This window comes from Perissodus microlepis, chromosome 9 (assembly GCF_051167445.1).
Source record: "Perissodus microlepis isolate ML-2025 ecotype Zambia chromosome 9, ASM5116744v1, whole genome shotgun sequence".
Taxonomy (NCBI): Eukaryota; Metazoa; Chordata; class Actinopteri; order Cichliformes; family Cichlidae; genus Perissodus; species Perissodus microlepis.
The window spans coordinates 697,032-769,120 of NC_140469.1; the positions used below are offsets into that span (position 1 = coordinate 697,032).

The window sequence follows — 72,089 nt, forward strand, 5'->3', positions numbered from 1 at the left end:
TACTGGCTAAAGAAGCTAACTGCACACCATCAGCGTTAACTAGCTGCCAATGGATATGCATATGCATATTGTAGGTGCATATGGAGATGCACCTGCAGTGTTGGGAAGTTTACTTTTAAAATGTATTCCACTACAGATTACAGAATACATGGCCCAAAATGTATTTTGTAACGTATTCCGTTACGTTACTCAATGAGAGTAACGTATTCTGAATACTTTGGATTACTTAATATATTACCATGCTTTTTAACAACTACATGAATGTACTATTGCTGTGTGATTTATTACTGAAGGTTACTCGCCATACCAATAGCAACTAGATTTTAAGATCTTAATATAAAATGAGTAACAGTAGGTTGGACATTAGGTAAGGCTGCACTTTTTGCAGCGATCTCGTATAGAAAACTATAACGCGCGTATATAAAACAGGTCCGTGGCTCTGAACCGTAGTAAAGGGACCTCTGGCTAATACAGGCTTGTAGCCGAAAACTAGCTTTACTCTGTTGTCTGGGTCAACTTTGCTAGCGAGAGACAAAGAGAGGCGTTGAAAGGCTGCTCCAACAGAACTTATTGTTTCGGAATGTTGAGATTGGAAATATATATTTTGAATCTTATTTGCTGATTATATTGTTTTATGTATAAAAGAAGGCCAGCTTTGAGACATGGGCTGTATCCCAATTCAGGGTCTGCAGCCTTAAAGGCTGCATTTTAAGGCCGATTACGTCACAGTCACGCGCCGAAGGCTGTCCCAATTCAAAGGCTGCTCGAAGTGCAGCCCTCAAATGTGTCCTTCATTTCCATGAATTTTAAGGCTGTGACGGTGTAGACTTCGTGGCCCAACATATCCCACAATTCATAGCGCGACAGTCGGTGTGGATAATTTTGCCGCAGACGGCAGAAGCGGAGCGGCCGAAGAGTAAACTGTGAAAAGTAAGTACTGAATATTATGTCACTTATTTATGTGCAAATGTTTAATAATGATGAACATTAAAACATTAGTGCTGGCCACATGTCGGCAAAGTTATTTGACATTAGCGATATTTGTACGTTCAGCTTTTACTTGCTTTTAAAGCCTTTAAAATATAATAATACAATAGTCGACCTTAATCTGACAGAGAATGTGACAATTTTGTGGATAATTAAAGTCAGTCATATATCCACAAACACAACAAGCTGAAAGTCAGTGATGCTGCTCGGTTTGCAGTCCTGAATATCACGGCACAAGCAGGATTCACTGCACTGTTAATGTTAGCTATGTTATATTGCTGCCTCTGTTCGGTGGTGTCGAGACAAACGGACTTTAACGTGTGTTTGAACGAGCTGACGGTTCACTCGTTAAGCTGAAAGAAAGATGCTTTAATCACAGCAGTCACACATGTGTCCACTGGACCATCTGGGAACTCTTCTTGTTCAGCACTCGTAATAACACAAACACTAAATCCTCCTTCTCTGGTGCTGTTGTGTAGCAGTGTGTACACCTGAGACTGTCACCTGTCTGTCTGTCCTGCACTCTCTCTCTGTTTCTTTCTCTCTGATTGTGGAATAAAAGTATGAACATGTATTTATAAGTTACACTTGTGTTTGAATCCTGCAGCTTATCACACATTTGATTTCCATGTGTGACAACTGCAAGTGTCCAGAGTGAGGACAGACTGAGGGACCCACTGCTGCACATCATCTGTGAGGCTTTGCAGCCCTGATGATCCACCAGGACAAACTCAGCAGTGTGTGAGGAAGAGGAGGAGGAAGAGCCAGCAGCAGCTGACAGATGGAGAGAATAGACAGACTGTTCCCTGTTTGTGAAGGACTGCTAGGAAAGTTTAACATAACTGTCTGTCCTGAATCAGTCTTATTAGGTAATGTTCAAATAATGTTATCATCCAGTGTTTTCAGTGTGGGAGAAAGTACTCAGGGCCTTCAAGTTACACACTATGAAAGGCAGCAACAAGTTTAATGTTCAGAAACCTAAAGTCTGTATCAGCAGCAGAATGGAGCTAAAAATAAATGTTTGTTTCAGTTCTATGAAGCTTTGAGTGTTTTGGATCAGTAGCTGCTGTGTTTGTTGCATCATATTGCTGTAATTGTTTATATGCTTTATATATTCTGAGCTAAGTTCATCTATAGTGTTACATCATATTCTATAAGGATGTTATGTGTTTGTAGACTTTCTGCCCAGTTTGACCCATTTAGCAGAAGTCAGCCTGTTTAAGGCTCTGATATCTATTCTGTATGACTTAAAGCAGTTATGACATGGTCTGATTTTCTCACCCAATAAAGGAATATTTACTATATCAGTCTACTCTTCATTCTATCAGACACAGTTATCACAGCTTGTACATTTGCTTTTTACACATATATGTAAGCATTGAGCCAAATTTAGTAATGACAACATACTGAAAGAACAACATTTGTCTCTTATATATAATAGATCTATATATATACACTGTCAAAGATACTTGTCTTTGAGTGAAGATTTAAGGTGATAGGACATATAAATAACTGCTACTTGAATCTTTACTGAAGCTCAGTATTTGACACAGAGTTCACTCACATGTGCTGTACCAGTGTACCTGCACATGTGATGTGACAATAGAAGTGATTTGATTTGAGAGTTCAAACTCACTGCTGTAATAACTAATAATGATTAATATAATAACTATAATATTGGCCATATCATATTTACACTGACTTTAGTCTCATGAACAACATTAGCTATTTGTTATTTACAAGCTAATCTTAAATGACTGTTCAGTACAGAAATGAAGCCCAACAATCATGTTTTACACTCCTGTGGTCTCAGCCTCAGATACTTATTAAATCACACAAAGCTCATGCAGAAACAAACAAACGAACAAAACATGTTCTCCTTCATTTCTGTCAACCACACGTTTCCAGCTATCATGGTTGCTAGGCAACCTGGGCAGCGCGACAGAGGCTAGACCGTCCCATTTCACAAGCCTCACACTTCCGGCCTTAGCGGTCTTTGAGTACACGCCCCTTGAGGACCGTTGAGGCTGCGTACTTTAAGGCTGCAGACCCTGAATTGGGATACAGCCTAGGTCACAGGCTGACAGGAAAGTGCATGCTTTTGCAGAGCGTGCTTTTGCAGCTAGAATGAAGTGAAAGTGAAACCAACTAGGCTGTTTGAAGCACAATAGAGAGCAAGTATATAAATACCTAGGCTTCCGTTTGTGCTTCAGACCTTGGGTTGTGTGTTGTGTGCTAAGGTCTCCATATCCAGGATATGTAAAATAAAGATCATTTTTAAAGTAAAAGACCACTTTCAGCCGTGTCTTTCTTGGCCCTGAAGAATCCAAAAGAACCAGAATTTAATAGGAGGAAAACATGAAAACAGTCGAGTCTTAATAGCTTACTTACAACTGGGCTCATCAGGCACTCTTTTTGGCTGCAAAGGTTATTATTATATTTACATGCTTCCAGCTCCCGTTTCTGCTCGTTACTCCCCAACACTGTGCACCTGCAATGAGTAACTGAAGGCTGGACAAGCCTGATCTATAACTTCTCTAGATTTCATTCCAAATCTAGCATCCTGAGACTTTATGCTAAGCAGAAGGAAGGTGGCTGAGGACTAGTGAGTGTCAAAACTATTACCCAGCATGAAACAGCAGAGATTCATGAGAACATCAGGTAGATGTCACAAGTAATAGTCTGCTTAGTGAATATCTAAGGCAGCAGAAACCTCAGAAAGAAGAGGAGCAAAAATAGTGGCATAGAATAGAATAGTGGCATTGTAAAGCGCTTTGGGTGCCTTGAAAAGCGCTATATAAATCCAATCCATTATTAAAAAGAGGAACCATGATGGAAAGACAGGCCTCTGCATGGGATGTACCACCGGCAGATAGAAGAATTAGCTGATACTGAAAAATCCTACCAGTGGCTGGACTGAAAGCCAGCACAGAGAGACTAATCATGGCAGCACAGGAACAAGCTCAAATCACAATATCTATAAAGGCACATACCCCACCAGGCAAGACCCCCGGTGCAGGGTGTGCAAAGATGCCCCTGAGTCAATCCAGCACATAACAGCAGGGTGCAAGATGCTACAGATGCAATGCATACATGGAACGCCATAAGCAAGTGGCTGGCATAGGATACAGGAACATCTGTGCCAAGAATGGTCTGAAAGTCTGAAGGTCAAAATGGGATACTGACTGACCGAGCTAAGATCCTGTGGGACTTCCTGATACAGACAGAGACAAACTGATGATGACTAACCAAACATACAGAGTAGTTTTGCATAGACAGAGGAAGACAGTTGTAGTAATTGATGTAGCTATACCAAGAGATGGCAACATCAGAAAGAAGGAGCATGAGAAGCTTGAGAAATACCAAGGGCTAAGAGAAGAGCTAGAGAAGACATGAAATTCCAATCAGTAACAAGCCATACATGCAAAGAAGTCAAACCAATGATGTCCATATATTAATTCATGTGTAATAATGAGAAATGACATGGAAAAAGTATTTAAGACATGAAGAAAATGAGGTGCAAAAAGACACAGCAAGTCATGATACCAGCTGAAATCTACCAGTAATTAGAAAGCACTCCTACCACTTAGTGCAAATTAATATCAGCTGGTCCAGTCCCAACCAATGGCCTAAAAAAGCTGCTGCATTACCAAGGTGTCAACCAAGAAACGTCTCGCAGTGGGTAAAATCAATGATCTCCACCTTATTGTTATAGAGTGGCTAAAATAACTATTGAACACATCACCATTTTTTTTATACATTTCTAAAGGTACTAGTATGTTGTGTATATGACACACAACCTTATATAGTAGAATGGCCATATGAAATTATCTCGCTAATTCTGCCAGTTGTAAACCTCCAATAAACTACATTTGTCAAATAACTGCTTTTGGTTCAAAAGTACAATATTTGCTGATTAACTGTATTGGGGTTGAAGAAAAAGTAGTACATCAAAACTTACTCACTAAAAACACGCTCAACTCACAATAATCTAATTTATTGCTCATGCATTTCACTCTTCAAACAGTTCAAATGATCCAAATAATCTCATTCCACACTGTCAGCACTGGCTGTACTGGAAGGCTGATTTGATTATGCATTCTAACAGCATACAGAACAACAGTGTTTGTGCATACACTAGCACCCCTGTGCCTTTGTGAATGTGTATATTTATATTTGTCTGACTAACCTCGTCTAGCTCTAATTTGAGGTTTCCGTTTGATTTAGAGCTACTCCATAAATATGTATACTGCAAATTCTGCACCAGGTTGCAAGCCAGATTCACCAGCATGATTGCAGTCACTCTTTCTCTGTGCACTCAGCAGTTAAATCAGCTGAGAGTGCCAGTGCGCAAGAGCATAATGAAACCACTGGTTAACGGATTTTCAGCATTTTCCAACCTCTCCTCTCCACATGAGGGCCCTTTCTTACCTCTGAGTCTCCTAACACCAACCTAGAGTCTACCTGTTAATTGAATCCGCCACAGAATTATTATTGTTGTCTTTAATATAAAGCACCTTGTACCACTGTAGTTGTGATTTGGAGCCATGTAAATAAATTGATTTTAATTGGATAATTATTTTGATAATCTACTGGTTCGATAGTTGGTTGAAAATTTACCTTTGCACCATCCAGTCTGATTATGAAATAAATGAAGTGTTAGTTGAGGTAGTCTACTTTTATTAATGCCAGACAGTTGTTTTTTTCCAAGTTATTGGCCTGTTCTTTGATATGATCCAGCAGAAATGAAGCAAGGTGCTCATCAAGGCATTCACTAGGTCTGCATGTCGAAGAAAAGGAACAAGTTTTCCTCACTTGGCCTAAATCAGCAAGTAAGTAAAATGAAATTATTTGTTGACATCAAAGTATTTATCTTGCAGACAGAGTAGGTACATTAGTACTGGAATACCTGTTGAAGTGTTGATTTTTTTTTAATAATAGACAAAGATAACTAAGTAAAGTAAGTTTTCAAATAATGATTTAATTTATTATGAGGAAAATGCTATCCACACCTACCTGGCCCTATGTGAAAAAGTAATTTTGTCACAATGAATGAGCGGAATCAATCACAGGACTCTATTGACATAGTGAATGAAAAGTTTCTATACAATGTCGCCAGATGCAAGGGGAAAAGGGGCTTCGGGGACGAGGAAGGGAAAACCACACTCTTGTTTGGCCACACACAGGATATGCTTCTCTTCGGTCACGCTCCACTCTCCTCTTCGGTCACACACGCCACTCGTAAACCCTTACGCTCACGACGAGTGTCGTACAACAATCCAGCAATGAGAACCAATAATCAGAATCAGAAAGACTTCATTTATCCTCAAGGGGCAATTAAGATACAACAGAGCAGCATGACGCTGAAGATAAGGACAGGGCATAAACAGGCAATAAGAGTAAAATAATAAATACATAGAATATACAGTATATACACAGTTTTAAAATTACACAGTTTTAAGATTAAAGCGACTGAAAGGTGAATAAATAACTGTAAGTGACTAAAAGTGAGCAAAGTGTCAGCAGTATAAAAAGAGAGTAGAGTAGTTTATGTTTATGGTGTGGGAAATGGTCTTATCAGCTGGAGTTAAAAAGCAGGGTGGCTTTGGGGACAAAGGTGGCTCTCCTCCTCTCAGTCCTGCAAGAAATGCAGTGGAGGCGTCGCCCAGAGGGGAGCCATTGAAATAGGGGGGTGAAGAATGTGAGAGGGGTCATTGATGATTTTGGCTGCCTGTCTAAGGGCCTGTTGGCAGAAAACCTGTGCCAGAGTTCTGAAAGGGAAGGCCAATGATTTTAGAGCACACTGATGCAGTGTGCTGCAGTCTGTTCCTGTTCTGAAGGCTGAGGGAGTGGAACCAGCAGGTGATGGAGAAGGTCATGATCATTGTTCCCTCTAAGCTGCGTGCGTGCGCAATTGTGCACTGCTGGCACGGTCTCTGCGCACAGAAAATCTGCGTTGCGCACAAAAAAAAAAAATCTAACCTGAATTGAAATTAAAACTTTAACGATTCTGTTTTGCAGTGTTAGTCAGTGAGTGACTGGCTGCTCCCGTATGGGATTACAACGATGCCACCTTATCTCATGGTCCAGCCAATAATGCGATTCACATTCGTATATACGCAGCTAATCAACGTGGTTGACAGGCTCTGACAGCGTCCTTATGTGCCGACACCGGTGTTTTAGCGAGCAAAGCAGCGTGGCTGATGTGGAGTGAAGCCACGTTAATGACAACGTGTACAACCATTGGCGATGTGAGCAGGAGCAATTGACAGAACAATTGACGGAAAAAGTGTGGACTTTATACCAGTTTTTAAATTGTGTTGATCGGCCACGTAAAACCAGAGTTATGATAAAAATATCTGCAATGTTTGGTTTTCTTCCTGAATACTATCGTTATTTATATTTACTGCGGGAAGAAACGGTAAAAACTGAGTTTTATAAGGAAAACACTCGAAAGCAATCTCCACCTGTGAGCAAAAACAAAAACCAGCCTTTCCTATTCGTCGAAAAAAGTACCATGTCGACCAATCAAACAATGATATGGCAAAATGGCATTTAGATGTTTAGGAAGGGGGGAAGTTTTAGGAGTGACGGCGGTGTTTTGAGATGTGAGAGATTTGCGACGTTTAGCGCAAATCTTGTGTAGTTAGTGTGTAGTGTAGTCAATAGTTTTGTTGTGTGTGTCAGAACAATGAGGCGACTGCTGAATGTTACAGGTGTAACAGCAGTGATACATCTGCTGTTGTCAGGCCTGCAGGTATCAGGCTGTTGTTCTCCTTCATCTCATAGTGGACAGAAATTATTTTTGGAGTGGCACAAATAATTTGTGTGGCATCAGATTTGATGCAGAACAGCTGAATTTTTCTGTAAATAGTTTGAAATGTTATATTTTAAAAAACGCCTTGGCTGCATTTCTAGGTAAACAGCTGCAAAAAACTTTGTTGTTTGCATAACTCAGTTACTTTTTTGAAGAAGAAACTGTATAATTAATTGCCCAACATTGGTCATTATGTACTGTATTTTGCAGACAGAGAGTTACAGGACTCTCTCCCAGACCACAGACTCATAATACAAGTCAGAGCTTTATTAAAAATAAAAAATAAAAGAAAGAAAGAAAGTTTTGTTTTCAAAATTGGAGTTCAAGTTATTTGTACTTCCAATAGTGTTAACATGCTACACAGGTCATGAACAAGATTTTTTTTTAAATTTTCATTGTAAGTGGGCTAAAGCAGTTAATTAAAAGTAGTCTTACATAAATGTAAATGCTGTAATTTGATTATTTTAATACACCATGTAACTTGGATGGATTCAATGCTGGTCTGACCACAGTGCACACGTCTGCTGTTGCTCACAGTGGTCCAAGGGACCGCTCAGGGAGTTTGTGTGTTTGCTCAGACACATGAAACATTAAAGGGAACATTGGTCATGATGCTTTCCAGGAAGGCATAGTAAAAAGTCATCATGATGGGTGTGCTGACTCCAAAGGAATTGAGTTTCTTAAGGAGGTATAGCTGTTGGTGGCACATCCTGAGAATCTCTTCTGTGTTGGCAGAGAACTTCAGGAGGTTGTCAAAGATGGTTCCCAGGTATTTGTACTCCTCAACTACCTCCACTGGCTTCCCATGGATGGTGGTGGTGACTGAAGCAGCCAGATCCCTCTACCTACTGGAGAAGGTCACCACCATCTCTTTGGTTTTGCTCACGTTCAGTTCAAGTTTGGAGCTGTCACACCACTCTACAAACTCCTAAAGAGCGGGCCCGTGGTGTTGTGAGGGGCCTGACAGCAGTGACAGGAGAACTGTGTCATCAGCATATTTTACCAGGTGACAGCTGGGCTGTGTGGATCTGCAAAGATCGGTGTAGAGGATGAAAAGCAGGGGGGAAAGCACACAGCCATGGGGGGAGCCAGTGGAGGTGGAACGGAGGCCAGAAAGAGAGTTGTTGACCCGAACTTTCTGAGTCCTGTTGGTCAAAATGTCCACAGGATTAGCTGATCATCCAGGTGAAATCGGGAGGAAAGTTTAGTGGCCAGGATACGAGGCTGCAGAGTGTTGAACGCTGATGAGAAATCAGCAAACAGAAGTCTGGCGGAGGAATCAGGGACCTCCAGATGTTTGTGGATGGAGTCCAAGATGAAGATTTTTTGCATCATCAACACCTCTGTGTGCACAGTAGGCAAACTGGAGTGGGTCCATAAGGGGGGGCAGTTGCTCTTACGATGTGCTGTTTTATGATCTTCTCCACGGCCTTCATCAGCAGGGAGGTGAGGGCCACAGGACGAAGATCATTCAGATACTTTGGGTTGTTTCTTTTGGGGATGGGGATGACAGTGGAGTGTTTCCACAGCTGGGGGATGGTGTGAATGTCAATTGAGTGTTGAAATAGAGTCCAGAACACACTTCCTAGTTGCCCTGCACAGTGCCTCAGAACTCGACTGCTGATGTTGTCAGAGCCGGGTGAGCGCCTCTCCCTGGTCCTCCTGAGGGCTCTCACCACGTCATCTTAAGTAGTAGCTGGAGTGGCCGGATAACCAGCAGCAGATGAGTCATTATTTGCAGGTGCATAGGCCAGAGGTGTGAACCCAAAATGAGTTCCACCCAGAGTTCTACTTCAGTGGCATTTTGTGCTATGCAAAGAGTTCCAATCACCACTCTATCTCCCCTTGGCAACACGCTCTCCTGCTTCTTCCAGGTTTCTCGAGAATTCCTTTTTCTTTTATGATCTGACCTATATGTACTGACAAGATTCAGCATCACACGTTTGATGAAATTACCACAACTACCTTTTGTTTCCTGTCTTTGAGATGGCAGAACAGTTTAAATCCAATTCCATTGGCCTGAACTTGTGCTCCTTCTTCTCCAAAAGTTGATTCTGTTCATCTGGACGTAGCATTTTGTGGGAGAAATGTTTTGTCACTCATCCAAGTGATCCTTGGCTGAGTGATGAAACGTTCCATGTATAAAGATGTGCTCCTTCTTACACGCACAATGCAACCAGCTTTCATTTGGCCATCATATTAGCCAACTCTCTGCCTTTATCAGACATAGTCCCTACTAGAGATGGCACGATACCACTTTTTTATGTCCGATACCGATATCATAAATTTGGATATCTGCCGATACCGATATAAATCCGATATAGTGTGTTTTTTAATCAATAAAACTGTTTGTTTTTTTTATATCTTGCTGCATTTTGTATAAGTTCAAACTCAAGTTTAAATAAACAACAACACTAAAGCTATTCTGTTATACCTGTATGTAAAAAATACACTGCACCCAAAATATTTCATAGTTCAGCAATACTGATCAATCTAAAAAACTTAAACCTACTCAATCCTTCCTAGTCTGGTATTTTAAAGAGTACTTAGCAGAAATATTAAGCAATCTAAGTAATAGGGTTACAAACTCCCAGCAAAAAAAAATAATAGGGAACCACCCCCCACCCTCCACCTCATGATGCTTAATCGACGTAATCAACTTTAATTTGATGCAGCGTGGAAAAAAAATGCACAGAAATAAATTATTTTTCAAGAATAATTAAATAGATTCAACATCTTTCTTCAACAGAATTGCAGACTGCACAGATGGTATCTTCCCAAAGGAAAAAAATACTATAGCTTACTAGGGTATATTAGACTTAATAGTTACTATATACAGTAATGGACTTCTATATATTTTACATAAGATTAAAACTTTGGGTGTAAGATTCAGATAATTATTTATTAAAAGCTAGACATTTTAAATGAGAATAAGAAAGAAAAGTATGTCTTTGTGCCCCCTTTTCCCTGTTCATGCCCTATCGGCCCCCCTGGCTAAACTTTGCTAGATCCGCCCCTGCACAGTTACCAACCGTCAGCTGCGTAGAAAAAGATCCTGGTGTAGAAAGTAATATTAAATAAATTCTAACAACAGCTTATCAAGCTTAAACGTGCTGCTGTTGTTCAGCCGCTGGTTTCCTCTTTCTGGTGCAAAGTGGGCCAAAAGCAAACAAGAGAGACGGACTCGCGACAGAAAAGCCGATCAGCTGATCATTGATCAGTTTCATGATTGAAGTAGCAGCAGGAGAGAGAGGGAGAGAGAGGCAGTCGCTCCATATATCGGTTGTTAAGCTTAACCTGGGAATGCTTTACTAACATTCAGAGATGAACTTACAAACTTGCTTCACTTCTCTCTGGGATAACTTCATCGGAGATGAAATGCCGGTTTGGTGAGGCTACAGATACACACAGCTGCTCTGTCACCTGAGCACACTGCTCCGATGTGCTACGGTTATGAGCCGAGTTACGGTGTGGCAAGTTTTGTGAGGTGCTTTTTATGATATTTAATGGATCGGATTACATTTTTTATTTCTCTCCGATATCCGATCCAGTAATTTACGCCAGTATCGGACCGATACCGATACGTAATATCGGATCGGTCCATCTCTAGTCCCTACTCCATACTCTTGCTTTTCCTTCTGTCTAATTGCCTCCAAACAGGCCTTCTCTGTTTCCTCTTCCTTTGTCTTTTTCCAGCAGTAACAGTTTGCAGTAGTGCTATGATGACCAGCAAGACCAGTGGCAGTCACTGGAAACTCAGACCTCGACCAGTCTATCATGGGAAATCTTACCAGTTTACACTGGATGCCCTTCGTATCGCTCACCAATTTGCCAGCACTAGAAATGCACTGGCTTGTGCCCCCTTATATCTAGATTGCTCAACTATATCTATAAACATCTAAATGGCTCTAAAACATGTGCTGGAATATTATCTAGTGGTATTTTTTCACCTGAAAATTGTATGCACAATTACCTCTTAAAGTGAAAAAGATTTGCATAAAATTCAGGTGCATCCTGTTTCTACTGGTAATCTGTGAGATGTTTCAGCAACTTGACTGACCTGATCCAGCCAGGACTTGGCAGACTCGAGTCCAGAAATAATCCAGTGCTCGTAATTCACCTCCAAGAAATCCACTCCGGTCCTATTTCTAGTGGAAATAAACACAGCAAATGGTAAGTCTCTCTTCTTGCAGGCGCACACTTTCCTCACAACATGCTGCTTGGATTACTACTAGGCTTAGTACAATACTCCAGCACCGACTGTCGCCCAACCACACCATGAAGTAGCTCTGCTCAAGATGGCAGAATGGCACAATGGGCTGGTCAGGACCGGCCTCACCCGGGAGACATGAAAAACATTATGAACCTTCATGTTACAAGGGAGAGCCAACCGAACAGTCAGTGGGTTCAAAACCACTTAGACAGGAAAAGGTTCAATAAAACAGATAGCTAGTTTCTTGGAATCAGTTCTTAATGTGTTTTGCTGAGAGCCATACCTGCTGACCAACCTGATAAACAGGGGTTGGGATGCAGCTGGAATCTGCAAGTCTCAAGTGGATTGGATCAACTGGTCCCTAAATGCAATTGACACCCCTTTCTCAACGAGAAGTTTGGGCTTGGGTGAGCCTGAGTGCGGAAGATATCTACCTATTCGGAACCATGGTAACAGGGTTCTGGCTGATCAGAGCTGGCTTGGCCCTGACTTATCGAAGAATTAAGAAAGCGGAACCGGCTGTTCAAACCCCCACAAGGCTGCGCGCTGGGATTGCAACGATGGGAGAGGCGTGAGTTTCTCAAAATGGGCTTATTGAGTCAGCACGGATAAGATCTTGGAGAGGCTACGGCTGCTGTGAATACTCAGAATAAGATCTCTGACTGCAGACTGGATACATCTCGGAAGGGCTCGCTCGGAATAACATCTCTGGGCGCAAATTGGATGACATCTCGGGGAGGCACACTGCCCCGTGAGTTCTCAGAATCGGCTCCTTGAGCACAAGAAATGACAACATCACAGAACGCAAGTATGGCGAAGCTCGCGGCTCTCCAACGGGAGATTGAGAGACCAGTGTTGGACTGTAGAACTGCTTTGAAATTCATATGAGCTGTTCGCACTAAAGTAAAAACCACCATCACTTCATGCGGATACCCCTTTGGCGCCAGCTGCAAGGCCACCTGGGTTGGCTGGAAGACTGTTTACTTAGCCTGGCAGGGCGAAGGACACTGTCTCAGCTGAACTCTGGACACGCACACACATACATATACACTGATATGCAAACACTCATCCCCCCTCCCTTTCCAAACGCCTTCGACGCTTATTCCCTTCCGATGCTGCACCCTTTACCCACCCCTGTTGCTTGTCATGTGTTTCTTTGGTGTATTAAGAGTTTTTTCATGTGCAGAGGTGTTTTTTTCTGTTCTCAAACTGATCTCCCTGTTGGAGCTCAGTCTGGGGGGAGTTATTTTTTTCTCCTTATCTTTCCTCATGTGGTGCATTTTCCATTGTTATACCTCTCTGACCTGTCTTCCCCATGTGATGTTTTGTGTAATGTATGTATGGTCGGAGGGTAAGATGGCGCCGCCATTGCGTGCAATAGGTCGGCAGCCTTATGAAATTTCCCCTTGTGGGACTAATAAAGGTATATCAAATCAAATCAAAAGCATCGTACCCTGCCACCTGAACCAACTCGCCTCCAATTCAAATCAATTTTATTTGTATGGCACCAACCAGTACAGTGGCATGGTGGTTAGCACAGTTGCCTCACAGCAAGAAGGTCCTACATTCAATTCCATTATCAGGCTGGGGGCTTTCTGTGAGAAGTTTGCGTGATAGGATAAGCAGAAGACGATGGATAGCACCCACCACAGCAACAGTCTCCTCAACAAACTTTAAACACTACAATAACACAGAAAAATCCTCAACAGTCAAACTAAGAGCAAGCACTTAGCTATACTATATCTAAATGAATTAATGACACACTATTTTTATCATGTGTACATAACCATAAAATGACTCAAAGAAATAATAATTATCATTTAAAATCATTTAATCATTTTTATTTATTTCAAAATTTAAATAGTTAATGACACCTTTAATTAATTCCTTAGTTATATTTTATTTAATCAAACTAGAGCCCCCCTGTTTTGAAAGCTCAAGCAATACATTGCTACAGCTCTTTATTGTTGTGGTGTATTGGGACTAGGATTGTGCAATGACAAATGTGTTCCTCTTAAGCAACTCTTCTTTATTTCCTTATTTTTTCCATTTACAAATCAATATGTCACTAATGGTTTTCAAAATCAAATGCTAACCTTCAGCCATGAAAAGAGACATTTTTTTCAAAGGACAGGGAGGCAGAGGGGGAGACGACCCACATTTATTTTGCTCTCCTTCACAGATGCGCACACACACACTGATGCTCAGTCAAAAGCACAATATATGGCTTTTATTAAAAGTCAGCAACTCAGTGCTGCCCACTTCCGAAATAATAGATACCATACATACTTTTTTTTAATCTATGTACTTTTTCACATTTATGTTCCATATCAGAATGCACACATATATTTCTATGAGCAGAATATATGGATAATTCCTCAGCAACTCACTTAGGTAAAAAATGATAAACAATAGAAATACTAAATATATTGTTGTTATAGTGAACAGTTACAGTACACATGGAGCCATCAGCCCAAATGTTCAACCATCCACCATTAACAAAAAGCTCAACACTGCCCCTAGCGTCCTGGAGCACCGTTGTGTTTTGGAATTTGCATTTGTTTTGGGGTTTGCATGTGTTTTGGATTTTGCATTTGTTTTGGAGTTTGCACGTGTTTTGGAGCTTACGTGGTTGCAGTTCTACCGGGATTTAAAAATAGTTACGCAAAACGGAGCGTGCCCGCTCTGACCGGCTTTAAAGGGTTAAGGCCGATTACGTCACAGCAATGGGACGAAGGCTGCTCAAAATGCGGCCCTCAAATGCGTCCTTCATTTCCCTGAATTTTAAGGATGGGTCGGTGTAGCCTTCATGGCCCAACACATCCCAGACTTCATAGCGCGGCGGTGGTGTGGATAATTTTGCCGAAAAAAACGGCAGAAGCGGGGCGGCCGAAGAGTAAACTTTCAGAAGTAAGTACTGAATATTATGTCACTTATTTATGCGCAAATGTTTAATAATGAAGAACATTAAAACATTACTGTTGGCCACATGTCGGGAAAGTTATGTGACATTAGCGATGTTTGTACTAACTTGGCTTTAAAGCCTTTACTTCAAAATATACGCCGTTCAGTAGTCGGCCTTAATCTTACAGAGAATGTGATGATTTTATGGATAATTAAAGTCAGTCATATATCCACAAACACAACAAGCTGAAAGTCAGTGATGCTGCTCGGTTTGCAGTCCTGAATATCACGGCACAAGCAGGATTCACTGCACTGTTAATGTTAGCTATGTTATATTGCTGCCTCTGTTCGGTGGTGTCGAGCCAAACGGACTTTAACGTGTGTTTGAACGAGCTGACGGTTCACTCGTTAAGCTGAAAGAAAGATGCTTTAATCACAGCAGTCACACATGTGTCCACTGGACCATGTGGGAACTCTTCTTGTTTAGCACTCGTAATAACACAAACACTAAATCCTCCTTCTCTGGTGCTGTTGTGTAGCAGTGTGTACACCTGAGACTGTCACCTGTCTGTCTGTCCTGCACTCTCTCTCTGTTCCTTTCTCTCTGATTGTGGAATAAAAGTATGAACATGTGTTTATAAGTTACACTTGTGTTTGAATCCTGCAGCTTATCACACATTTGATTTCCATGCGTGACAACTGCAAGTGTCCAGAGTGAGGACAGACTGAGGGACCCACTGCTGCACATCATCTGTGAGGCTTTGCACCCCTGATGATCCACCAGGACAAACTCAGCAGTGTGTGAGGAAGAGGAGGAGGAAGAGCCAGCAGCAGCTGACAGATGGAGAGAATAGACAGACTGTTCCCTGTTTGTGAAGGACTGCTAGGAAAGTTTTAAATAACTAATTGTCTGTCCTGAATTAGTCTTATTAGGTAATGTTCAAATAATTATATCATTCCAGTGTTTTCAGTGTGGGAGAAAGTACTCAGGGCCTTCAAGTTACACACTATGAAAGGCAGCAACAAGTTTAATATTCAGAAACCTAAAGTCTGTATCAGCAGCAGAATGGAGCTAAAAATAAATGTTTGTTTCAGTTCTATGAAGCTTTGAGTGTTTTGGATTAGTAGTACTGCTGTGTTTGTTGCATCATATTGCTGTAATTGTTTATATGCTTTATATGTGGGCGACCGTGGCTCAGGGGGGTTGGGAAGCGCAGCTGTAACCGGAAGGTTGCCGGTTCGATCCCCGGGCTCTCTGTCCTGGTCGTTGTGTCCTTGGGCAAGACACTTTACCCTCCCGCCTACTGGTGCTGGCCAGAGGGGCCGATGGCGCGATATGGCAGCCTCGCCTCTGTCAGTCTGCCCCAGGGCAGCTGTGGCTACAACTGTAGCTTGCCTCCACCAGTGTGTGAATGAATAGTGGCATTGTAAAGCGCTTTGGGTGCCTTAAAAAGCGCTATATAAATCCAATCCATTATTATTATTATATATTCTGAGGTAAGTTGATCTATAGTGTTACATCATATTCTATAAGGATGTTATGTGTTTGTATACTTTCTGTACCATTTTTTCCAAGCTGGATCTGTGCAATGCTTACCATTTGGTGAGTAAAAAAGGGAGGGGACAAGTGAAAAATGGATTTCAACACGAATCTTGGTCACTTCAGGTATTTGGTAATACCTTTTGGATTAGGTAGCACATCAGCTGTTTTTCATCTGATCTTATTGTGCTTGGTGATATCATTATTCACTTTGTTTTTGTCTACCTTCCTAACATCCTGGTTTTTTAGAAGTCTGTCCAGGAACATGAGTCTGATATAGATCCAGGGTGGCTCAGGAGGCAGAGGAGGTCATCTAGTAATAGGTCGGTGGTTCAATAACTGTCTGCTCCAGTCTGCATGCCAAATACCCTTGGGAAAGATACTAACCCAAGTTGCTCTCCAGTGCATCCATCAGTGTATGGATGTGTATGAATCCTAAGTTAATATCATGTAAAATAACTTTTTAATCCTTTGTTAATAAGTAAGTAAAAATTTAAGTATTAATATTATATTATATTATAGTAATTTAGATATAACAGTCCCTTGAGCCGTACTGTCCGGGCCCCTAAAATTAACACAGAAATAACATATAATAAGTGAACCAGTCGAGAAGGGAGCTGCCATAAACAAGTGGTTGATAAGACCAATCCTGCAAGGCTACTCAGGGACCTGGTTTTCTTATCAGATGAAGGAAAGGAAGACATTTGGATGATGTTGAGGCAGTCAGAATTGGACGAGTCCGGTCACCCACTTCGGCCCCATCTGAACTCTGCATTGCTTGCTAGGTTTTTTGTTTTGTTTTGTTTTGTTGTTGTTTTTTTGAAAACATTGCATCTGAGAGCGGAGCAAGCAAACACGTCCATCTCGATGGGCGCCGACTTGTTGTTTATTATTGTTTACTTTTTGCTCTATTTGCACTGGATAAGTGCAGTGCACTGTTAACATACCCAAGACAGGCACTACTTGACATCTGTAACTCAATCCTCTGTACTATACCTTCCCACCGCATTTCACCCTTCCACCAGAGCTTCAAGTCATTGTTTGCCCCAGTAGCCACCGCCACCACCACTCACAGGAAGGCCCTGAAACACCAAGCCCAAGTGAGTGTTAGGAAAATATATTTTCTAGTGCTTATTCGCTGTGTATTTTGTTTTATGCATTTAATGACAGGCCAGTATATTAAAGGCCACCTTTGAGTTATAAACTGTGTCATAGGTCATTAGATTGTTTAGCAAGACTGAAAACTGTGCAGAACAGGAAGCTTTGTGCAGAGTTGCAGAGAGCATTGCCTGCGTTTGTGCTGCTAAAAAGAGAACAACAGGAAATGACCTTCGGGGCGTAAAAACTAGACATGAGGAACTAGGGTGCAGATGTTTTTGCAGCTATGTAGCAGATATATAAAATTAAAATAGATAAAGTGACGGTTTTCTAGGGGAGGAGGGAGCAGACTATATTATACACATCGGGCCTGTAATGCTTCAGATCTGCAGATGATTAGCACCGTGCACATCTCTCTTCCGTAAGGTAATGATTGAATAAAATGATTATAAATATTTTGACCACTCTGAGTCTGCGTCTTCTCTGTCCAGTCAGAAGAATAAAAGAACCTGGCTCAATATGAGTCAGCTGACCCCAGGAGAGCACTTCGGAGACAGCGACATAAGCGAGGCAAGAGGGGGGCTCCATACTAGGCTAAAGCTCGGGCCAGCTGACCAACGCTAACCAGCCTCTTGTTAGCCAATGTGAGGTCTCTGAAAAACAAACTCGACAAGATAAGACAATACAATACAAACTTTATCTATAGAGCACATTTAAAAACCAGCGGTAAACCAAAGTGTTTAACATAAAAGACGGAAAAGTAACATGAGTATTATAAGGCCTCAGCAAAGTATCAAATATACTCACAGGTCATTGCCACTAATACACAGGGGTAGTATAAAATGCATATCAAGTAAAAAACATAGTAAAAGCACAAGCCATAAAAAATATGTATAAAGAAAAATAGAGTAAGTCTAAGAGTCAGGTACGAGCATTAACAAGCAGGAAAAGCGAGATTAAACAAATAGGTTTTTAACCGTGATTTAAAAGATTGGATAGAATCGGACACCCGGATCGCAATCTGAAGGTTATTCCACAACTCTGGTGCAGCCAGGGCAAACGCCCGGTCACCTCTAGACCTCTAGACACCTCTTAGACAGAAACTGAAACAATCGAACCTTGTCATCAAACCTGTTAAACTCTGGACCCCAGAGACTGAGAGCATCCTACAGGACTGCTTTGCCCAAACAGACTGGGACGTGTTTCAAACTGCAGCCACTAAGGAGAACTGCTCTGTCAAAATACAGGACTACGCTGAATATGTGACTGGGTACATCAGCACCTGTGTTGACAATATTGTGCCCACCACACAAGTCAGAAAGTTCCCCAACCAGAAGCCCTAGATCACCAGTCAGATATGACACATGCTGCGTACTCGGTCTCTCGCATTTAGATCAGGCAATGAGACGGACAAAGCTGCGAAGTATGGACTGAGGAAAGCCATCACAGCGGCTAAGATGCAGTACAAAGAGAAGCTGGATGGCGGATGTGGCAAGGCCTTCAGCACATCACAGAGTATAGGGCCACCACCAGCACCAGAACCATCAGCTCTGCAGGTCTTCTGGATGATCTCAATGCATTCATTCTACACCTGCTACGAGACCTCCCAGACCCTCCAGGCCTCCCAGACCCTCCAGACCCCCCAGATCACCCGGACCTGCCAGAATCCCCCAGACCACCCAACCCCTACCCCTGCCAGCGGTCTCAATAGACCAGGTGCATAAATCCCTGAGGAGGATCAAGCCCTGTAAGGCAGCAGGACCAGACAACATCCCGGGATGGGCCCTTAAAGCATGTGCCAATGAGCTGGTGGAGGTTTTTACCTCCATCTTCAACCTCTCCCTCAGCCAGAACACTGTCCCCACATGATTTAAGACCACAACCATCATCCCTCTCCCCAAGAAAAGTCCAGCCACCTGTCTGAACGACTATAGACCAGTTGCACTCACTCCAATCATTGCGAAGTGTTTTGAGAGAGTGGTGCTGGCCTACATCCAGAGCAACATCACAGACACTCAGGACCCCCTGCAGTATGCCTACCGGCCCAATGGGTCCACGTCAGACACCATCGCTGCTGCCCTTCACTATTCACTCTCCCACCTGGAAAACAAAGACTCATACATCAGGGTACTTTTTGTTGATTACAGCACCGCCTTCAATACTGTCATCCCACACAAACTCACTCACAAGCTGGCAACACTCGGCCTTCACCCCACCCTATGTGACTGGCTACAGGACTTTTTGACTGGCAGGCCCCAGTCCGTTAAGATCGGCAATAGGACTTCAGCCAGCATTATTACAAACACTGGCATCCCACAAGGTTGTGTCCTCAGCCCCATCCTTTACACCTTTTTCACCCACGACTGTGTCACCTCCAACTTAGATAACATCATTTTGAAGTTCGCGGACGACACTGCAGTGATCGGTCACATCACTGGAGGGGACGAAGCAGCTTACAGGAGAGAGGTGGCCAGTCTGGTGTCATGGTGTGAGGACAACAACCTCACCCTCGACACTGACAAGACAAAGGAGATGATAGTGGATACGAGGAAGAAGAGGAGGCCTCACCAGCCACTGTTTGTCCGGGGCCTTGAAGTGGAGAGGGTGATCAGCTTTAGGTACCTGGGCATCTACATCTCTGAGGACCTCACCTGGTCACTGAACACCACACAGCTGGTTAAGAAGGCTCAGCAGCGGCTGTATTTCCTGAGGAGACTGAGGAAATTTGGTATGTATTGTATTATTGTAGGGTCTTTACCTTACAATATAGAGCGCCTTGGGCCAAATGCTGTTGTGATTTCGACTTACAATATGACAGGAACTTGTGGCTTCAGGATTTTTCAGACTGACAAGGACATTAATCTGTACAGTAAGGGATGTGGAGCGACTATTTGGTAAATGGTAAATGGACTGATTCTTTCTACTCTCCCGGAGTTCTCAAAGCGCTCTATACAACACGCCACATTCACCCAGTCACACCCATTCTCACAAGCACTACCTCTATACTGAGTGCTTTCTAACTACACTCACACACATTCATACTCCGATAGATGCATCGGACAGCAACTTGGGGTTAGTATCTTGCCCAAGGATACTTGGCATGCAGACTGGATGAGCCTGGGATCGAACCTCCAACCTTCCGATCAGTAGGTGACCTGCTCTACCTCCTGAGCTGCAGCCACCCCAATAATATGACTGAAACATGATGTTACTGCAAAGAAGCCTTTTGATGGCCTGAAATTCAGTTTGTCATGGTCCGCGGGCCGGTGTCCGAGGAGCTGATGGGATGCCCACGCCCACGAGTGTGGCTGTCGACTCCACACCTTCATCCCATTCCAGGCGATCATCAGGTGGACTATTTAACCCCGCTCAGCCAGCTGCTCCACGCCAGTCCGTTAGTCACCTTTCAGCGGTAACTTGGCCCCCGCGTGAAGGTGGTTGTGAAATTCTGATTGCTCTGAACAACGCTAATCCTTTCATTGTGTGCTCAGGTAACTGTTTGGCGTGTTTTGAGCCTTCACCTGCCTGTCCTCCTGCCCGCCTGGAGTTCGGATCACCACTGGTCATCATCTCCCCTGTTTCCCTGGAGCTCTCCCGCGGACTCTCACCCCTCCCTCTGGTCTCCATGGCCCAGCCCTGATCGTATGATTAATAACTCTACCCTGCATATGCTGTTATTCCCCCGCTCCCCAGTAACTCTCTTCCCCTTTCTGTTGCAGCCTCCCACGGTCCTGATTACGGCGTTCCCGAGTTGCTTATCTCCCGGTCCCTTGGTTTCCCGTTTACTCGGCTTCCGGGACACCTTTAGTTAGAAATAAAGTTTATTTTGCGTTCACCTTGGTGTATTGTTTCTGCCTCTGGGTCCAGCTTGTGTGCTGAACTATGGTTCTTGACACAGTTGCTGGATGCTGACTGCGGAAGGTGTTTCTATTACTAGCCAAGGGAATTTATGTAAATAAACCTAATACAGTAATAGAAGTAGCAGTTTATTATTACCACACTGCCTGGATTCTTATCTTATCGAGGAAGTGTGATGATGTAATGGTGATGTAATGGAGCATTTTAAATGAAATTCAATGTAAAATATGAAAAGCATTACTAATGCTGATCACAACAAAGAGAGGGATTCCTCCAACATGCACAAACATTTGACCACATAGCATGCAAATTAATTGCATGGTGTGTGCTGTTTTGTTTAGTTTTACCTCCTCTGCCTCATTAGTTAAATTTATTCCAGCCATGTTCCCACCTGTTTCCTATCCTTTCATTATCCTGTGTGGTGAGCAGTGTTGGGTGTAATTAAATTACTTTTCCACTGAAAAAGTAGAGTAACTAATTACTGTTCATTTTTAGGTATTTTAATTACAGTTACTTACAATGTACTTGCGTCACATTGTAAAATAATTAAACTCGCTGAATATCATTATTTAATTTCAATAATTTGTCTTCTAAACGTAGAAGTAAACTCTGCCGCTTTAACATCGTTGCAGTGCAGGTGCACGTCATTTCGCACCAGTTTGCTGCATAGTCGTATTGTAAAGCGGAAGATGTCGGACTCGGCTGAAGCGAGTGGCTGGTTTTTGAAATGGGCATATTCCCGTCACTTCACTTTTCTGAAACAAGCAGACAAGAACATTACAGTAATATGTAAGCTATGTCCTGGGGAGAAAAAACTATCGGCCGCTGTCAATAGCACGAATAATCTACTGAAGCGCCTGACACGAGAGCATAGACGAACACTTCTGAGTGATCCTTGTTCATCATCCATGGATAACACCGCGGCAACTCCTGCTAAGCAGGCAAAACGTGATTTTACTTCAGCAGCACAGAAAGCGTCTGAAGGTGAGCTTAAAAAAATGATTGCAGGCTACATTGTGGAAGAGATGCTACCGCTGCGTACTGTAGAGTCTCCGTCTTTAAAAAATGTATTTATTATTTAAAGAGTTTAATTTCTATTGTTTGCCCACTCAAGGTTTATAGGGATTTTAAGAAGTATTTAGTTAAATTACTTATTTAGTAATTAAGTTACTTTTCTGACACAGTAATTAGATAAGTATTTTAAATACAATATTGACTAAGTAATTAGTAATTAGTAATTACTTACTTTTTTAAATTAACTTACCCAACACTGGTGGTGAGTGCCCCCTGTTCATTGACAAGACCGCAAAATGGACCTAGCATTCTCTGACCTGTATGATGGGAGTAGGCAGCGGTTGCCCTTTCCCGAAGTAAAGCTGAAGTGGAAGCTATGGCTCATCCCCGAATATGAGCACATTTTCAATGGGACCAACACCCACGCCAGTTCCCAGGGCAAGGGCACCTGAGACCCAGTCCAGTCATGCACCTGTACCTGTTCCTTGAGTGGGGGTGGCTGTTGTCCAGCTAGTTCCTACTTCTGTCCCTGTTCCTAGAGTAAGTGGGGCCAGGATCCAAACAGTCCCTGCACCCATAACTATTCCTCAAGTGTGGATGGGTGGTGTTTGGCCAGTCCCGGCACCCATACCTGTTCCCAGAGAGAGAATGGCCAGCCCTCAACATGAGCTCCAGCTGTAGCATCCAGAGTCTGCTGTGAGCCCTGTGCAGCCCCAGTAAGCTCATGTTCCACCAAAGGTTTCCACACCACCTGGTCCTGCTTCATTTCTGCCAGAGGTTTCCACACCATCTGGTCCTGCTTCATCTCTGCCAGAGGTTTCTTCATGTTCAGCCAGTGCGCCGCCGTCTGATCCTGCTCCGCCCAAGCCAGTGGTCTGTGCCAAGCTGCGCCATGGCTGGCCAGCTGCCAAGCTACCATAGGATCTTCACCGCCACCACCTACCTGCCAAGCCACGCTACAGCCAGCCACCTGAAACTCAATGAGTTGTCCCCTCACCTCCGTCAGTCCCCAGTGGAGCATTAGTGGCCATTCAGAAGGCCTCCAGATCAGCTCCGTTGCTGCTGCTGGCCCTGCAGCCAGCCTCCTGAACCGTTTTTGGATTCTGTATACAGCAATCATAATGATTTGGCTGTATGTTTAATTTAAGCAAAAAAGGAAACATTCACACTTTGTAGGCAAACAAAGTATATGTATTGAGGTTACAAAAACCCATATCCATAAATTAGGAGGACATTTATTTGTTCTGGACACTGACACAGCTGAGGCTTTTTTTCCTAGTTTTCTGGTAGCCTCTCAGGGCAGCTGAACATGTTTTACATAAGAGAGATTGGGCGTTACAGTAAAAGGGGAAATGCTAGTGAACAGTAAACACACCAATTTATTTCTGCAGTCTACATTTTAGTTTAAGCCAACAGATTAGCTGAGAGAGGCTTGCACAAATAGTCTCAGTTTTTTCTGTCTGAACTGTAAAATGTATGGTTATTACCTGCAAGACAAGAGAATGGAGAGACACAGGTGTGTGTGTGGTCACTCACTTTAGTGACCTTCCAAGAACGCAAAACCCTGAGACACTTTGGTCACAAGAGATTCAGTGCAGTTGTGTGATTGTGTGGACATGAAATGGCCTTAAATTATCCTCCTGGCTCTACACTGCAGTCATGCTTTCTAGGTGATTTCCAGTTATCTCCATGGAGATATATCATTAAGGGAAGTATGCTCTTGTTATCCAAGGTCCCTTTGTGTGGAGATAACGAGATTCAGGCAGACATGACAGCTTGTGAGAGGTGATGTGTTTCTGAACTGGCATGGCTGAGACCCAACGAGGGTTGCCAGAAGCTTGCAGAACATCACAGATAAAAACCACTGTGAGATGTGCACTGTATTTCAGGGTCTATTTTTTTTTTTTTTATTCGCTCTAAAACTCTAAAACCTTTTTTTTTTTAATTCAATCTGAGCGAAATGCCAAAATATATTTGGCAGTGAGGTCAGAGGTCATTAGTGAGGTCAGACACCGATGTTGGGCAAGAAGGCCTGCTCTTTTTCATCCCAAAGCTGTGGGTTGAGATCAGGACTGTGCAGGTCAGTCAAGTTCTTTCATGCTTTTTGAAGTTGTGCTCACGAACATTAGAACAGGAAGGGGCCATCCCCTACTTTTCCTACAAAGTGGACAGCATGAAACTGTCCAAAATGTCCTAGTGTTTGACTGTATACACCTGTGGCCATGGAAGTGATGGGAACAGTTGAATTTGATCAGTGGGTGGACGAAAGACAACTTTTGGCAATATTGCATATATTTCTCATGTCCTGAACATATCATGTGAGATCAGGAACATAGATTAATTAAATTAAATAAGAAATTCAATTTCATGAAAAACATTACAAGATATGACTCCTTCTTCAAACTATCTGTGTTCTTGGTCCAAAACGTGAAAGTGTGAGTGTGGCAGTGGTGTGGTCTCTGGTGCTTGTGGTCAGCCATAAAACTGAAACCATGTCATTTGTGCACCGTGGTGGGCCGGTCTTTACACAGTGACCTTTAACCTTTATGTGGAGCTGTACAGCTGAGTCCTGACAAGGATGCTCTTCTATGTTGTGTCATGCGTTTATGGAGTGGCTGTTGGTTTCTCCAATGAAGAGGTCTGAGCACTCCTCGATGCACTACACAGCATAGACTGTTGCTTAGCTTGCTGGCTTAATCCCAGTTAACGCCGGCATGCTCCACATCATCGATTAGGGTCCGGTGCCAGTGACACGGTAACAATATTTTACTGCCTAATAGTGCAGTAAATATTATTTCAGTTTATTGAGATGTGTTTTTTGCTTTAGTTTACAGGCTTTTCTCTTACAACTGAAGTATTTCTTGAGGTAAATGTGTTGCCTTGGATAATGAAATGGGGTATAAGATTTTACAGATTGCAGATAATAATCATTAATTTGCCATTTCAGAAAGATTCAGATTTGTTTACACCCAATGGTAATAATACAATTAGCCAGTGCACAGATTTCTTGAATCTGATGACAATTTTGCATGTGTATTTATTCAAGCACATCATATCATCTTACAAATTAAATAAAATTCACAGAGAAGTCATAAAATGTAATTCTTTTTTTTTTTTTTTCCTGTCCCATTTGGTTCTTTAGCCGTCAGAATTGTTGTCTGAAGACCAACAAGGATACCCAATGGATTTACTTTGCCAAATGGATCATCACGGCCTTGCCGTATTGGTCCATTTGATCAAACTTTGTTGTTATTATTTATTTTATTTTATTTTCAGTTGTTACAGACGGGACAGACATGACTGAGGGATAGGAAAGGGAGAAAGAAAGATGAAGGCAAAGAAACAGAAGGGAAGAGGGACAGCGAGAAAGGGCACTTAAAAAGAGAAAGAAGGAAAAAGAATCTCCTGGATCACCTGTTGAGAGAAAAAGAAGAGAAAACAAGCAAAAAAAACAAAAACAGAGCAACATACTAAACACAACACCATCACGTTAATCTAGCTAAGTGTAAACAGCGGTAAATACTAAAAGCAGCCAATAGAGGTGTAGTTTAAGTCTATGAACAGTGAACACCCGTGTGCACACCTGTGTGGATCAGCGCGCTTGTATTCAAAAGGTTTCCCCATGTAATGGTCTGCTAGAGGATGTAGAGAGCCATAGCCCTGTCCCCCAGGGCAAGAAGCAGCCATGGAGGAGATCCAGGCCCCAGACATCCAGAGGCCGCAGAGTGCGAGAGCCCAAGGAGGACCACCGGGGGGGCATCCATGCCACCCTCCTGGGAAGAGCTGAGGAGAGCCCCAGATTAGGGGTCACCCAGTAGCCACGGAGCAGAAGCCAGAGGGGGCTGCAGTGGCGTGCCCGCCGGCTCTGCCGGCAGCCAGCTGTGCCAGAGTGAACCGAGCCGCAGGCCCAGAGGCCGGAGGGCCCCCTTTGCCCCCGGAAGAGGCCCGACCGAGCAACAGGCACCAGGCCCCGCCAAGTAGTCACCGGGAGTGAGCTGGTACACACCTGAGCGCCCAGCCCCAGACACCAAGAACCACCAACGCACCGACCCCTGAGGGCATCAGTTACCGGCAGGGAGTGTGGTGAAGGGAGATAGGCCTTTGGAGGGCCTGGGAGTCCCCAGAGAGGTGGAGTGTAAGACCCGACCTGACATATAGACATAGACAAACAGGCACACACAGACACAAACATGCATTCCCACCCTCATGCACACATATACAAATACTCAGCACTCACCCAACGTAGGGATAGACAAACATGGACACTTTACACATGTTACGGCTGTGGCCATAAGAACACGGTGTGGGCTGTTTTGTTCTGTGTCTCTTTACTGTGTTTAAGACTCTTTGCAGGTCCCTCCCGTAATGAAGAGTAGTGAGCAGCTGATTGGACCATGGAACAGGTGACCACGTTCAAAAAGCCGCTCTGACAGATCCCGGGGGAGAGAGAGAGAGTGGAGCGAGCGGGCAGCCTGGCAGCCGACGCGGTCCTGACCCTGGTTTACAGCCTATACTTTTACTGTGTATTTGTGTGAGCGTGATCTGTGAGAGCCGCTCCTGGTGCATTAACTTAGCGTTTAGGCACCCTTAGGCTGAAGCGGAAGGGGTGAGCCGCCTTTTTCTTTGGAACAGTTTTCTCCTGTTTTCCGGGTTAGGGAGCGAGGGTTAGTATTGTCATTTGTTTGTTCTGTTTCTTTCTTAGGGTTTAGTTAGTTTTCTGGTGGGACTTAGTTGGTTTTGTTTATTATTTTGGCCTGGGTTCACCCCAGAGCTATGCTTCATTACCTTCAATAAAATCACCTTTTTTTTACTCACAACTGGTTTTGGATGTTTGGCTTGGGAACCAGGGCGGGTATTTGTCTCTCTCTCCTCCAACCTTATGTGCGTCTCTACACGCCTAGACTAGGGGCGTAACATAAATGGGGGCTCGTCCCTTTTCGTTCGTGTGATTGGTTCGTTTCCTTTTTGCGTTTGCGGTGGGGGGGAAACGTCGTGGAGGGTGTGGGTAGTCGGAGTGTTTCGTTCGTCTGTGCGGTAGGCGCGAGTTTTGCGGCTCTGGAGTGCGCGGATGCGGTTGGATGTCTGCAGAGTTGTGTTTTTCTTTGTTGCTTTGCTCGTGATGTCGTTTGACATGGATGATTTTGCGCAACAGCCCTCCATTGAAAAGTTGGAGCGGTGCACAAAAGCAGATTTGTTAGTAGTGGCTAATTTATTCAATGTGGATGTTCCGTTGCATTCTAAGAAGGCGGAAATTAAACAATGTTTGATAGAGAAACTGGTGGACAGGGGAGTGTTTGGGAGGCAGAAAACCTCGCCGAGTGGGTCTGGGAGTTTGGAGATGGCAGTGGGGGCGGAAGCTGCTGGGGCCGTCCCGAAACCTTCTAAGGGGCGGATGACGTTGGGGGTGGAAGCTCCTGTCGCCGTTCAATCTCCTAAATTTGACCCGACTGGTCAGGTTGCGGCGGGTTTGGTGACAGAAGATCTCAAGCTTGCCCTTCGCTTGAAGGAGGTGGAGCTGGAGGCTAAGGCTAAGGAAGTCGAGCTCATGCATCTCCGCATACGAGCTATGGAGCTGGATCATTCTCGAGCGAAAGACGCTGTTCCCGTCCCTGTAAGTACACTCCCCGACACGTCCACCGTAGACCAGTTTAACGCTAGCAAGCAGATTGTTTTGGTACCTCCTTTTAGGGAGGGAGAGGTTGATTCATATTTCACTGCTTTTGAGCGCATCGCAACCACTTTAAAATGGCCAAAGGATGTCTGGAGTCTGTTGTTGCAATGCAAATTAGTAGGAAGAGCGCAGGAGGTTTGTGCGAGTCTTTCCATTGCTGACAGTTTGGATTATGAGATTGTCAAATCCACTATTTTGCGGGCTCATGAATTAGTCCCGGAGGCGTATCGGCAGAAGTTTCGTGCCTGTCGCAAGTCCGACAGTCAAACGTTTGTGGAGTTTGCACGTGAGAAAGCTGTCTTATTTGACAAGTGGTTGGCTGCCAGTAAAGCAGAGAACTTTACTCAGCTGAAAGAGTTGATCCTGCTGGAGGAGTTTAAGACATGTCTCCCTGAAAACATTGTGGTGTACCTTAACGAACAGAAGGTGGGGTTATTGTCTAAAGCCGCTGTCCTTGCCGATGAATTTGCACTTTCGACGGCGCGCCGTGAGTACACCTCCGCAACTCATCCTGCCAAAAGTTATAGGGTTTCCCCTAAGCACCAGATGCGTTCTGCTGCTATTCCTGTGTCAGATCGCAAATGTTTTTATTGTCATGAAATCGGGCACCTCGTTGCTGTTTGCCCATCACTACAGCGCAGGGAGCAGGCCCACACGGTAAAGAAGCCGAAAAGTGTGGGTTTCGTTCGTTCTATGTCTGCTTCCACTTCACCCAGCAATGAAGTGGGAAGTGAAAGTTTTGATGACAGCTACCGTCCCTTTGTGTCGGAAGGATTTGTTTCTTTGAACGGAAAAGAGGAGGATCGGGTGCCGATCACGATTTTGCGTGACACTGGAGCCGCGCAGACACTCATTTTGAGGGGTATTCTACCTTTTTCTGATGACTCTTTTTGTGGTTCGGATGCTCTTGTCTGGGGAGTAAAAATGGATGTGCTGCGAGTACCACTACACAATGTGTTTCTTCAATCGCCGCTCGTTTCGGGTTCGGTACCGGTTGGAGTGCACGATCAGTTGCCAGTGCCCGGAGTTGCGATGATTCTGGGGAATGATTTAGCGAACGGGAAAGTGTTTTTTACCCCGAGAGTGGTTGAGAATCCTGTGCCTGATACTTTGTTATCTGACCCTGCCGCAGAGCGCTCCCCCTCTGTTTTCCCTGCCTGCGCTGTAACTCGCGCGCACGAGCGCAAGTATGGTGTTGTTGATTTGTCTGATTCTTTTCTCTGCGCTGGTGGTGAGCTGGAGTCTGAATCTAAAACCTGTGACCCGCTGACAGGCGACTCTGAGGCGACGCTGCCTATTAGCCCATCAGTGACATCTCAACTCCCTTTGGGAGTTAACAAAAAAGATTTTGTTTTGGCACAACACAGTGACCCGACTCTTGTGGGTTGTTTTTCAGCTGCCAACTCTAGTGACCAGTATCCTCGTGTTTATAGTGTTGAGGATGATGTGTTGATGCGTACCTGGTATCCGCCTACAGCTGGTGATTTGGGCTGGAATGTGTTTAAGCAGGTTCTGGTGCCTCAACAGTACCGACACAAAGTTCTTAGTCTTGCCCATGACAGCTTTTCTGGACATTTAGGTATTAGAAAAACCTACCACCGCATTCTGCGTCATTTCTTTTGGCCAGGATTGAAGAATGACGTTGCTAAGTATTGTCGTTCCTGTCACACCTGTCAGATTAGTGGTAAGCCTAACCAAGTCATTCCACCCGCTCCATTACACCCTATTCCAGTTTTAGGGGAACCTTTTGAACATATACTCATCGACTGCGTTGGTCCACTTCCGAAAACAAAATCGGGCCACCAGTACCTCTTGACTTTGATGTGCGTTGCTACACGTTTTCCCGAGGCAATTCCATTGTGCACCCTTAAGGTTAAACCAGTTGTTAAGGCGTTGGTGAACTTCTTTTCTACTTTCGGGTTACCAAAAGCTGTCCAAACCGACCAAGGCTCTAATTTCATGTCTAAGATTTTTGCTCAAGTTTTGCAATCACTTGGCATTAAACATCAGGAATCTAGTGCCTATCATCCGGAGTCACAAGGTGCGCTCGAGCGGTTTCATCAGACATTGAAATCTATGATGCGCAAATTTTGCCTTGAGTCTGAAAAGGAGTGGGATGAGGGGTTGCCGCTGCTCCTTTTAGCCGTGAGGGAAAGCGTGCAGGAGTCGCTCGGATTTAGCCCTGCTGAGCTGGTGTTCGGTCACACAGTGCGTGGCCCGTTGCGACTGCTCAAGGAGAACTTCCTGTCCGACACAGACGCTCCTAAGGAAAATGTGTTAGATTATGTGAGTTCTTTTAGAGAGCGTTTGCATAAAGCATGTGCAATCGCACGCGATGCTCTCGTTGCAGCGCAGGGTAAGACGAAGAGGAAGTTTGATGAGAAAGCTGTGCAAAGGAAATTTGAGGTTGGTGATAAAGTTTTAACACTTCTACCGGTCCCTGGATCTTCTCTCCAGGCAAAGTTCAGTGGTCCGTATACAGTGCAGGCGAAATTGAGTGACACGGATTATGTCATCGACACCCCAGAGCGAAGGAAAAAGTGTCGTGTGTGTCATATTAATATGATGAAGCCCTACTTCGCTGGTGGTGTGTCAACAGTTGCGACTGTGGGGGTGCCAGGTTCTGTAACCCGGTATGACCCAGTAGGTGATGATTTGGTTTTCGGTTGTGCTGTGGGCTGCGCACGACTTAGGAATTCTGAAATCCTACGTGATTTAAGGTTACATTTAACTGAGGTAGATGATGATGTTCGAAATGACGTGTGTCGGTTGATTGAGAATCATCCTAATCTTTTCTCGGACACTCCATCCTGTACCACTGTGCTGGAGCATGATATCGATGTGGGGGACCATCCTCCAATCAAACAGCATGCCTACCGGGTGAATCCCACTAAACGTGCTCTTTTCCAGACAGAAGTCTCTTATCTGTTGGAAAATTGTCTTGCTGTCCCTAGCTCTAGTGCGTGGAGTTCCCCGTGTCTCCTAGTGCCTAAAGCGGATAAGACCCCACGGTTTTGTACAGATTTTCGGAAGGTGAACAGCGTGACCAAACCTGACTCCTATCCTCTTCCCAGAATGGAAGATTGTGTCAATAGGGTCGGTTCTGCGAAGTTTGTTACTAAGCTGGACTTGTTAAAGGGCTATTGGCAAGTTCCTCTAACATCACGTGCGGCCGAAATCTCTGCCTTTGTTACTCCTGACCATTTTCTCCAGTACACTGTCATGCCTTTCGGGTTGCGCAACGCTCCCGCCACATTCCAATGGCTCATGAATATCGTTCTGGGCAGCGTCTGCAAGTGTGAAGTGTATTTAGATGATATTGTCGTCTATTCAGACACCTGGTCAGAGCATATGGAGACACTCACTGATGTGTTCCATCGCTTGGAAAGGGCATCCCTCACCCTCAACCTCGCCAAGTGTGATTTTGGTAAAGCCATGGTGACGTACTTAGGAAAACAGGTGGGTCAGGGACAAGTGCGCCCTATCTTGGCCAAAATCCAGGCCATACTGGACTTTCCTGCCCCTCGGACTAGGCGTGAGCTCCGCCGTTTTCTCGGCATGGTGGGCTACTACCGGGGTTTCTGTCAAAATTTCGCGGAAGTGGTCGCACCCCTCACCAGCCTCACTAGTGTGTTGAAACCTTTTGTGTGGTCCTCTGCGTGTCAGAGTGCGTTCCTGGCTGTTAAGACTCTCCTGTGCAGTGCGCCAGTGCTGGCTGCCCCTGATTTTGCACGCCCTTTTAAATTAGAGGTTGATGCCAGTGCAAACGGAGCAGGTGCCGTATTGCTACAGGAAGACCATCATGGTGTGGATCACCCAATCGGCTATTTCTCCAAGAAATTCAATGTCCATCAGCGAGGGTACAGCACAATTGAGATAGAGGCCCTCTCTCTGCTGTTCGCATTGCAACATTTCGAGGTGTACGTCGGTTGCAGCCCCTCGCCTGTGATCGTTTATACCGACCACAATCCCCTGGTATTCCTAATGCGAATGCAGAACTCGAACCAAAGGCTGATGAGGTGGTCTCTCCTGGTGCAGGATTTCAACTTGGAAATCCGCCATAAAAAGGGCACAGAGAATGTGTTAGCGGATGCCCTATCCCGTGTCTTCCCGTAAACATAACTGTCTAAAACATCTACAGAGGAGATGTCTTTGATTTTGGGAAGGGGGGTGTTCAATTCAATTCAATTCAATTTTATTTATATAGCGCCAAATCACAACAAAAGTCTCCTCAAGGCGCTTCATAGATACAGAGAAAAACCCAACAATCATATGACCCCCTATGAGCAAGCACTTTGGCGACAGTGGGAAGGAAAAACTCCCTTTTAACAGGAAGAAACCTCCGGCAGAACCAGGCTCAGGGAGGGGCGGCCATCTGCTGCGACCGGTTGGGGTGAGAGAAGGAAGACAGGATAAAAGACATGCTGTGGAAGAGAGACAGAGGTTAATAACAGATATGATTCAATGCAGAGAGGTCTATTAATACATAGTGAGTGAGAAAGGTGACTGGAAAGGAAAAACTCAATGCATCATGGGAATCCCCCGGCAGCCTACGTCTATTGCAGCATAACTAAGGGAGGATTCAGGGTCACCTGGTCCAGCCCTAACTATATGCTTTAGCAAAAAGGAAAGTTTTAAGCCTAATCTTAAAAGTAGAGATAGTTTCTGTCTCCCGAATCCAAACTGGAAGCTGGTTCCACAGAAGAGGGGCCTGAAAACTGAAGGCTCTGCCTCCCATTCTACTTTTAAATACTCTAGGAACAACAAGTAGGCCTGCAGAGCGAGAGCGAAGTGCTCTAATAGGGTGATATGGTACTACAAGGTCATTAAGATAAGATGGGGCCTGATTATTTAAGACCTTGTATGTGAGGAGCAGGATTTTGAATTCAATTCTGGACTTAACAGGAAGCCAATGAAGGGAAGCCAAAACAGGAGAAATATGCTCTCTCCTTCTAGTCCCTGTCAGTACTCTTGCTGCAGCATTTTGGATTAGCTGAAGGCTTTTCGGTGAGTTTTTTGGACATCCTGATAATAATGAATTACAGTAGTCCAGCCTGGAAGTAATAAATGCATGAACTAGTTTTTCAGCGTCACTCTGAGACAGGATATTTCTAATTTTAGAGATGTTGCGCAAATGGAAGAAAGCAGTCTTACATATTTGTTTAATATGTGCGTTGAAGGACATGTCCTGGTCAAAAATGACTCCAAGGTTCCTCACAGCGTTACTGGAGGCCAAGGTAATGCCATCCAGAGTATGAATCTGGTTAGATACCATATTTCTAAGATTTTCAGGGCCGAGTACAATAACCTCAGTTTTATCTGAATTAAGAAGCAGAAAGTTAGCGGCCATCCAGGTCTTTATGTCTTTAAGACATTCCTGCAGTTTAACTAATTGGTGTGTGTTATCTGGCTTCATGGACAGATAGAGCTGGGTGTCATCTGCATAGCAGTGAAAATGTATGCTATGTCTTCTAATGATGCTGCCTAAGGGAAGCATGTATAATGTAAACAGAATTGGTCCTAGCACTGAACCCTGTGGAACTCCATAATTAACCTCAGTGTGTGAAGAGGACTCTCCATTTACATGCACAAATTGGAGTCTATTAGATAGATATGATACAAACCACTGCAGTGCAGTACCTGTAATACCTACAGCATGTTCTAATCGCTCTAATAGGATATTATGGTCAACAGTATCGAACGCTGCACTGAGGTCTAGCAGGACAAGCACAGAGATGAGTCCACTGTCAGAGGCCATAAGAAGATCATTTGTAACCTTCACTAAAGCTGTTTCTGTGCTGTGATGAGCTCTGAAACCTGACTGAAACTCTTCAAATAAACCATTCCTCTGCAGATGATCTGTTAGCTGTTTGACAACTACTCTTTCAAGGATTTTTGATATGAAAGGAAGGTTGGAGATTGGCCTATAATTAGCTAAGACTGCTGGGTCTAGAGATGGCTTTTTGAGTAAAGGTTTAACCACAGCCAGCTTGAAGGCCTGTGGTACATAGCCGACCATTAGAGATAGGTTGATCATATTTAAGATCGAAGAATTAATCAATGGCAGGACTTCTTCGAGCAGTTTTGTAGGAATGGGGTCTAAAAGACACGTTGATGGTTTGGAGGAAGTAATTATTGAAGTTAACTCAGAAAGATCAATTGGAGAAAAAGAGTCTAACTTAACATCAATGGTACTAAGAGTAGCTGTAGATAATATTACATCTGTGGGATGATTACTGGTAATTTTTTCTCTAATGATAAAAATTTTATTTGTGAAGAAGTTCATGAAGTCATTACTAGTTAACGTTAAAGGGATGGTTGGCTCAACAGAGCTCTGACTGTTTGTCAGCCTGGCTACAGTGCTGAAGAGAAACCTGGGGTTGTTCTTATTTTCTTCAATCAGTGATGAATAGTAAGATGTTCTGGCTTTGTGGAGGGCTTTCTTATAAAGCAGCAAACTATTTCTCCAGGCTAAATGATGATCCTCTAAATTTGTGACACGCCATTTCCTCTCCAGATTACGAGTCATCTGCTTTAGGGTACGTGTTTGAGAATTATACCACGGAGTCAGGTACTTCTGATTAGAGACCTTAGTTTTCACTGGAGCTACAGTATCCAGAGTCGTACGTAGTGAGGAGGTGAAATTATTAACAAGATAATCGACCTCTGTTGGGGTAGCGTTCAGATAGCTGCTCTGCTCTGTGTTGGTACAGGGCATTGAAGATGATAACAGTGGGTGGATTATATTCTTAAACTTAGTTACAGCGCTTTCAGAAAGACATCTACTTTGATAAAATCTACTCTCCACCGCTGTGTAATCAATTATTGTAAATGTAAATGTTATCAGGAAATGATCAGACAGGAGAGGGTTTTCAGGAAACACTGTTAAATGTTCAGTTTCTATGCCATATGTTAAAACAAGATCTAGAGTGTGATTAAAGTGGTGGGTGGGTTCTTTTACATTTTGAGAGAAGCCGATTGAGTCTAATAACAGACTAAATGCCATGTTGAGGCTGTCATTTTTAGCATCTACATGGATGTTAAAATCATCCACAATAATTATTTTATTTGAGCTCAGAACTAAATTAGATATAAAGTCTGAGAAATCAGACAGAAACTCTGTGTAAGGCCCAGGTGGACGATAGATGATAACAAGTAAGACTGGTTTCTGAGTTTCACAGCTGGGGTGGACAATGTTAAGCATCAGGCTTTCAAATGAATTAAAAGTCTGTCTTGGTCTTTCATTAATTAATAGGCTGGTGTGAAAAATTGCTGCCACACCGCCCCCTCGGCCTGTGCTTCAAGGTTTCTGGTAGTTAGAATGACTCGGGGGTGTTGATTCATTTAAACTAACATAATCATCCTGCTGCAACCAGGTTTCTGTAAGGCAGAGTAAATCAATTTGTTGATCAATTATTAAGTCATGTACTAACAGAGACTTGGAGGAGAGAGACCTAATATTTAATAATCCACATTTCACTGTTTTACTCTTTGGTTCAGATGTGGATACTGTATTGTTCTTTCTTTTTGATTGTTTATGTTTAAGTTGTTTGTTGCTGGTTTTTAGTTTGTTTTTTGTCTTTTTGGAAGCTGACACAGTCTCTATGGAGATGGGTTTTTGGGGGGGTAGCAGGAGGAGAGAAGCTGCAGAGAGGCGTGTAAGACTGCAACTCTGCTTCCTGGTCCCAACTCTGGATAGTCATATTTTGGGGGGTTTAATAAATTTGTCCATATTTCTAGAAATGAGAGCTGCTCCATCCAAAGTGGGATGGATGCCGTCTCTCCTAACAAGACCAGGTTTCCTCCAGAAGGTTTGCCAATTATCTATGAAGCCCACATCGTTTCTGGGACACCACTCAGACAGCCAGCAATTTAAGGAGAACATGCGGCTAAACATGTCACTCCTGGTCTGATTGGGGAGGGGACCAGAGAAAACTACAGAGTCCGACATTGTTTTAGCAAAGTTGCACATCGATTCAATATTGATTTTAGTGACCTCCGATTGGCGTAACCGGGTGTCATTACTGCCGACGTGAATTATGATTTTACTGAATTTACGTTTACCCTTAGCCAGCAGTTTTAAATTTCCTTCAATGTCGCCTGCTCTGGCCCCTGGAAGACAATTGACTATGGTTGCCGGTGTCTCTAGCTTCACATGTCTGAGAACAGCCGTGACAGTTACGGCTGTGGCCATAAGAACACTGTGTGGGCTGTTTTGTTCTGTGTCTCTTTACTGTGTTTAAGACTCTTTGCAGGTCCCTCCCGTAATGAAGAGTAGTGAGCAGCTGATTGGACCATGGAACAGGTGACCACGTTCAAAAAGCCGCTCTGACAGATCCCGGGGGAGAGAGAGAGAGTGGAGCGAGCGGGCAGCCTGGCAGCCGACGCGGTCCTGACCCTGGTTTACAGCCTATACTTTTACTGTGTATTTGTGTGAGCGTGATCTGTGAGAGCCGCTCCTGGTGCATTAACTTAGCGTTTAGGCACCCTTAGGCTGAAGCGGAAGGGGTGAGCCGCCTTTTTCTTTGGAACAGTTTTCTCCTGTTTTCCGGGTTAGGGAGCGAGGGTTAGTATTGTCATTTGTTTGTTCTGTTTCTTTCTTAGGGTTTAGTTAGTTTTCTGGTGGGACTTAGTTGGTTTTGTTTATTATTTTGGCCTGGGTTCACCCCAGAGCTATGCTTCATTACCTTCAATAAAATCACCTTTTTTTTACTCACAACTGGTTTTGGATGTTTGGCTTGGGAACCAGGGCGGGTATTTGTCTCTCTCTCCTCCAACCTTATGTGCGTCTCTACACGCCTAGACTAGGGGCGTAACAACACACAATCACACTTCCCAAAAAAACTCTATACCCCGGGTCCAGGTACCCTCGGGGGAAACGGCACCTAGACCCAGGAGATGTTACCCTTTCCCCTGGGGTGGAGGCAAGCAGACCGCCCCAGGCTCCGCAGCAGCAGGGAGGCTCCGCATCCCAGATCCCAATCGGACAGCCAACACCTCCTTCCATCCCCCCCCCCCCCCCCCCCCCCCGCCTGCCCCGATGGCCAGCAGAGAACGGGGGTGTGTGAAGACCCCAAACCTCCCTCCTCTCGCTCATGTGTAGTGTGGCTGCGTGTTGTTCTAACGTGCATTTAAGACACGGGAGAGCATGGTGCTGCAGCCAGAGAGCAGCAGATGTTAGCACGGCCCCTCCCGAGAACCCTCAATATCTACATGGATTTAAAATTGAGAGGTGGGCACCGGCGCCAGAGGTGGGGTTGAATACACAGACCGTCCACTGGATGCCGTTAACGTGCCCACCCTCAAGGCCCTATATGTATGTGTTATGAGAGTGTGAGTAATGTGGATGTCTAAGTTGTGGAATAAAATTGAGGCACAGGTGGCCAGAAGGGGACGGGGGGGGGGGATGCCTCCCATGCACCCTGGTGACACACCTGCACCCCAAGGCCCTACTTGTGTGGGTGGGTGTGTTGGAGCGGGAAGAGGGAGGCAGCTGGGGATGGGGAGGAAAAGAAAGGAGGAGCAAGATGCCCCTCCCTGGGGCCAGCTCCCCCGCTGACACCAGTAGGCACCCTCGTCCTTCGGCACCCACCAAGGCAAGGGAGCCCAGACCCATCCAGACCGGGGCCTACGACAGCAGGACCGCCCAGCCCCACAGGACCCGGGGAAGCCCACCCGACCCCACCACAGAGGAAACTGTACCCACCCTAACATTCAATCATTTCCCAGACTGCACAAGACAGTAGACACCCAGGTTAAGTTTATTCTCCACCTCTCCTATGACTCTCCCCCACCTGCAGAGTGGACTCCTGCAAGGATGGAACAAACTCCCTGTCAGTTTAAGAGCCCCCTAGTTAGGCCGGTGCGCCAGAGGACCCCTGCGCCAGGGCTGAGCCCCCGTGCACCCACCCGCCCACAACCTCGGCGACACACCAACAAGGACCAAAGCCCCCAAGGCCCAGCCAGAGCCCTAGCACGGAGGCGAAGCACCCCCGAACCCCAAGCCCCCACGCCTGCCCCGGATCCACTCAGGGGCAGCCAGGCTACCAGGCCAGTAACCTACGTCCACCAGCACAGACCCTCCCCCAGGCCTGCTGCACGTAGCCACAAGGAGAACACCCTCTAAGAGCAACCAGAGCCACTAACCAGGTTATGACCACAACCCCTGGGTTAAGCCCTCCAGGGATAACGTCCCTAGGGTATCTCCAGACGCCCTAAGCCCGTCCCAACCTCCACATCAACCACAATGGCGAAGGCGGGACCAAACCACGACCCCCCCACCCCCGCTAGGTGATTGAGCCGATCAAAGGAGCCCAGAGGGATTGATCTAATGTGGTGGCAGAGGCTGTCTCGAGACTAACGCGATCTATTAGATGGTTTATACATTGGCTAGAATTAAGATTAATTTTATTTTTCCAGTTCATGAGGACCATTTTCTTGGCAATGCATAGGGCAGTAAAAACCATGTGGACTGTATTAGTTTCTGTAGTGACATCATCCAATTTGCCCAACAAGCACACTAAAGGGGAGGTTGGAATTTTACATTTCAGACACTTTGATAAGTCTTCACATATCTCGTGCCAAAACTTCTGCACTGGTGGACAGAACAAAAGAGCGTGGATGTAATTGTCTGGTGTATTGCCTTGACAGTGTGAGCTGAGCAGTTGTTGGAAGATGTAAAGCCCATCTGGAACATCCGATGACCTGTATAGTGCACTCTATGTAGTATTTTGTATTGTATTAATTGCAGACTGGGATTTCTAATCAAATTAAAGGTTTTTAAGTATATCTGAGACCAGACGTTTTGGTCTAAGCCGACTGACAAATCTGCTTCCCACTTTGCAATAGGAAGGATATTGATTCATCTATTTTAGAAAGTGTTCTGTTATATTTTAGACAATAATTTAGGGGATTTAAGAGTAAGAAAATGTACCGCGCTTGGTGGTGTTTGCAATTCAACTTGACTGAGGTTAAATTTCTTTTTTACTATGGATTTAATTGATATTCTAAAAATCTTTTCTTGTTGATCCCATATTGTATAACTAGTCTGTCAAATGGAATTAAGTATTTTCCTTCTAATATATGTTCTAAGTATTTAATACCTTTACAACTCCATTCTGGAAAATTAATCATATTATTGTTTTGTAATATGTCAGGGTTATTCCAGATAGGTGTATGTTTGCATGGGATTAATGAAGACTCCGTTATTTTTAGAAACTCCCACCATGCTGTCAGAGAAGAGCTGATGTTGATGCTTTTAAAGCATTCATGTCTTTTGATGTTTGAGCTGATAAATGGTAGGTCTGAAATCTCTAGATTATTGCATAGTGCCTGTTCAACATCTAGCCAGGGCTCATCTAAGAAGGTACGTTTTAACCATCCTGAGATGTACTGAAGCCTGTTGGCTAAGAAATATTGTTGAAAATTAGGCAGATCTAATCCTCCTTTATCCTTGGTTCTTTGAAGCGTTTTTAAGCTGATAGACGGGGGTTTATCTTTCCAAAGGAATTTAGAAATATACGAATCCAGAGATCTGAACTAATCTCGTGATGGTTTGTTCGGGATCATGAAAAATAAGTAATTTATTTTTGGCAAGATCATCATTTTTATAGTGGCGACCCTTCCCATGAGTGATATGGGCTGTACGAGCTAGCTACGTGTTTTGTAAGCTGCTGTGCTCTTCACAAATAAAGCTGGAAGCAGCTCAGACTATTAGAACCAGCACTGATTTCAGTTAATTTAATATGTGAGTACACAGATCAGCAAATCAGTAGTGCGATCTCCAGTCTTGCTATAAGGAATGAGAGAACTGACAGAGTTAAAACAACTGAGACAGGCTGATTAAAATACCAGCTAAGTATCATAAAGTAATGTACTAACATCTGGACTGACAAGTTTACTGTCAGCATTTTAATCGCTAGTTTAAAGGCTGTAGGCTGCAGCCGTTGCTCTAACATTGTATAAATGTAACAGGCCTCAGTGCTGGTTCTAATAGTCTGAGCTGCTTCCAGCTTTATTTGAGTATTTTAATTACAAATTGACGTCAAATATGATGTCACCAATATTAGTTGTGAATTATAGCTAGAACAGCATAATTAATAATTGTCTGTTGACAGGTCATGTTTTTTCTGTATGCTGGATTGTTGCTGAGGTGGATTCCTTCAGTGAATTAGATGGCGAGCCTTCACACCTAGACTTAGAGAGACTGAGATTCCCTTTTTTTCCACTTGATGATCTGCTGCACCTTGCGGTGTGGTAGGACTGTATCACTCACACTTTCACACACAGCTGGATTGACATAAGAAAACAGACTGGCATTTTCTCATCCCTATTCTTTCACACCCTGGGAATTTTTGGACTATCCCCCTTGTCAGTCTGCCCCAGGGCAGCTGTGGCTACAACTGTAGCTGCCTCCACCAGTGTGTGAATGTGAGAGTGAATGAATAGTGGTATTGTAAAGCGCTTTGAGGGGTCCCGAAAAGCGCTATATAAATGCAATCCATTATTATTATTATTATTGGACATTTTTTATTTGGGACTTTGAATAATAAGCTGTTGTGTAGAACATTCTCCACATGTGAAAGGTGTGTGAGATTTTCATTTGAATGGACATTGAATTTGTGTAATCTGTTTTTTATAACGGTTAAGGAGTCAGGTTACTAGGGTGCATCCACCACTGAAAACCAAAAGTTAACACTTGGCCACGTCACTGTGTTTTACTTTTCTTTAATTTTTTGTAAGCTTTCTTTTCCACAAGTGCAAAGTGGTTGTCAAACGTATGGTTTATTTCACTAAAGCCGGCTGGTTCTTTTGAGTTACATTCCTGTCTGTGTGTCTCATTTAAACACACCCCTGTGCTCCTATAGTTGAACCTATTTAGCCCATTGATATAATCTTTTCAACATTTCTCCTTACTGTGTTACATGTGACTGTGTGAAAACTAGAGTGTTGATAAAATTGGGATGGTGGGAGAGGAATACAATAAAACCACCCTATAGTTCCCCGTGGATAAAATTGAAGGGCAGATAACAGTGAAGGGATGAGTGGGGCCACTGCAGCCGCACACACCCTGTGGGCAGCACCCACCCCAGTACTCACTGCCACTAACAGAGGCAGACACACAGACACTCCAGAGAAGCAACCACTACTCTCCAGCCCCCAAGAGGCCGCCAGACGCCCATAGTACCAGAGAGTGTCCTGGAGAGATTACAGCCGACCACCCCCACTATGTAATGTAAATAATGAGTGGGGACCAGAGAGAGACAAATTCATCCAGATTTTTGAAGAGGTAGACATTCTCTTTCTGATATGGGAACTGCACCGTATCGGATGGCAATACCCTATGCGGATATTAAGAACATCTGAAAAGCTCATTGGAGCCTCTCTTCCTTTCATCACATGCACCTATCGCAAATGGTGCACCTGCAAAGCCACCAGCATTGTGGAGGACCCCACACACTCTTCACCCTGAACTCTTTAGGCCCTCAATGCCAGACTGCAAAACAGTGTCTTCCCCCTGAACACTCTGTGACTGGACTGACACACCCACGCAAACCTTCATACATTTCACTAGCTCAACTGCACAATGTCACACACACACACACACACACACACACACACACACACACACACACACACACAAACTTTCATACATCCCATTACCTCAAGTACTTTTTGCACAACCCACTGACATTGTTGTACTTTTCTGTTGCACTGTCTTGTGTCTTTATTGTTCTGCTCTGTCTGGTGTTTCACTGATTTTAGCAATTTTTGCACACTTGCACTTTATGTAGTCCTGTGTTGATTGCCTGTTATATGTAGCACTAGCGTCTGGGATGAACACTGTCTAGTTTCACTGTGTACTGTACCACTGTATATGGTTGACATGTACAAAGCCACTTGACTTGACAAAATGTGCTTAAAAACTGGAATGACAGACAAATTGCAGAAAATTGTAAACTGTGCAAATACCAGCAGGGAAACCTCTTATTGTGTTTTTGGGTGCCGTGAGGAATATAAAGTCTAACAGCTGCTGGGAGGAAGAACCTGCGATTATGTTCCTTTGTACACCTAGGATGCAGCAGTCTGTCACTGATGGACCTCTCCCGTTCTGCAACAGCTTCATGCATGGGGTGGGAGACATTATCTTAAGAGTGATGTTATTTTTGCCAGAGTTCTTCTGTCTCCGACCACTTGCACTTATTCAAATGGGCATCCTAGAACAGAGCTGGCCTTCACGATGAGCTTATCCAACTGCTTCCATCTCAACTGTATATAAGCTGTTGTTCCAACAGACAACACCATAGAAGATGAATGACACCACAGCAGAGTCAAAAAAGGTCTTCCGGAGCACCCCCGGTACTCGAAAAGATCTGTCAGTGGACGCATAGGAGACAACTAAGGGTTCAGTGTCTAGCCCGAGGATATATGGGCAAGATACACATTCAATTTTATTTATGCAGAGTCTAATGTATTATTGTAAGGTAGAACCTACAATAATACATACAGAGAATAACCCAACAATCATATGATCCCCTATGAGCAAGCACTTTGGCGACAGTGGGAAGGAAAAGCTCCCTTTTAACAGGAAGAAACCTCCGACAGAACCAGGCTCAGGGAGGGGCGGGGCCATCTGCTGCGACCGGATGGGGTGAGAGAAGGAAGACAGGCAAGGCAAGGCAAGTTTATTTATACAGCACAATTCAACAACAAGGTGATTCAAAGTGCTTCACAGAAACATTAAAAAACAAAAAAAAATAAAAAGCGTGATTTAAAATTGATAAAAAAAAAACAGTAGATAAAATCAGAACAGTAGATAAAATCAGTAGTTAAAATGTAAGTTTTGAAATTTAAGCTTAAGTGTGGATTTGATGTTTTATTCAAATGCAGCGGAGAATATGTGAGTCTTCAACCTGGATTTAAATAAACTGAGTGTTTCAGCTGATCTGAGGCTTTCTGGGAGTTTGTTCCAGATATATGGAGCATAAAAGCTGAATGCAGCTTCTCCGTGTCTGGTTCTGACTCTGGGAACTGATAAAAAAACAGATCCAGATGACCTGAGGGGTTTGGAAGGTTCATACTGGGTCAAGAGGTCACTGATGTATTTTGGTCCTAAACCATTCAGAGCTTTATAGACCAGCATCAGGACTTTAAAGTCTATCCTCTGACGGACAGGCAGCCAGTGTAAAGACCTCAGAGCTGGACTGATGTGGTCCACAGTTTTGGTCTTAGTGAGGACTCGAGCAGCAGAGCTCTGAATGAGCTGTAGTTGTCTGACTGATTTTTTAGGTAGACCTGTAAAGATGCTGTTACAGTAATCAAGCCTACTAAAGATGAATGCATGGACTAGTTTTTCCAGGTCCTGTTGAGACATCAGATCTTTTATCCTTGATATATTCTTGAGGTGATAGTAAGCTGAGTTGTTATTGTCTTAATGTGTTTTTCTAAGTTTAGGTCTGCATCCATCACTACACCCACATTTCTCGCCTGGTTTGTGGTTTTTAGGTGTATAGATTGAAGTTCTCTGGTGACCTGTAATCATTTTTCTTTGGCACCAAAGACTATTACCTCAGTTTGTTTTTGTTTAGCTGGAGAAAATTGTGGCACAACCAGTCATTAATTTCCTCAGTGCATTTACCAAGAGCCTGTACAGGCCTCGGTCTCCTGGTGACATTGTGATATATATTTGTGTGTCATCTGCATAGCTGTGATAGTTTATTTTGTTGTTCTTTATAATCTGTGCCAGTGGGAGCATGTAAATGTTAAACAGAAGGGGTCCCAAGATGGAACCTTGGGGAACTCCACATGTGATACTTGTCTGCTCAGATGTGAAGTTACCTATTGATACAAAGTATTTCCTGTTTTCTAAGTATGTTTTGAACCAGTTTAGTACAGTTCCTGAAAGACCTGCCCAGTTCTCCAGTCGTTTGAGTAATATGTTGTGGTCAACTGTATCAAATTCTGCACTGAGATCCAGTAAAACTAAGACTGACATTTTTCCACTGTCTGTATTCAGACATGTGTCATTAAACACTTTGGTCAGAGCGGTTTCAGTGCTGTGGTTCTGTCTAAAACCTGACTGGAAGGCATCATAGCAGTTATTCTGTTTAAGAAGTAATTGAGCTGTTGAGAAACTGCTTTTTCAATGATCTTACTTAAAAATGGGAGATTTGAGATCGGCCTGTAGTTGTTCATTTGTGTCTTGTCAAGATTGTCCTTTTTCAGTATAGGTTTAATTACAGCAGTTTTTAGTGATTCTGGAAACACACCTGATATTAAAGAAAAGTTGACGATCTGTAACAGGTCTGACTCCAAAGTCTTTGAGACCTTTTTGAACAAACTTGTTGGCAGGACATCTAAACAGTATCCTGAATCTGCTGTTGATGTACCAATTGCTTGTCTAATCTTTTGGATTTTTTCTGTGAAGAATTTGGCAAAGTCATTGCAGGCCAGAGAGGTCTATTAACACATAGTGAGTGAGGGAAGTGACTGAAGAAGAAATACACATGGAGAAGAAGAGACCTGAGGAGGGGGATGACTTGAGCAATCGAGCAACCCTCCATCTCAGTGCAAACACCTACAGTTTAGTTTTATTTATGTTATTACTAAAAACCAGGGAGTGGTATTAAGAAGCGGGGTATATATAAATTAACTAGGCAGAAAGAGAGTGAGAGGTGGAGAAAATAGGACCTTTAATCCAGTTGTGGCTCCCAGCAAATACCTGTCTCTGTGATTTTTTTATTGTTTTAATAACGTCAGCATTGCAGTGGATTTGTCCTGATCTTGAAAAATTATAAATATTGATTTGTACGATGGGAGAGTGGACTGAGCGGGAAGGGGAAAGCCCATCTCTTTGAGAAAACAAACTTGTCCAGGTTTATAATGCCCTGAGCTGTCACGCTGATAGAAGTGTGGATCAGTTTGACACTGAATTTCCTGCTTAGCCTCTAAGTAGATTCTATTTGTCATCTTACTTACCTCTAGCGCTGTGAAAGCCTGTTCAATGCCATTTTGTTATGGTTATTCACATAAATTCACAGGGTGCCACAAATGAAGAGCCGCAGTATGAAAATAAAGCTTATTTGTTTTCTTTCCAAATGTTACGTGAGAAGGTTGAAAATAGTTTTGAGTCAGTTGCTGATATTTAAATCACTGCTTTTACATTTTCAAGTACTGAAATTGGAGAATGTTTGTTTTATTCTGCCTCACAGAGGCACCAACGATGCAAGTGAGAACACACTTGTGCCATTCTTCGTCACTCACAAGTTAGGTCAACTTGAGGCTAAAAGTCAAGTCTTTCTAAGCTGTGATAAAATTGTGGAAAGGCATATTTGTCTGTCAGACGCTGCACTACTCATGACTCTAACTATATTATAGCTATATTACTATAGCTATATTTAGCTACAGAATATTTGTTAGTCTGTTTAGCCTTGTCGGTTAGTCTGTTTTTTCCCTGGTTTAGTTGACTAAGAAATTAGTCACCAGGAACGTTCCCATTTCAACTATTTCACAATACTATATGTAGGATTGCCTTAATGGTGTCTGAATTGTAGCTATCATATCACTTTAAAAATATACCAATCAAATGTGAGATACAAGGGCATTCTGCCTTTGATGTCAACATACAAATGAAAAGGATAAAAAAATATATATATATGGCTCGAAATCAGGGAAGGTGGTGACATGTAGTCAGGGTAAGGCAACAGTAAATTTTTAACCCTGCTTTTGAATATAGGTGTAGCCAGTTAAAAATTATGGATTTGGTCCTTCTGAAAATGTTTGTGAAATATGTAAAGGAATGCTATACAACAGAAAACTTGCAGACTGGCATTACTAAAATCCACAAATCTTGCAGTACATGGAAAATGTCAGTAAAATAGAATGCATTGCTCTAAAACCTGGACATACAGTGGTGTGGAAAAGTGTTTGCCCTGTTCCTGATTTCTTATTTTTATTTGCTGTCATATTTAAATGTTTTGGATAATCAAACAAATTTAAGCATTAAACAAAGATGACAGAAGTAAACACAAAATGCCCTTTCTAAATCAAGGTTTTTATTATTAAGGGGGGGGGAAGGGCTTACATGGCCCTGTGTGAAAAAGTGATTGCCCCCTAAAGCTTAGAACTGGTTGGGCCACCCTTAGCAGCAACAACTGCAATCAACTGTTTGTAGTAACTGGCAACAAGTCTTTTACAGCACTGTCGAGAAATTCTGGCCCACTCATGAAATGTAATTCAGAAACATTAGAGGGTTTTCAAGCATGAACTGCCTTTTTAAGTTCTTTCCTGAATCAGATTCAGGTCAGGACTTTGACTAGGCCATTTCAACGACTACCGACCAGTTGCTCTAACACCTGTTATAATGAAGTGCTTTGAGAAACTGGTCCGATGTCACATCATGTCCTGCCTGCCGCCCATACTCGACCCACTCCAGTTCACATACAGATGTCACGGATCAAATGAAGATGCCATTGTTACAACACTCCACACCACCATCTCTCACCTGGAACAACAAGGGCGTTATGCCAGGGGCTCTTTGTTGACTCTGCTTTCAAAACGATACTCCCGGACAAACTAATAGTTAAACTGCTGAATATCAGACTTCCTTCTACCACCTGCTGCCACCTCAGCCTTAACACCGGATCTCCACAGGGCTGTGTACTGAGTCCCCTACTGTACACTCTGTACACACATGACTGTGTTAGTTCCCACCCAGACAACGCAGTCATTAAGTTTGCAGATGATACCACCGTGGTGGGGCTCATCTCTGGTGGAGACGAGACAGCATACAGAGCTTAGGTTCAGAGGCTGTCAGACTGATGTGTAGACAAAAACCTGTACCTCAATACCACAAAGACAAAAGAGCTGGAGGAAGTCTGAGCTGCAACCTGTCAGCATCAACGCAGGAGTGTGTGGAAAGGCTGTCCAGTTTCAAGTTCCTGCAAGTCCTGCACATGGACACAGACCTCCAATGGAGCTCAAACACCTCTGCGGTTTTAAAGAACGCCTAACAGCGTCTCCACTTTCTGAGAAAAGAAAAATGGACCTGAAGAAGGAGCTGCTGACTGTCTTCTACCGCTGCTCCATTGAAAGTGTGCTGACATACTGCATCAGTGTGTGGTTCTCCAGCTGCACCACGGCACACAAAAAGGCACTCCAGAGGGTCATCAATATGGCCCAAAAAAATCATTGGATATCCTCTTCCCTCCCTGAAGGACCTGTACAGCACGCGCTGTCTCAAGAGGGCACATAGCATCCTACAGGACTGTACACACCCAGGACACCGGGTGTTTAAGCTGCTGCCGTCTGGCCGGAGGTTCAGGCTGCTGAGGTCCCAGACAAACAGACTCAAGGACAGCTAACAGGACAATAGCTCTAATCAATGCAAACAGCTGGCCTGATTGGCTACCTCCCTGGATTTTTGTGGGGGAGGGCAACAACAATAACAATAATAATATGTATATTTATAACAAGGTGCAATAATAATAATAACAATGTGAAATAAACATTCACTTATTCTTCTCTTTATTACTTAAGTTACTGCACTGTAAAATCTAATTAGTTCCCAGAACTTAAAAAAATTGAGGAAACTCGTTGCCTCAAAAAAAAAATGAGTAAAGCTTAGCTAAAAATGACTAAATTAGGACAACTTATTTATTTTAAGTACTCTGTACAAGGTCATTTGTTCCCAGAACTCAAAAAAATTGGATCAAGATGACCACTTTGAGTACACTGTACAGCCTTGTTAGTTCCCAGGACTCAAAAAAATTGAGGAAACTCGTTGCCTCAAAAAAACTAAGTAAAGCTTACTTAAGATGACTCTTAGGACAACTTACACATTGCAAGTCTGCAGTATTAAGAATAACTTAAATTTCTGACTGTACAATACTAATTGTTTACTTACTGACAAACATTTCAAGTTCAACTAAATTAAAAACAATTTGTCGTAACCTGAATATGATTAAAAATAATTAACAACACTTTTTGTAATGATGTTAAAATGAGCCCAACTTCTATTTTCAAACACAACAAAGTATAACAGCCAACATACTGGACACTGTTCTGCTGAACAACAAACAATTATATTGCCATCACTGTTATAATCTTACAATGAAACAAAGTCTCAGATGTAATTATTCTGAAAATAAGTTTAGGCCTACCACAAGTTTGTTTTGTACTTACATTACTTATATAATCAAAATAAAATATTTGTTGTTCTGTCACAAGTGCAGTCTCTGATTTAAACAACACATTTGTTTTTCATTCCAACACAGGAGCTGGAATGTTGTAATATTTTAAGGATGCTTGTTTCCAGTCCAGGCATTACTGCCTGAATGACTGTCATGGATCGAGGTAATCCAAATGTAGGTGCAGAAGAAAGTCTTTAACTTCCCTTAAGTACAGTGGCAGTGGATGTGGGTTGGAGATGCAACGAGCTTGAACCTGCAAGCGACCATCTTCACCGACCACACCATCTGTGACGGAGGACTCATCTCTCCTGGTGTCCTGCAAGCAAACAATCATATTTTTTGGAACATAAACTTAATTGCTTTCTTAAAACATTTTTTTCTGCATTTGGTATAAAACAGACTCCAATTTGGACAATCTCAGGCTCCCTCCCCACCGGAGAGGTGACATTCAATGTCCCAATTGTCAGTCTGGATAGCCCTGACCACCACCCAACACACAATAATGTCATGAAAGCATCATTTTAAAAAGGGCTATGCAAACATGGCCAATAATTTTCATTCTAATGATGTGCAAAATGATTTGGGCACAAAACAAATTTTGCTGTTAGAAAACTTACAGATTTCACCATATACAGTGTAGACCCTCTAAACTAAGTTTGGGGGATGTGATCTTTCAAGAAATGCAGACCAAACTGTTGTTGTTTGTTTACTTACACAGCATGTCTTGTAGAATTAACTGGAGTCACCAGCAACAGCATGGTGCAGTCATATCTCAAGTCTAATAGCAGAAGACAGGAAAAGATCAGTAAAGAAACAACTTCCCCAAACCAAAGCACAAATAAAACAATAAGTAAAACAGGCTGATCTAAAGTATGATTAAAGTTCAGCCTGATTAATATAAATGTCACTGACAGTTGCTAATATATTGGAAAACCAAAATACTTACTGATGTCTTTCTGTCCAACAGCAGGAGTGCTGGTCCCGAGCCTCAAAGACAGTAAGAGGCAATCAGAGGGAGAAAAAGCAGAACATTTTTCAGAAACTGATTTGATCCTTAATGGCTGTGCAATCATTGTAACATAGAGTTTGCTTATGTTGTTAAATAAAGGCTAGATTTGACATTAATAGATGTCACAGATGTTCAAAAGCTGCCACAAAACATGAAAAAAAATGGACGTCTCCGAAAACGTCGGCGCATTTTTGCAAATATGTGATGTCTTGATAAATCGAACAGATATTTGAACTTTACACAGCTACATTCTCGCCTGAAAATATCTTAAAAGTTTATTTTGTGACTAGGGCTGCCACGATTAGTCGACTAGTCACGATTACGTCGACTATCAAAATCGTCGACGACTAATTTAATAGTCGACGCGTCGTTTGAAGCTTTGTAAGATCCCAAAAGATGCAGGAATAAGTAGTAGGATTTAAGAGTGTAATAACGGACTGAAACAGAAGATGGCAGCACTGCATGTACAAGGATGCCAGCTGCCGTTAAACCCCGAAGAAGAAGAAGCTGTGTCCCAGAATTCATAGCGCGGCCCAGCTCAGTTTCCAATAATGGCGGCAGCTGGTTAGTTTTAATATTACTCTTATTATTCTTTCTGGGTAACAAAATAAACGTTTAACGTGTTTTCAGGCGAGAATGTAGCTGTGTAAACCTCAAATATCTGCTCAGTTTATCAAGACACCACATATTTTCAAAAGCGCTCCGACGTTGTCAGAGACGTCTGTTACCCACTAGCTCGATAGTTAGCCGGGGGCAAGGCTCACTAGAGCCCGTGAGAACACCGGACTCCCGGCAGATCGTTTTCAAACCCACCGCCGTCTTTCGCTACTCAGGTTAAACATGATATATAAGTCACTTAGATAACTTAAAAATGTTATTGTTTGGCTTTTTTCAGTATTTTATTTGTTCCTGAGTAAATCGGCTGAGTTTAATAAACTTCACCGAAACAATCTGCACATTTAATTAAAATTTAATAAACTACCATCTTGTCTTTATTTTTAGTTAGCACATACCTTAAACACTTCAAGCTGTAAGCTAGTGATGATTATATAAGAGCAGATGCTGCTGGTGCAATAAACTGTCCGTTTTACTACAATGGATGATGATCTGATTAGTCGACTAATCGCAAAAATAATCGGTGACTAGTCGACTATCAAAATAATCGTTTGTGGCAGCCCTATTTGTGACCCAGAAAAAGTAATAAGTTTTTTAGCCGCGCTTACAAGTACGCACAGGCTCCGACAACCGTGGCTGACAAATGCGATCCTCCTTTTCCCCAGACTACCTTTTCTGGGTCACAAAATAACCTTTTAAGATATTTTCAGGCAAGAATGTAGCTGTGTAATGCTCAAATATCTACTTAATTTATCAAAATATCACAAATTTGCAAAAGTGCTTCCACATTTTCGGAGAGCTCTGTTATCCACCAGCGCGATAGCTGAGCGGGAGGTCAAAGCTTAAGAGTGCGCGAGCACAGCTAACTCCTGGCGTATTGTTTTCAACCTCCCTGCAGTCTTTTGCTACTCAGGTTAAACATGATATATATATAATTAGTTAGTTAGTTAGTTATGGCCATGGATTGAAAATACCCCCCACACCCCACCCCTAACGGCTGCACCTCCCGAAGAATTTTGTCTGGGCTCTTATCTCACTTTTTTATTTCAAACAATCAACAGAAAATTTCACAGACATAGTTTTATGTAAGGTTTTTAAGGCTGTGGTGTTAATTTTTAAGTAACACGAGCCCAGCGGCAGCAATGCTAGGCTAACACTAACTAGCTAGCAAGATTATAAACCTGGTGCTAAACTAAGAGAAGCCACAAAATCAGTTTGAATATGAGTAAACATTTACTCACCAAGTCAGTGTATCAGGTAAAGATCCACAGCAATGACAACAATAATCTCTTGAGCTGACGCTTCTCCAGGTTTGCTCAACATATTCCATAACAAATGCACCATGAACATGCGGACTGATCCGAGAGGGAGGAGGACGGTAGTGACGGGGCATTTTCAAAACACATCTTTCATCCTTCCGCACTGAGAAGCAAAACTTCCATCTTACTTAGTTTTTCTAAGTTAAGACAACTCAAATAAATTGAGTTTATCAGCATTTTTTTATAAAAAGTACTGGTAACTTATTTAAATCGAGTTCTAATAACAAATTGATAAAAACTGAGTTCAGCCTATTTAATATTTTTAATTAAACACAATATTACATTTTACAGTGTGTGTTGTGTTGTGATGTGTTGTATGTAGTGCCAACATGGGACAGTTTTCCAATTTCATTGTACTATTGTACTATGGTATGACTGTGCAATGACAATAAAGAGTTATCTATCAAATTCCTATGATTCACCATCCGTGTCTTTATGGACCTTGTTTGTACATGGTGCACAGACCTGTTGGAACAAAAAGGGGCTATCCCTAAAGTGGTTCCACATGAAATTGGCACGCTGAAGCATTAAAAGCTGCATACACTCTAACTCAGAGGCCAAGTCCCACAACTGGAAAACAGCCCCACACCATAATCCTCCCTCCACCAAACTTTACAGTTAGCAGAAGGCAGTCAGACAAGTACTGTCTCCTGGCAACTGCCAGACCCAGACTTGTCTATCACATCGCCAGGCAGAGAAGCATGATTCTGTCACGGTTCACGCTGGCAAACCGTGGGGATGTGGGAAGGAGGACCCACATCCCCATAATACCACTGGATCCCTCAGGAGTCCAGTGGTGTTATGCTTTACACCACTGCATTTGATGCTTTGTAGGGCACTTGGTAATGTGAAGCGTGGATGCAGTTGCTCAGCCATAGAAACCCATTTAATGAAGCACTCTAGGTTAGCTTAAGAACAATACGTAAAGGCCACATGATGTTTGGAGGTCTGTAGCATTTGAAAGTCATGTCATAAGTTGCTTAATGGTTTTCTTTTGTTTTTGATGTACTGCAGAATATTTTTATAAAATCCCAGGCCAGGAAAATCACCTTCATGTTTTATCTTCAGCTACTTTGACACAAAGACATCTGCTGTGATGCTCACACCTTTGATAAAGTCTGGAAAGTGTCAGCTTCCTTTTTATAGATACAAAAATATGTAAATGTACTGATCTGAATTATAATATTTCTGACTGTCTGAGGCAAAATTTCCCAGATTCAAATCGAATTGAATCGAATCGTGGATCGAATCGATTCAGGACCTTGTGAATCGGAATCGAATCGATTCTAGAAATCAGTGACGATACCCAGCCCTATTATTAAGTGTATCATCTTATAAATCTCTGCAGTGATACCTACTAATAGCACAATATTGTATTTTCTGTGTTTTTCTCTGCATGCAGTAGGGTGTTTATCCTGCCTAATTGAAGGCTTTTTGACAAAACCTGATGTGCAAAAAGAACAGCACCAAGTGAAATCTAATACTCTTGACCCGTGTTGCCTTTGTTGTGCTGCCTTTCATCAGGTTTTTGTAGTGACCCTTGGCTCTGTTCTCCTTAGGTTGAGGAAATATTTGGCCAACAGGATCTGTTTTCTCCGGAGCCATACCTACTTACAAGCACCCAAACATTGAAACAGCAGGATGTTATCCTAGATTTGGAATGGGACTGATTTAGCTAAATGTTTGCCCATCTACAAATCATGTTGGGTGGTGCCAAGTGGCACTCAGACAGATGATACCCCTGGGCTGGAACAATGAAAGTGGTGAGGAATGAGAGGATCTGCTCAATTCATGGAAGAATGGATGAGGGGGATGGCCATGAAGAGCAATACAGAGATCAATGAAGCTTCTCACAGGCTGGACGTTTTCTGGCTAGCCCCATACATGCTCTCATGAGGCAGCCTTCAGACTGTCTTCCAAAAAGCCTCAAACTCATCACTGAGCAATCCCACTGAAAAGGACAACGTGGTTCAGTCACCTGTGCTAAACATAGCCAGAATCATGCCAAAGTAGCAATCTAGAACTGTTAGTTCCACTGTTGACCGCCACAATTTCTTCAGTACAACCACAGATTAATTTGAATTTTAACTTCATAAAAACCCGATCCCCCAATCCTCACAATATTTAACAAGCTGTCTTTCCCTGTAAAGATTACAATACTTGAAATGTCATTTATTCCTCAAAAATAAAGACTCACACTTCCCATATGGAAAAGATATATATAAATCTTACGAAGTTTGTATCTGTCTTGTGTGAAACTTGTATGAAAAGCATACAAGAGTGAAAACAGATATAAGATCCCTTGAAAAATTATGTAAATGAAACTTGTATGTTTTGGATACTTACTAAAACAATATATGAAAGTAATGAGAAAGTGGCCACTTTCATGAGTAAATCGTATAAGCCTTCTATGATTCACTATTTGAAGTAGGCCACATCTTATGCAAGTCTTTTATAAGTTTTTACTATTTCTTTTCCATATGGGTTAGCTCTTACGTTTCATTAAACACAATCAAACCTTCAAATTTTGTAGAATGTGCAGCAGGTTTGTTTGGTTAAGGCTATTAACGAGTGAAGAGAGTGTGTTGAGAAGATGGAAGTAGGAGTACTTTGATGAGCTGATGAATAAAGAAATTGAGATCGAAGACGATGCCTGGAAAATGGTTAGTGAATTAGGAAGTGCAGAAGATTAGTAAGGAGGACATGAGGGCAGCTATGAATAGGATGAAGAGTGGAAAGACATTTGGTCTACATGACATACCTGTGGAGATATGGAGATATGTCTAAGGCCATCTGCCACAGCATGTAAGCCTTTTTCTTTGCTCTTTCTTGTTATCACTTGAAGCTGGACTTGTCACAGTCAGAAATGGCAGACCATGGAGTTGAGGAAAGTAGGGCCCAAATGCTAGACTCTTATAGTGAGGGACAGTGGATTTATTTATAGTGAGTGGACAAAAACAACAACTATATACAAATCCAGCACTGTGGCTCCCGTGGCGATTCCTCTGTGAATCCCACACAGTGCACGTGTCCATAAACAGTGAAAGAGTGACGACTGCAAAACCCGATTCCGCTCCGTGATTTCCCCTCGCGACGACGCTCCTCGCTCCCAACTCCTGGTGACACAAAACACACACAGCTCAGCAGGAAACCCACAGTAGCAATGTCGTTCACATAAACACTCATCAACGGAGGTACTTTACAGGTTTGACATAATATAATCCCGCGCTGACTAGAGGTCTGCCACCTTCTTAAAATGGACGCCCACGATGAGGCCATCAGCTGCAGATGGTGAAGGCTAACGAGCGGCAAGTGCGGCAGCCTCCAGTGCGGGAACACTTCCGGGTCGCAGTCCGCTCCGCGACCCAAAACCATCCGGGAACACACAGGGAGAAGAAGGACAAAAAAGGAGAGAAAACCACCAAAAACACAACATATGGAAAAATAAACATATACAAAAAATACATGAGCCCTGGGTCTTCAGACCCAGGCTATGACAGGACTGGCTTAAAGAAATTAACTCTTAACTAGCTTATTAGCTGCATACACAGTTGACAGAAAGCTTCAAGAGCAGCTAAGTCTGGGTTAGCTAGCTGACTTTCCTGTGATGCTTTTACCCCCTCTGAGTTAGAGGCTAGCGGTACTGCTGCTGCACAGGCTTTATAAGGGTGCTAACACAAAGTATTAGGAAGCCAAACATCACAGGACAGCACAGATTCATGAACAAACACAGGGCCCAAGCATTACTTAAGCTCACAGCTGGGCTTTTAAAAAGAAGATAAATTCCCTACAGATAACGATGAGCCATAACAAATTACTGATTTTGCTGTTAGTGTTTTGATGGAGGAGGCATCAGGGTTTAAAGTGGGATTTGGTAGGTGGAAGAACCCTCTCAGGTGTAACAGTGCAGCATTGATCACTCATGACACCGTGAAAACATTTGCTTTGAAAGAGTCCATTGTCTGGGAACCAGGAGGTCTGATGCACGGAGACCGCGTGCTGTCATGGCCAAATTCAGTCATTTCAAGCAGAAGGAGCAGGCAAAGAGTCGCGACAGGGAACGGACTTCAGCGTAGGTTCCCTGATGAAATTCTGGACCTTGATAAGGGCTCCCATGCTGTCATCAATGTTAACCAGCTCTATGTGGATGGGCAGCTCCACCACAACCCAGCCCCACTCCCTGGTTGTATTAATGCCACTCCAGATAACAATCAGCTACATTTTTCTCTCCTCTTCTTCCATTAACATCTTTCTGACTTATTAATGTCAATTTGTTAATTCAATGTCATAATACACAAATCACCATCAATCTCTGTAGCATAAAAGTGTTTATTACAATGTTCTCTTTTTCTTTCAAGTTTTCTATTTCATCTCTCCCACTTGCCCTTTTTCCATATTTTTCTTCCTCCTCCCTTCTCTCACTGCACCGTAAAGTGAAAACAAAAATTAGGAATTAGAAAAAATCCTTAGAACAAGCTTATGTGTCCTCCCAGAAACAGGAAATGCTGGACAAAATATGTATAACAAAACTAGAATTAAATGAAATAATTATTAAAAAAGCTAAATTCTTAGGACAAAGACTTCACTTGCAAAATTTTGATCATGATAACAAATCAGGTCAATTTCTAGCTAACCATTTAAAAATAAAGAAAAAATAACTATATGCACCATCAAAGATTTAACTAGGAATACAGTATGTGATCCTGAAAGAATAACCAACCATTTCAGGACTCATTTACAGAACTTTATATTCACCACAGATAAACCCATCTAAAGATAAAAATGATTAGTTTGTTGACAATGTAACCCTTCTGAAATTATCAGGCAGTCAAGCAATGGCACTGGATTCACCACTGACATCCAGTGTACTCCAGGAAGCCCTGAAAAGTATGCCCAATAATAAGGTTCCAGGTCCAGATGGATTTCCACCTGGATTCTAAAAAGCATTCTAGACAATTCGGCACCAGTATTCACAGAATGTTGCAGGAAATCAAGGGAAAATGGCCACTACCAAAGATGAATTCTGCCAACATTAGTCACCTGCTAAAACCAGGCAAAGACCCTGTATTTCCCACCAGCTATCGTCCAATATCCCTTATTAATGTGGACCTTAAAATAATCTGGAAAGCTATCTCATAAATATTAGAGAACATAACCCTCCTTATAATACATCCTGACTGAACTGGTTTCCATTGTTGGAAAGATCTGAAATGCTTCACCCTCAGAATGCTTAACCGAGGTGAGAATGGCCAGCCAGCCTGTATTAATCACATCTGACTTTCATATCTGAGCAGCTTAATTACATGGAGAGAAATGTCAGGAAACAAATGAGTCTAACATGTCAATGTGTTAATTCTGCTATCGATTTCATTGGTGCGCTATTCACCCTCTTACTTCATTAAGGCTGACCTGTCAGACCACACACACAAGCACATAACAAGAATGCACACACACACACACACACACAAGCCCGTTCAGCTATCTTAGTGAGGATCTTCATTGACATAATGGTTTCCCTAGCCCCTTACCCTAACCATAACCATTAAAAATGAATGCCTAACCCTAATCCTTACCCTAAACCTAACCATAACCTAGTCATAACCCTGACAGTAAAACCACATTTTGAGCCTCAAAAAGGCCTTCAAACTTGTGAGGACCGGTGAGTGTGTCTTCACATGGTGTAGTTGAGATCTGGATGAGCCCTTCAGACCCTCCAGTGAAGGCAGATGGCTGGACGGGCCCCTCAGAACCTCCAGCAAGGGTAGACGACAGCTGTCGCGTTTCTCCAGAACCCCCAGCAGGAACAGACAACAGCTGGATGGGCCTAGGTGTCATGTGGGCCCCTAGGTCTACCTCCACCCAAGGAGACCCCTAGCTGAACAGATAGCTGAACTGTGGGCAGAGCTAATGGCTGCTGAGCAGGAGACAGAGCGGCAAACTGAGCTGCAGGTGGTTGAGCGGCTAACTGAGCTGCAGGTGGTTGAGCGGCTAACTGAGCTGCAGGTGGTTGAGCGGCTAACTGAGCTGCAGGTGGTTGAGCGGCTAACTAAGCTGCAGGTGGTTGAGCAGCTAACTGAGCTGCAGGTGGTTGAACAGAGGCCTGAGCTAGTGACTGAACAGGGGCCTAAGCTATTGGTGGAGTGGAGGCTGCTGTAGATGGAGCAGATGGCCGAACCGCAGTCTGCTTAGCTTCAGGCTGGGCTAAAATCTGAGCTACAGTATTAGCAGTCTCACAGTTCTTTGAAAAACCAACAGACGGAGTGAAAAATTGAAAAATTGTCCTTTCTGCTCACCACAGCCAGCTGTTGAGCAGTCCGGGAATCCGGCTGCAGTGAGGAGCGCCGGCGCTGGTGCTGGCAGTGGGAAAAAAGGACCCAAAATGCAGGACTCTGTGCGGTGAACAGTGCATTTATTTACAGTTTAGTAAATGTAACACACAATAAATCCCCAGTGTGCTCCCTTGACTCCCGTGTTGTGCCTTCTCCCAAGTGTCTGTGCTTTGTTCTCTCTGCTCCTGTGTCTCTGCACTCCCCGTTCTTGCTGCCCTCCTGTGCTCCACTCTCCTCCTGCACTGCAAAATGTAATATTGTGCTTAATTAAAAATATTAAGTTGACTGAACTCAATTTTTATCAACTTGCTACACTGTAATCCCTAACAGTTGTTCTAGCTCATAACTAATAAGCTCATAACACTCAAATATCGTTTTGTAGTTGAGCAAACTATAAAGTATTGATCTCTGTTGGCCTTTATGCAACTTTAATTGAATAGGGCTCAATATTTTTTAGCTAATTTGTTTGGAACGCTCAAAAAGTTTAAGAAGCATGTATTAGTGACGTTCTGGTGGGCGGAGTCTTGTCGCTCCCTCAGGAAAGCTGAGTCAGCCATCTTGAATTTACCTTGATGCAGGGAAGATTTGGCCAGCCCGTGTGGATTAAGGGTCCCCAACTTCAAACCACCACGACCACCACCTTAATTTTTTCATCAGCAGCCCTGAATTTGGTAAGTCTAACGTGTTTTTTGTTTTGTTTTGTTTAAATTTATTTCGATAAACAGTCTTTTTTTTTTAACTGGAAATATATTCGTACTTTGTGCACAGTGAATGTTTGTTATAAATAAATTCGAATCCAAGTAATTGTAACTTTAGAAGTTATCGAATGTGACAAATACGTAATGTTACTTCAAATTACAACGGTGTAATGTTTTGGCGGTTTTCCGTGGGGACAACATTTCCCATAATGCATTGCATTCTTGCCCGGGAAGTTGACGGTGGCAGTTCTAGCTCCATGCATTTGAACTTTCTGCCAAAAGCCGAAAACTTGTTATCCCTGCTGTCCGTTGCTACCGGTTGTCGTATTCGCTGGTAATGCACGTGCGTATTGTGAGTATACTTATTTCAATAAGTGTCCGCGTTACACAGTCAGTAGTTCACGCTGTTGAGCTATGTGTATGTGTGCTAGCATGAAATGAACAACGCTAAACAACATGAGAGTGTTATCATGATGGTAATTAGACACATGTTTGTATTTTCTCGTAGTCTCAAATATGTGGTTGTGAGATAATCTCGAAATCCTTTTAACAGTTTAGAGGGGTATTCCACAAAGCTATATATATTTGTTTTTGTAAAAATTGTTTTACATTTGGAAGTTTTTCCTTTGTGAGTTATTGAAGTATTTACAATGGAAACTTATTAATTTAAAATGTGTAGTACTAAAAATATGGTTATCCAAAATACTGAATTTACCATCTATGTCTAGGGTAGGGTAGGGTTACCCTTCTAGATTGACAAGTTTAGCCCGTTACACAAAAAGTTTGGACACCCCTGATCTATAACAATGACAATCAGAATATGGCTATCCAACACTTTGTTTTTACTCTGCATTTGTGTAACTACTATTCTAATAGATATTTTATGTTCATCTAGGAACAGCGTGATGTAAATATAAGACGGTCCCTTGTCCTTCGTGCACTTCCTGTGTACCTGCATGAAGATGCCTCCAAGTAGGGCTGTTCGATATATCGATATATATCGGATGACGATATAAAAACGTCTATCGTTTCATTTTACGCTATCGTTTGTTTCGTGGTGTCGCAAAATAAACTGTTTATGGCAATATTTTTTCATCGTTTTGATGGTCACTGTAGTGGCTATATTAATTTCTTAAAGTTCTCTCTTTCTCTTATATTTAATATAACCACACTACGGATGGACAAGCGCCTGTTTTTATGCGTTGTGTTTAGCAACAACGACGGTAACACCATCGCGTGTCCGCTTGTTTATGTTCCACATAAAGCTTTCACAGTAAAGCTCAAGATCCTGTTGAGACTTTTGAAAATAAACTGAATCACGTGAAAGAGCAGATTATTTACGGCTGAGAATTAAAAAAGAGCCGCCAGGTGCTAAAAAATAAACCTTAGACTCAAACGTTAGAACAGGCTTTTCCCCGCAGCAGGCCGTGTAATAAATACTCACAAAGAAAACGGCGGCCTTTACAACTTATGTCTAAAAATGTATAGTTTCATGCATCGGTTAAAACACTGGACTCCAGCTACATGACGCGCAGCTGGAAACACTTCCCGCAAGACGAGCTGCCCGAGATTCATAGAATTTACAGAAAATGTTACATTTTTGTGATTTATATCGTTATCGGACAATAGATGTCTTATATCGGGATATGAGATTTTGGTCATATCACACAGCCCTACCTCCAAGTTCTTCAGGACTTGTAGTACACTTGATGTAAGTGTACTGGCCTCTGCATCAACCCATTTGCCTAGCTGTTCAGCCGAATATATGACATCACTCAGAACTCAAGGAGAACCAGGGTGTATATCAGGAAGGATGTTCAACACAGTCCTCATCTGACTTGTTTTCTCCTATCTATCAACTATTGTTGAATAAGATTGCAAGAAGATTGTTACGCATAAACCAGAAAACATGAAAATAGTTGAACGATTATTTACAAAAACAAATCCGCAGATAAAAACTATCTGCCTTTTAAAATTCAAGTGTTCTTTTTTTTTTTTGGGAGGTGCCATGTTGTGGTCAGACAAATGTTTAGTAAATAACAAAAACAAATATCTTGACATATATTTATTGTTAAAACATTTATTTAAACATATGTATTGAAACCAAACCCAAATTAAGAGTATTGTAATGCGTCATGATGTATCGCAATATCAAATGAAATCGTTAACATTATAATCCTAAAAGAAACGTGCGACTCCTGAAGATTCACACCTCTAATCAATAGCATGATTTGTGTCCTTGAGGGGCTGAACTCATTCTTGTATTATTTGTGTTTTGCAGACAGCAGATGGTCCAGACCTCACTGACACTCCTGTGGCTCTGCTGACAGTTGTCACGGATGACACTACTGATTCGGCCCTCTTCAGTCCCGAAAGCATCTGCATTGTCGTTGAGGATGAAATACTTTTGAATGGTCCCACAAATCTGGTTGACTCATTTCTCCTGCTCTTTGGGTACATCTGTGCACTAGACCTACAATACCCAAAGGAAATTGAGCTTACATTCACATTTATCCAGAAGGTTGTGATGTAACTTGAGGACAACAAACCACTGAAAGGGCGTCTACTGACGCTGAAAAAAGATTTGTTTAATGAGTGAATCCCTCAGAATGGACTACTTGTTGAGCTGAGTATTGAGGAAGTTGTTTTTTTTTTTTGTGTGTGTGTGTTTTTTTTTCCTAATCATTTTGGCTCTTCTACTTCAAATTTAAGGTGAATGACTGCTCATTTTGTGGACTATTCATGTTTAATGTTCTGTTGCCTGATACCTTAATGGACTACCTGATGTTTGTTCCCTGTTATGTACAGCTGTATAAACCAGTACAAATCTGGATCCTCATTTCTCCTGCTTTTTGGGAGGTTCTGTGCAGTAGACCTACAATACGCAAAGACTCTCGAGCATTTATTCACATATATCCAGAAGGTTGTGATGTGCCTTGAATACAACAAACCACTGTTAGGTCGCTTACTGATGCAGAAGAATTTGTTCAGGTGAATCACACAACTCGTTAAGCTGAGTATTGAAGGGTTTTTTTGTTTGTTTTGTTTTTTTTAAACCATTTTTTACCATTTGCCTCTTCTACCTCACATTTAAGATGAATGACTATTCAGTTCATGCACTATTCATGTTTAATGTTCTGTTGCCTAATACCCTGATGCACTGCCTTGATGTTTGTTCCCTATGAAGTACTGCAGTGGAAACCAGTACTTTTTTGTATGTATTTAAAACAAGAAAGTGAGCTCCAGCTGTCAAGGTACAGTAAGTGTTAAATGCCTCAATGTTCTAATAGCTGTAATTGCTGTTAATACTGAAAATGTTATTGAATTTTAGAATTGAGATGGAGACCCTTGGAGTCTTTTTCTTTTGTTTTATTTATGAAGCACTTTGTTATGAGTGAGCTCCGTTATTTGTGCCTTTTTAAAAGCACATTGTTTTGAATAAAAAAAGTTGTTAAATTGTCAGTGTTGTCATTTTCATGTTTTCTAACACATTTAGCTGATTGTAATTTACTGGGCAAACAGTTTAGAATTATTTTTAAGCGTATTTCCCACAGGATTTTAAAATATTGAAATTTTTAAGTGTTATTTCCTACATTATAGGTTAAAAAATATCAAAAAGTTTGAGTTTATTTCCCACAGTGTATGAGTTGCAATACGTAAACATTTTTGAGTGTATTTCCCACCTCAACATTTTGAGTTTATTACTCCCTAATTATAAGTTGAGGAATGTCAACATTTATAAGTTAAAATTGAGATAATTTAAGGCAACTGCAAATGTAATTTTTATTTTAGTTAAACTTAAAACTTTTAAAAACATCACTAAAAAGTTGTTGTGTAACAGATTACACAACAACTTTTGAGTTCAGTGAACTTATTAGGTTTTACAGTGTATTAACACTTTGTTTAAATAAGTTACCAGTACTTTCTATTAAAAGAAGATGATAAACTCAATTTACTTGAGTTCGATTAACTTAAAAAAAAAAAAAGTTCTTAGAACTCTACACAGAATCTGTGTTTTCTGACTTATCTTTATTGAGTTTGTATGATTCCACTGTTCAAAGACACACAGGATGTATTTTTATAGATAGTTTACATCTTAGTATTGTAATTTTTGAACAAATATCAAACAGAAGAAACAAATAAGCAGTGTATATAAGCATGCAATTGCTGCATGATTTCCAATTATTTATTAATGGTTAATGATTAATACAAACTAATTAGTTTTGGAATCTTTAAGTCGGTGTCTTTATTTTATAGTAATTTTCATAACACCACATATCTTAAAATACATTACTAATTTCAGCTCAGTTTGAAATGTTTTCAGCAAATTGTAGGTCAATCAAATGTCTTCAATCTCTCAAATAAAAAAAATCTGATGTGGTGGTTTTACAGATATATGTAGTAATACAGACAGACAAAGAAAAAATGACATTAGGGTGTCAGCGGAAGGATAAAATAGGTCCTCCACCTAAAATTGGACTTTGCGCTTAGTCTATTCAGGAACATGCCTGACCACACCCTGGTACAACTGTACAGTACTTCAGCGATACTACTCGTTATTGTCAGTATCACCACAATTTTTGCCCTCGCTTCACTGCTTTGGTGAGTAAATTGTTTTTTCTTGCAGTATGGTTTGGTATCTTACAGTTTCTTGCAACTCAGTTTTAGGTTAGCCGTGATATTTAGCAATAATGTTAGCCCAGCTTTCAGCTTTAACGTATACGGATAGGGGTTTTTAGGGACTTCATTTCCATCCTTACAAATTATGGCAATATCCACATAATTCCTTATTTCTCAAGGCTGAAATAATGGAGAAGGTGGAAAATCACATTTTGATTCTTTTTTCTTGCAAATAACTTCTTGTTCTTCTTCTTGATTTATTGACGGCACATGCTTTTGAGTATCAATAACGTGTTTATTGTGAATTTAAGTCATTCTGTAACAACCTCGGCCATTTTCACATTTAACAAAATCATTCTTGTCTTTAAATCTTTTTGGCGGGTTTGATGCCATTAGCTGTTTCCGGCTAAAGAAAGAGTATTGTTTCAAACTTGTTAGCCACGCTCCTTGGTGGGGCATATCCTATCCCAGCCAATTCCAGTTTCTAACAATGGTGGCAGCTACTTAGTTTTAATATTACTTTTATTACTCTTTCTGCATCACAAAATAAACTTCTCACATATTTTCAGGCGAGAATGTAGCTGTGTAAACTTCAAATATCTGCTTGGTTTATCAAGACACCACATATTTGCAAATGTGCTCCCACGTTTTCGGAGATGTCTGTTACCCTCCAGCTCGATAGTCAGACGGGGGTTCAAGGCTCACTAGAGCCGGCAAGAACAGCGGACTCCGGCACATCGTTTTCAAACCCCCCGCGGTCTTTCGCTACTCAAGTTAAACATGATCTATAAGTCACTTAGATAACTATATTGTTTGGCTTTTATTAGTGTTTTGTTTGTTCCTGAGTGAATCTGTTTGGCTGAGATTAAAGTTATAGTTTTCACACAGTTTTTAAACAGAAAACTGATTAAACAGAAGTGTGAGATAGTCAAGCGTTTACTCCAATGTTCTATTATATATTAGAGAGGAAGGAGCAGACGGCTGAGTTTATTAAACTCAACTGAGACAGCTGATGATGTAAATCTGAAGGCTAGACCAGCCCATTTAACCAAGCTATTGCAGGACATCACTTGCACGGCCAACGTAGACTGGGTCCTCCTGGGTTTTGGGACAGACCTTTGGTGTTCGGCTTTATAACAAGTCCACAAGAGTGTGGAGAACTAGTCCGAGCTAATAAGTGAAATCCAGAGCTGAATCTCATGGGTTTCAGGAGCAGAGCTGAGGATGTAAGAGGTTGCAGACTGAGGCAGAGCTGTGTGGATGCGGAATGGGTGAGAGGCCCATTGGAGGCAAATGTGGCTAATTAAGTTTTACAGTCGTACTTTTCAGATATTTATTAATGTTTTTTGTTTATTATGGCCCACTACAAGGTTAGTTTCATGTCGTTTATCAGTCCTTTTCTGCAGGGGAGCACACTCATGTCTAGTAATTATGGTTTAAACATCTGCAGTTGTATTTCTTTAACTAAAAATATCTTTGAGGACAATTCCTACTTGTCAAATTACCTGTAAAATTCTTCTCGGGACAAATTGCATGTGCATTGAGTTTTCAATTTCAGGTGTCCAAATTGTGTTAAAAAAATAAATGTTTCCACATTTAGTTTTAATTTGTCATTCAGATCTTTACCTGCTGATTAATTTATATGCCAGGAGCTCATTAAGCAGACAGAAGGTCCTATTCGAGTAGATCATGCGAAATAAATATTTTATATTGTGTCAAATCTTGAAATAGTCCACTGAACATTTACTAAATGTATATTGACTGTGGCGAAGTTTTTGATTGTCACTTTTAAGTTTAAAGTAATATTAGTTTTTTTCTTTTTTTTCTTTTGTTTTTGTTTTTAATGTTTGCGTTTAATTGCTGTACACCTTCCCTCTTCAGGCGTAAACTGATGGTGGGAATACCATACATTCAACAATCCCAGCAGTAAAGGTATTTTTACCTACACAATGAAAAAGCTTTGGGAATTTGTATTTTTGTAAAAGCTGTAGTAAAAGTTGTAATAACAGCTGTTAATGTAATTCACGCTATTGGATTTCTAAATTTTCAGTCTCACAAAAATAGAGATGCATGCTTTGTTTCTTCTAACTATTAGAACATTTAATTAACTTTATACTTTCTTTTGTTATATTTTACTTGAAATGAGCCATCTCATTTATTTGCACATCTCAACAGTTTTGAGGTAATCATTTGTTTTTTTTAATGGTCTATTTGATTTTGAGCGAGCTGCTATTATTAGGTATTATTTCTTTTCAGATTTATTAAGCACATCAAGATCTTCGGATGCAGTGGACTTGTAAGTATTGCACATTCTGTGCTGAAAAGAGAGGCTACCTATTTAAGCATTACCGCTTAAAACATGGGATCCATACACAGACATCACCACTTCCTTGCCTCTATAAAGACTGTCTGTACACATTTAAATCTTTTAATGCACTGAAGGTACACCTATCAATGTAGCATGCCCAAAAGGATGGAGGTAAAGGGAGGAAAATTACTTTCCTTTGCCAGCTGTGTGACTTTGTGGAGCCTTGCAATGAAGTGGACTTTTTCACCCATTTGCGATGTCTTCACAGGGGCTCAGAGTGCTTTCCTCTGAGCCCCTGTGCAGCTAGTGTACCAAATACATATGCAGTAGGTTAGAACACTCTCAATGGTGGCTCTGTAGAAGGACACCAGCAGTCTCTGTGTGATGTTATTCCTCCTGAGAATTCTCAGGAAGTACAGTCTCTGTTGGGCCTTTTTCAGCAGCTCGGAGGTGTTCACACTCCAGGAAAGGTTCTCCTCTGTATTGACTCCCAGGAAGCGGAAGCTTGCCACCCTTTCTACACAGTCCCCATTAATGAATAGTGGTTGGATCTCTGCCTTTTTCCTTCTGAAGTCTATTATGAGTTCTTTGGTTTTTGAAGTGTTGAGGAGGAGGTTATTGGCCTTACACCATGCGTCAGCTGCTCCACCTCGTCTCTGTACGTAGACTCGTCTCCCTTGGAAATGAGCCCCACCACTGTGGTGTCGTCTGCAAATTTCACAAAGGTGTTGCTGTGGTGGCGAGGAGTGCAGTCATGTGTGTAGAGAGAGTAGAGCAGTGGACTGAGCACACAGCCCTGGGGTGAGCCAGTGCTGTGTGCTCCACCTTCAATGCAAACAGAAGAAAAGAGCATAAGCTTGACAGTGAGATGATATTCAAATCTCAAATTGTTTCAGAGAATGTCTCAGAGGAACCTTGGACTTATAGACCTGAGGACACTGTGACTGTTGAACCCGAGGACAGTGATTCTGATGCTGCTGATACAGCATTCAGATTAACATCTGACGAAAATGTAGAAGATTTGGAGAGACAGTTCACTGTAAAAAGAATAACCCTATTCAAATTTTAAAAAATGATGTCCAATTGTCACATCCAAAATATTTGACTTCATAGAATCCAAATTGAGTCACTTGATATGACCTGATACTTTTATGTTGATATAAACAATATTACTAGACTTGACTGAAACTTTAAATTTTGCATTGATCCAAATTGATTTTTTTACATAGAACCATATTTTAATTATTGAACCAAGCTAATATATTGAAATTTAACCAACCTAATGTATTCACATCAAACCAAATTAACATGAACTAATATGTTTGTGTTGAAGCCAGGTAATTGATTTACATATATTCAAACTATATTTTTTACATTTCATTTTATTTCAGTTCAAAAATGCTCTGCATTTCCTATAAAAAACAAGACAGTTGGCCAACCAATTATTTCAAAATTATTTATTGTTCCAAACCATTTTAACTATAATCAATAGAGAGGATTAGTAATATACAGATTTAGTGCTACGGCAGGAATGATTAGAGAAATGTTTGTTTTATAAAACCTGCAACCTTTTGAAAACCAGTATAAAACCTGCAATCTTTTTAGAACTGGTATAAAACCTGCAACCTGTCTAAAACTGGCATAAAACCATTATAAAAACTCTTTTTAAACCAATTTGCAAGTACTCAAAAATGTTTATATGTGCACTGTGCCTGTACAATGTAAAAAAAAATCTACACATGTATCAATGAAATCAACTTAAATCTCCCTTTCAAATGGGTGTTCTTATAATTTTTGAATGTAGAATACCACTGCAGGCCAACCAAGCAAAATAACCAAGCACACATGCATGTGCACATACACATGCACACATGCATGCAAACACACTACTGTGCAGTGTTAAGTTCACAATTAAGTTTGCGAATCTTAGAGGTCATCTTGTTAAAGTCAAGCTCCATCATAATCTTTTGAAGAGCCTCAAAGGTGAACCTGAATCCTCGTGGATATTCCATATTAAGAGCATAACAGAGTCCAAAGACCATTGCCACTCCAGCTGCCACAGAAGGCAACTCATTCAGGACTTCCACACCATCAATGATTATCCCGATGTCTCGAGGCTGATGTAGGAGGCTTGAGTTGTCCCTGAAGACGAAGAGTGCCATGGTGGTACTCTGCAGCTCTTCCTCAGCTTCATCTTTCTGGGATATCTTGAGGTAAAATATGGAACAAAATGTACAAGCGAAGAACTGAAGTCTGGCACACCTGATAAATCTTTGACCATAATAAACTACTATTTTGATAGTTGTTTGGTCACAGACTATTAGAACAATTATTTGACTAATCAGATTGTGAATTGCATAATCATTAAATTAAATCAATGGTGGAACATTTTCATAAATGTTCCACAAAGCCCAAGAAAAAAAAGAAAACAATACAGAACCCTAAGATATTAACTTGATGAGTTGATTAATCGTTGCTGTCCTACATTAATCACTGCATTTAATAGCAGAGTTGTCAAATTTACATCAAGAGACTGCATCTCATGTAGAGACAGAACAGATATGGACATACCATGTATTCTTTTATCAAGTCCTCAACACGTTCTCCAAGGTAGATAATGAGAGATTTAAGTATACACTCCCTCCTAATGTCAGCATCAGCATCCTGCAGGAACAGTTAAAATTGTTACTATGCAATATGGAGAGTATGCTGCGTGAGAGGAATTTTTTTTCACCTCTCTATCCTCATGAGGTGACTAATGCCCCTTTTCCACCGACAAATCGGCACGGTGCGCTTGAGAGCAGTTCAGTTTAGCGCGGATGAACTCGCTTGTTGCGGTGGAAACATAAAGCGGACGTAACTGGGAACAGGGGCGAACCCATCTGGCTATGAAAAGTCACGCGCAAAAGTCTTTGTCCGCAACGTCACAGCCCGAAGAACAACAACAATCGCGATATATGTGTGTTTTTGTACTTTGCTCTGTCTGTGGTTCATTTTGATTGGTTTGATTTTTGGTTCTTGTGGAGGAAGTCGCCATGGTCCAAAGTCAATGGAGTATGGTTGCTGGGAGTTTTTTTTAAAGCCTTTTGTGGGAGCGCTTCTATATCACATCACGTGGGCACCACACACACCCGGGCCAATCAGGTGTAAAGGCGGTGGAAAAGCGTCCGCAGGGGGCTAAAGTGAACAGATATTTATATGAAGAGAGACAGAGACAAACGTGCGCGCACAAACACAAGCTTGTGTCTAGAAACCGCGAGCTCACCAGAAAAATTCAAACGAAGCGGAGCACGGAGTTATACTATGAATGTTATGAACTATGAACTTATGCTAGCTAGCTGTATCCACCACCGATGCATCGTGGTAACGCTAGCTAGTTAGTATACTGGTAAAAAACGGCTTTTTGCCTAACTTGCATTCCCGACTGTGATGGTCGGTTGCTGGTAACCAGTTCTAACGTCGCGCCGGATAGCTAGCTAGCTTGTAGCTAGCAGCTACAATCATGCAAAAATTGGGGTTGGCTGTCGACCCAGCTTAAATGGGGTTATTTTCTGCAATTTTGGCAATACAAATTATAAAAGCTTTTGTAACACACTTGGCTTTACTTACGTTTATTTTCAGATGAAATTAATCGAAGATGTGACACGATGTTTCCAGCAGCCATGCAGAATAAAAATGGGTCCCGGTCTATTTCTGGTGGGCATGTTCAAGTGCAAATCACTTTGACTCAAATTAAAGATATTATCTGTTCAACATGAAAAGAAATATATGTTTTGAGAGAAATCAAAAACTTTGCGTTGTGTCCTTTGTACAGATATTTAGTTTCATCCAAATCAAAAGTGGTATTTTAAAATGCAAAAAGAAAGGGTTTCACAATCAAATCAGTGATTTTATTCTGTTTTGAATGGCACTTATTAGATTGAATGAATGACTGCATGTTAGACTTTTTTCAGTGTTGGAACATAATCTAGCTGCTTTGTTCTTCAAAATGACCTCGATTTTTAACATCTCTGAAACTGCCCTGCAAGATGTTATAGAGCAGGTAAACCAAATTCATTTGCTGTCACAGCCATTAATCCATTCCTCTATTCAAAGAATACTACATCAGTCTGATGACTATTTAGTGAACGAGATAGTTAAGGTAGTAACTGATAATAATGCATTCCTGAAATGCACTTGTAGTAGAGGATCATTGTCAACTACCAGCAAGCGAACAGCATACATTTTAAGAGAATTTCCTGTGGTAATGCCCATTGAGTATACGGTGAAAAAAGACAAGCACACATTTTTGTATGTCCCTATACTGAAAATGCTGCAGACAATTCTAAGCAATAGGGACATCTTAGATAAGGCCATGTCATCTGAGTCAAATGTGACACAGGGTTACAAGTCATACAAAGATGGTTTTCGATTCAAAGACAATCATCTCTTGACAGAAGAAGAGTTCAGAATAACTCTTTGCTTGTACATTGATGACTTTGAGGTTGCTAATCCCTTGGGAACTTCAAAAAGAAAACACAAACTTTGTGCCATTTACTGGGTTCTTGGCAATTTGCACCCTAAATATCGCTCGTCTCTTCACTCTATTCAGCTTGCCCTGCTCTGCAAGGTCAGTTACATCAAAGAATACGGCTATAGTGAAATTCTTCACCCTCTCGTTCAGGACCTAGTTTCACTGGAGCAACATGGTGTATATGTTGAGCAGTTAGGATCCAGCATCAAAGGCACTGTGTTATTTGTCGCAGCAGACAATTTAGCTGCCCATTCTTTGGGAGGGTTCTTTGAAAGCTTCACAGTCAGTCGGATGTGCAGATTCTGCATGGCAAAGCGGGAAGAAATTCAGCTCAAGGAAGTGTGGACAGGCACATTTCAACCAAGAACTAAAGAAAGTCATGACAGGCATGTACTTGACGTTTTGGAGGATTCTACCATGTCTCAAGAATATAGTGTGAAAGGAAATTGCCCTCTTACTGTAAGCTTGGAACATTTTCATGTTGTTGATGGGTACCCTCCAGACCTTTTGCATGATCTCCTTGAGGGTGTTGTTCCACTTGAATTAGCCTTGTGTTTGAAGGGTCTCATATCAAAAGGATACTTCACACTTGAAGTCTTGAATGCGGCAATCAAACAATTTCCATATGCATTTTCAGACAGAACAAATCAACCACAGCTCATCACAAAGAACTTTTACTCCAAGCGAACAATTGGAGGAAATGGTCATGAAAATTGGACACTTCTCCGACTTTTGCCCCTACTAGTTGGTCATCGCATTCCTGAGGTGGATGAAACCTGGGAGGTTTTGATGAACTTTAAAGATGTAGTTGAATTGTCATTGTCTGCAAGCTTTACAGAGGAAACCATGTACTTTCTTGACTGCAAGATTGCAGAACATAGACATCTATTTCAAAAAGTGTTCCCGAATGAAACAATAAGGCCAAAGCACCACTACATTGACCACTACCCTCAATTAATCCAAAAGTTTGGTCCATTGTCTGCTATGTGGACAATGTGTTTTGAAGGAAAACACAAATTTGAAGTTGTGCTCACAATTTCAAGAACATAGCACTTACTTTGGCTATGAGGCACCAAAAAATGATGTCCTTCCATTTGTCATCAGCCTCTTTTTTAAGGCATCTGTTTTAATTGACAAAGTAAAGTCTGCGATGGTTGATTCATTTCCTGAAAATGTGCAGAAGTATCTTTTTCACAGGAATGCTCAGCAGAACACAGTCCTTGTGGCATCTTCTGCATGTGTGCATGGCATTAAATACAGTGCTGATATGGTCGTTTCTGTTGGATCTTGCTCGGGACTCCTAGATTTCAGACAAATAACAAAGATTGTGGTGATCAATACTGAGATATTATTTGTCTGCAGACTCATGACCTCATGGTATCATGAGCATTTTAGAGCCTATGAGCTCTGTGGCAACCATTTGTCCACTGTCTCAGTCACTGAGTTGTGTGAGCTGAATGATCCTTTCCCCCTGTCACTTTACAAAGTGAAAGGAAGACAGCTTATTACACTTAAGCGGTACATATTATGTTGAGTGACAGTAACTTAAATGTTTGAATTTCATACATGTCTCTTTTCTCAGGATCACTTGAATATGGACCAAGGAATGTTGCTCAGAGTTGTCATCAGTGATGATAATATTAGAAAGTTGATGTTGAGTAAGAGACCAGATTCTATTGAAGACCTGAAAGATCAGTTGAAGAATCAACTGTCGCTGCAGTATGACTTTAAACTACAGTATGACGATGAAGACTTCAATAATGTCCTGTGCAATTTAACTGAAATAGGAGCCTGAAAAAGCAACACTGAAAATCCTCCCTCTCATCACTCTTAATCTAAGAAGTGATTCATCACCCAACACATCATCAGACACTGAGTGCAGCACAGCAGACACTGAGATCCTGTCAGCTTGTGGGACATCACATTCACTAAGAGAACAGTGGCCGGACTTCTTTAATATACCCAATTTCTCAGTAGATGTTGAGTACAGACTTAGACAGGGAGATCTTGCCTTCATGAAAGATGGGGCACGAATGACTGTATCAAGAGACAAAGCCGAATTGCCATAATTCCCATTAGCTTTATAGGATGAATTTCATTACTTATTATTTTAAAGAACCTTATGGATTTATTGATGAAAAGTATTACCTTTGTCACCAAGTGTTCTAATTGCTAGTCTCTGCTGGAAGACATTATACAATAACCAAATATTTTGCTCTTTTCTCTACCCCTCCTTCCTTTCTACTTTTTAAGATATTTGCTGAGTTCTTTAGAATTACCAGCAAGAACCTAGAGGGAAACTTCTTTGAGACTTTGGACCAGCTCACCCCACGTTTTATTGAAATATTCAAGTCCAAAAAATGAACTGCTGGGCAGAAACTGACCAA

At 42.1% G+C, this 72,089-nt stretch overlaps 1 pseudogene; it reads left to right on the plus strand.

Annotated features, from left to right (window-relative positions):
• Positions 1-71,296: 71,296 nt before the first annotated feature.
• Positions 71,297-72,089, plus strand: part of LOC146379845 (uncharacterized) — a 2,110-nt pseudogene continuing 1,317 nt past the window's right edge.